This window comes from Vigna radiata, chromosome 5 (genome assembly GCF_000741045.1).
Source record: "Vigna radiata var. radiata cultivar VC1973A chromosome 5, Vradiata_ver6, whole genome shotgun sequence".
NCBI lineage: Eukaryota > Viridiplantae > Streptophyta > Magnoliopsida > Fabales > Fabaceae > Vigna > Vigna radiata.
This window is the reverse complement of record NC_028355.1, coordinates 21490385-21561226: the sequence shown is the minus strand read 5'-3', so window position 1 is coordinate 21561226 and position 70842 is coordinate 21490385. Positions and strand designations below refer to the sequence as shown.

General features: G+C 31.2%; 8 protein-coding genes across 11 annotated transcripts in view; 5 read left to right on the top strand and 3 right to left on the bottom strand.

Annotated features, from left to right (window-relative positions):
- Positions 1-7472, top strand: part of LOC106762015 (kinesin-like protein KIN-4A) — an 11475-nt gene extending 4003 nt beyond the window's left edge. Inside the window, exons 8-26 of one of the 2 annotated variants that reach the window (XM_014645691.2) lie at positions 152-243; positions 349-456; positions 594-707; positions 887-974; positions 1075-1184; positions 1544-1642; positions 1722-1835; positions 1943-2059; positions 2142-2222; positions 2491-2562; positions 3537-3630; positions 3848-3879; positions 3960-4057; positions 4141-4236; positions 4386-4607; positions 4755-4917; positions 6201-6356; positions 6435-6751; positions 6997-7472. In XM_014645691.2, coding sequence (XP_014501177.1) covers positions 152-243; positions 349-456; positions 594-707; positions 887-974; positions 1075-1184; positions 1544-1642; positions 1722-1835; positions 1943-2059; positions 2142-2222; positions 2491-2562; positions 3537-3630; positions 3848-3879; positions 3960-4057; positions 4141-4236; positions 4386-4607; positions 4755-4917; positions 6201-6356; positions 6435-6650 — 2072 coding nt within the window. In that variant the 3' untranslated portion in view covers positions 6651-6751; positions 6997-7472. Of the gene's footprint in view, positions 1-151; positions 244-348; positions 457-593; positions 708-886; positions 975-1071; positions 1185-1543; positions 1643-1721; positions 1836-1942; positions 2060-2141; positions 2223-2490; positions 2563-3536; positions 3631-3847; positions 3880-3959; positions 4058-4140; positions 4237-4385; positions 4608-4754; positions 4918-6200; positions 6357-6434; positions 6752-6996 lie in introns of both variants that reach the window. The other variant, XM_014645690.2, reaches the window with a different exon arrangement.
- Positions 7473-8892: 1420 nt separating this feature from the next.
- Positions 8893-12385, bottom strand: LOC106759668 (probable inactive receptor kinase At5g67200). The gene is made up of 2 exons (XM_014642958.2): positions 10904-12385; positions 8893-9734 (listed from the first exon to the last, which is right to left on the bottom strand). The coding sequence occupies exons 1-2, from the start codon at positions 12306-12308 to the stop codon at positions 9154-9156; spliced, it is 1986 nt and encodes a 661-aa protein (XP_014498444.1). The 5' UTR covers positions 12309-12385; the 3' UTR covers positions 8893-9153.
- A 4838-nt stretch (positions 12386-17223) lies between these two features.
- On the top strand, positions 17224-19636 carry LOC106760992 (cysteine proteinase RD21A). The gene is made up of 4 exons (XM_014644454.2): positions 17224-17759; positions 18595-18830; positions 18922-19062; positions 19166-19636. The coding sequence occupies exons 1-4, from the start codon at positions 17279-17281 to the stop codon at positions 19424-19426; spliced, it is 1119 nt and encodes a 372-aa protein (XP_014499940.1). The 5' UTR covers positions 17224-17278; the 3' UTR covers positions 19427-19636.
- A 1670-nt stretch (positions 19637-21306) lies between these two features.
- LOC106759912 (protein RICE SALT SENSITIVE 3) lies at positions 21307-23344 on the bottom strand. Its single transcript, XM_014643297.2, has 7 exons — positions 22936-23344; positions 22732-22785; positions 22510-22647; positions 22269-22380; positions 22098-22139; positions 21963-22019; positions 21307-21881 (listed from the first exon to the last, which is right to left on the bottom strand). The coding sequence occupies exons 1-7, from the start codon at positions 23076-23078 to the stop codon at positions 21435-21437; spliced, it is 993 nt and encodes a 330-aa protein (XP_014498783.1). The 5' UTR covers positions 23079-23344; the 3' UTR covers positions 21307-21434.
- Positions 23345-26769: 3425 nt separating this feature from the next.
- Positions 26770-28116, bottom strand: LOC106760460 (F-box protein SKIP2). Its single transcript, XM_014643890.1, has one exon. The coding sequence runs from the start codon at positions 28114-28116 to the stop codon at positions 26770-26772; it is 1347 nt and encodes a 448-aa protein (XP_014499376.1).
- Positions 28117-30984: 2868 nt separating this feature from the next.
- On the top strand, positions 30985-38676 carry LOC106762375 (protein DCL homolog, chloroplastic). 3 transcript variants are annotated; one of them, XM_022780964.1, is made up of 5 exons: positions 30985-31388; positions 31470-31584; positions 36507-36615; positions 37923-37981; positions 38475-38676. In XM_022780964.1, exons 1-4 carry the CDS (start codon positions 31033-31035, stop codon positions 37934-37936), a joined length of 594 nt encoding a protein of 197 aa, XP_022636685.1. In that variant the 5' UTR covers positions 30985-31032; the 3' UTR covers positions 37937-37981; positions 38475-38676. The 3 variants fall into 3 exon arrangements, 2 of the variants coding, with proteins under 2 accessions (XP_022636685.1, XP_022636684.1); XR_002667916.1 differs by lacking the exon at positions 36507-36615 and having other exon boundaries at positions 30986-31388; XM_022780963.1 differs by lacking the exons at positions 37923-37981; positions 38475-38676 and having other exon boundaries at positions 30986-31388; positions 36507-36956.
- A 12031-nt stretch (positions 38677-50707) lies between these two features.
- Positions 50708-53105, top strand: LOC106760831 (cyclin-D3-3). Its single transcript, XM_014644262.2, has 4 exons — positions 50708-51413; positions 51584-51785; positions 51910-52040; positions 52131-53105. The coding sequence occupies exons 1-4, from the start codon at positions 50901-50903 to the stop codon at positions 52362-52364; spliced, it is 1080 nt and encodes a 359-aa protein (XP_014499748.1). The 5' UTR covers positions 50708-50900; the 3' UTR covers positions 52365-53105.
- Positions 53106-66867: 13762 nt separating this feature from the next.
- LOC106761766 (probable isoaspartyl peptidase/L-asparaginase 2) lies at positions 66868-69050 on the top strand. Its single transcript, XM_014645336.2, has 4 exons — positions 66868-67339; positions 67827-68060; positions 68231-68317; positions 68393-69050. Exons 1-4 carry the CDS (start codon positions 67178-67180, stop codon positions 68888-68890), a joined length of 981 nt encoding a protein of 326 aa, XP_014500822.1. The 5' UTR covers positions 66868-67177; the 3' UTR covers positions 68891-69050.
- Positions 69051-70842: the final 1792 nt, after the last annotated feature.

Genomic DNA, 70842 nt, shown 5'->3' with positions numbered 1-70842 from the left:
CATCTCCTCTTTGGTAATAAATGATTGATGGAAAGAATAATGATGCTCTGTTCTGTTTTACCGATTTCGTCCAAACCTTTCGTGTTGCATCTAATAGAAGCCGCTGTTAATTTCTTCTTCTTCTTCTTACGTAAAACGATATTTCTGTCAGCTTGCATAAGTCCTGCTGATATTAATGCTGAGGAAACCCTTAACACTTTGAAGTACGCTAATCGTGCACGCAATATCCAAAATAAGCCTGTTGTAAGTATCTGCAAAAAAAAAAATAATAAAAAATCTGTTCTTTTCTTTTGGAAAAATTGAGATAATTTTATTTTGATTTATGTTTGCTCATTGATTCTTCTGTAGATCAATAGAGACCCCATGTCCAATGAGATGCTAAAAATGCGACAACAGCTAGAGTATTTGCAGGCAGAACTTTGTTCTCGAGCTGGTGGCTCTTATGAGGAAGTTCAGGTAGTTGGATCCAGTTAACTTCAATCTTAAGTGATTGATGTCTTGATTACTTCAATATACTTCCTATAATGGGTTAGTAGTACCATGGATGATTTGCATTTATCATAAATATAATAATTTTATAACTTATCATGTAGGTCCTTAAGGAAAGAATTGCTTGGCTTGAAGCTGCTAATGAAGATCTTTGCCGTGAACTTCATGAATACCGTAGTAGATGTTCTATTGTAGAACCAGGTGAAAGGGAAGCTTATGTATGTCTCTTACTTTGTCTTAGTTTTCATATTTAACTAAGGATATTTTTCTCAGTTTCTGTTTTGATGCGGATGTCTGTCCTTTCATCTCATCTTGGTATTTACAGTCCACTTAATGAAGTGAGTTCAGGATATTGGCTTGATAATGTATGCATGCGTGGTTTAAAACTATTTTCCAGGATGGTAACACATACATTGTGAAGACTGATGCAATTAAGAGGAGCTTACCTATCATAGAAGCTGAGTATCCAATGAGTGAAACAGTGGGTAAGCCTCTTCTTTGGCATTTCTAAAATATTGTTGCTGCTATTTAGTCAAATGTGGTTTGAACTGCAATGATTGACGGTTCTATTTGCAATTTTAGCAGGTGATTCTAGGGAAATAGAAGAAGTAGCGAAAGAGTGGGAGCACACACTTCTGCAGAATAGTATGGATAGAGAGTTACATGAATTGAATAAACGCTTGCAGCAGAAAGAGGTTGTTGCAATGTCTATGTGAATACATACCCGTGACACACTATGCATCAATCAGTGGTGTATTTTTATGAACCATGAGCAACTTTTCTATAATTTTGTTAACCTTATTGTGAGAAACTTATTTCTGCTGCTTAATACTGTTCCCATTTGTGTTATACTTGAATCCATTTTTTTTTGTAACTAAGGCACATATCTTCTTAAGGTTGTTATGCGAAACAAAAGCAAAAACATATCACTAAAGCTGTAAAATGTTTCTTTTACAAACGTTATAATTATGCTCTCTTAGAAATTTCTTCCATGTCTTCACCTGTCGCGTATTTTATTTTATTAATTTAAATTTTTGTATTGACATCTGGGTAGTCCGAGATGAAGCTTTTTGGAATATCTGATGCCGAAGTACTCAAGCAACATTTTGGTAGAAAGATAACGGAATTGGAAGATGAGAAGAGAGTAGTGCAGGTTCGATATAAGTAATGCAAATTTATTTTACGCTACTTAAAAAATTATATTGATTTATGCACTTGATTTATGAATGCAGCGAGAGAGAGATTGTCTTTTGGCAGAAGTTGAAAATCTCGCTGCCAATTCTGATGGACAAACACAGAAATTAGAGGATATTCACGCACAAAAATTGAAAGCACTTGAAGCACAGGTGCCTCCTTCTCAATTTTCGCATTAATATTTAAATTTATTCGGTTCCAGATTTAAATTGAAAGATATTCTAAATTACGAAAAAATTTTCAAAACCCTGCCCAAAAGATTATGGATCTGAAGAAGAAGCAGGAGAGTCAGGTCCAGCTTCTGAAGCAAAAGCAAAAAAGTGATGAAGCAGCAAAGAGACTGCAAGATGAAATACAGTGTATAAAGGCTCAAAAGGTTGACTGTTGTATTTCTTCAAATCAAGGTTATAAAAATCTCTTAATATATTATCTCTGTTATAACCTGAATAATATTGCAGGTTCAATTGCAGCAAAGGATAAAACAAGAATCAGAACAGTTTCGGCAGTGGAAGGCTTCAAGAGAGAAAGAGTTGTTGCAAGTATGACAAGCTTTTTCTTTTTTCAATTAACTGAATAAACATCTTAAAATGCTTTATTTTTTTTTTCCCAAATTGAAATATTTTCTCCATAACTAATTTGATGTTTCTTTGTAAAATAATAAACATCAACTCATGCATAATTTAAAGATTCAGACCTGACTACTCAAAAGTTTGCAAATAACAAATAAAGAATTAGATGTAGAGGCCATGATCACTTCATATATTTACTGTAAACATGATAATTGATCACTTTTTCTTTGCAAAACAGTTAAAGAAAGAGGGAAGAAGAAATGAGTATGAAAGACACAAGCTGCAAGCTTTAAATCAGCGGCAGAAATTGGCAAGTATTTATAAGTTGTTTCATTGCTACTATGTTTTAGATAATGGTTTTGCTTTTCATTATAAAATTAATCTAATATGCGATATGAAATTGAGTTTTTATATGTTTGGCAAATTCGAGTGGTTTTTAAGCGTTTATAGGCTGGCCTCCCCTAAGTGTTTACTCCTCTGCAAGTATTTAATATGTGCGTTGAACTTTGATATTGAGAAAATTGCTTACCTCAAATTATTAATAATTTTTAATCTTCAAGAATGATGATTTTGTTTACATTATGGATAAATATCACTGAGGAAACTGGTGGGACAGTTCCCCCCGGTCTACCCAGTGGCTTTATTTAGCAGGGAGTAAGGGAACTTTTTGCATGTGGCACGTGTTAATTACCAAGAGACTGTTAAAGTCTGCCTTTCTATTTTATGTTTGAGCTTTTTATTCAAATAAAGGTAATGGAAAGAAAAGAAAGTATGCTATAATGCATCGAAGTCTTTATTCTTGAACCGCAAGATGGAACGAATTGCCAAGGTAACCAAATTGCTGTTGCATGGTATCGTGTCAGTTAATTTAATCAATAATGCGTAGTTATTTGCAAAATATTATTCCAAATAGGTTACATGTGAGGATGGTAACATGAGCAAATTTAGGAAACTGACGCACTATCTTCGAAAACGTCTTCCCCAAAATAAATCATATTTAAAAAATATGTTGAATGCATGCATTTCATAATGTTTACTCGATCTTAAAATTATATACAGAAATTCAGTTCTTGTTTTTAAGTTGAATAAAACATCTTTCTATTTTTGTGATTTGAAATTGTAAATCGAATAGACACGTGGCAAATTCTTCCGTTTATCCTTTTCCTCTAAAAAGTGCATAATTCTTTGTATAGGAAAAAGGAAAAGATTCACAGAACCACAAATTGATGTTATTGTTGACTTTTGTGATTGTCAAGACTGATTCAAAGTGTGTATATATTTCAGGTTCTTCAGAGAAAAACTGAAGAAGCTGCGATGGCTACCAAGAGGTTAAAGGAGTTGTTAGAAGCACGTAAAACTTCCGGCCGAGAGACTTCAGGTGTGATTTTTTTTTTTTTTTTTTACATGGACGGACGATGCTTATTTTTAAATTTTTATATTTTCATCCGTATGGGATATTAAAAGAATCAGGTGTGGCTTAAATGTGTTGTGCTTCTAAAATGTCTAAATAGAAAAAACAGTCCACTAATGAATTGCATGGTAGTATCATTGCATTTACCCTTTTGTTATTTTTCTAATTATTTTTCATCTTTCAGTTACAACGAATGGAAGTGGAACAAATGGTCAGGTAAATGAGCTCTCCTTCTTTCTCTTAGATTTGCTTTAGTATCATGTGGTCTTAACAAAGTTTTTGAGCTTCATGTTTAGAGCAATGAGAAGTCTTTACAACGGTGGCTTGATCATGAGCTAGAAGTTATGGTAAAGGAGCACGAAGTCCGTTTTGAGTATGAGAAACAGAGCCAAGTGTATGTAACACACGTCCAGTAGTTATTTTTGCTTCTGATTGATTTATATTGGATAGTCTATAATATTATGGTGCAATCTTCAGGAGAGCTGCCCTTGCAGATGAACTAGCCATGCTGAAGCAAGTAAATGAGTTTGCTGCAAAGGGTCTCAGTCCTCCGAGAAAGAATGGATTTGCCAGGTACTATTTCTTTTGAAAAAAAGTTAATTTAATTTATCAAGTCTTCCCCTTAAGTTCTCAAAAATATTTGATCTTTGAGGTAGTGATGCATAGAATATATGATGGATAACATGTGTTTTCCTGGCTGCTTTTAAAATTGTATTTCCCAGGGCATCCTCCATGTCACCAAATGCAAGAATGGCCAGAATAGCTTCACTTGAGAACATGCTAAGTATATCATCTAATTCACTTGTTGCAATGGCTTCTCAACTTTCTGAGGCAGAAGAACGAGAAAGGGCCTTCTCTAATCGTGGACGCTGGAATCAATTGCGTTCAATGGGAGAAGCGAAGAATTTGCTTCAATATATGTTTAATTCTGTTGCAGATGCTAGGTCCTTTAACCTATACCTTTTCTCTCGATCATTAATTGTATTTTTTTCTTTCAATTCTCTATAAATAAGATAACTAAACAATTTTCTAATTGAACAAGGCACAATTGTGATACTGTATACCGTTATGAATTTCTGTGTTGACAATAGGTGCCAACTCTGGGAGAAGGACATGGAGATCAGGGAAATGAAAGATCAAATAAAAGAACTCGTTGGTCTCTTACGGCAAAGTGAGATGAAGAGAAAAGAAGTTGAGAAGGAACTAAAAGTGAGAGAACAAGCTAATGGAAGCACACTGGCTACACCACCTTCGGTAAGACTATTGCTACTCGGTGAGGCATCATATGCCAATAAGAAGCCTGTGATTTTGGGAGACATTCTGGAGATATACTTCGGTGCCTAAATATGGAATGAGTGCTGCTCCCTCGACGTGAACAGTGCAAATTAGATTTAGGATTGGATGGATTTTATAACAGATTCAAGCGAGAATCAAATATGGTTTAAAATAAATATATAACTAATTGTTGAGTCCTCTGCTAACTAAGCCTATAACTAGGGAACAGAGGTACTTGAACTCTTACATTTTTGTGCTTAGTTATTGATTTTGAGTGGTGCTCCCGGCTGTAAGCAGTCGGCAAACTTTGGATTTAGGATTTGATGGGTTCTAGAGTAGATTCAAGCCAAAACCACTGGGATTTAACAGAATAATAATTGTAGTGTTGTCTGTCAAAGAGTCGGATCCAGGCAGCGAAGTCGAAGAAAAAAAATTAGGCTTATAGCAGTATTAACTCTGTTAGCGTACCTTAAGTTCTTCAGTTATTGGGTATCGACATAAAAGGTCGTTAGTTCATCATACCTCTTGGTGACAAGGAGAGACAAAATATTATTTGGCTGGATAGAGTCAAAGAAAAGTTTATTCCACTTTCAGCCACTCCCTATTTGTTGTTTTACAAGTGGAAAGCTTGACCAAAGTTTCCATCTTATTCTCAATTCCTCATTAACTCAACCGACTATGCCTCACCACTTGACCTTCTAAACCTTGACAAAATTATCAAAAATCTTCTAAGGTCTATAATATGAACAGAAGTAACAACTGGCTAATTCTAATCCTTGTACCTTCAAATATCAAGTCTAGTAATTTCTTGAACTAGTAGAATCAAGCCCAGTAATCGAAGCAAACCAAAATAGTGAGATTCTTTGATCTTTAGGCTTACACTTCGTCGATAATTCTGTTACCTGTATACAAGACCTTCGGTGCTTGATTACAAATGAATTTAAGTTGAAGGTTAACATCTATTTAGTATAATTTTAAGGTTTATAGTAATTAGTAGTAGCAAAGGACAATCATGTTACATTGCTTAAACTATAATTGAGGATTTTCTAATAGCTTCATACTTTATCATAAGTCAGAACTGTCTCCTCCATTAGGATTCTGCTAATTATTGTCTTGATGAATTGCAGCTGATATTTTGTGATGGTTGCAGCAAACTTTTGGTTGCTTTATTTTACTTTTGTATATCATAGCAGTGGTTATCTAGTTATTGCTTCCTTTGCAAGTAGTTAGCTACTTAATTTATCATCATTCAACTTCAACAGGGTGACTCCCCTAATCCATTGAAACAACAAGCTGATGACATGAAAGGGCCTTTATCTCCAATGTCTATGCCAGTGCCTAAACAGCTAAAATACACGCCAGGGGTTGCCAATGGGTTGGTGAGGGAATCGGCAGCATTTGTAGATCATGGTAGAAGGGTAAGCTAATCTTCATTCTTCACTTGAATCGGTTTACGGCTTTTATTGGGCACGGTTGTGAAATTACTGTTTATGTAGATGATACCCATCGGACACCTGTCAATGAAAAAACTAGCAATGGTAGGACAAGCTTCTGGAAAGTTATGGAGGTGGAAAAGAAGTCATCATCAGTGGCTGCTACAATTCAAGTGGAAATGGCAGAAACCGTGGAGACTTTCAGAATGGATACGACATAGTGATGAGACGATCATGAGAACAAAACCACGCTCACAGGCTTTGCCACGTATCAGGTGATCTGTTTTAGGATCAGCCCTATTCATGTGGCTCGGTATTTTTCGAACCACAAGAATTATCCTAGACACGTGGCATTGGAAATAACAGAGCACTAGGTGCAGGTAAATTAGTGGTGACCATTCTTTTTTAAATTTGTCTTCTGTTAAAACTTCTTGCAAACCACTGCCAAACCCGTGGTCTCGAAAACTTGTATAGTCCAATATTCTTTAAACGAATACATACCCGACCTTTCAACTTTTCATTTTTGCTATATTCTGTGCTATTATTAGTTATATATAACTCGAACATTATTATCCAAAAAAGTTTAGTATGGTATTGATCTGACATTCATGGTTTCTTGCAACAGTGTAATATAATTGGTTGCTGAAGCAATGTATATACCTGCCAGTCTTGAATAATGCTGTCCAGATCTTGGAAATTTTGCCATAATTTTGTGCATATGGATCATCTTGGAGGTATGTTGCAATGTAATGTTTGGACAGAGCTACCCTAATAATGAAAAACGAAGATGTCGCTTGCTTGAAGACAATCGTAGATTCTGGACAGACAAACTATCTTGGAAAATTGTCTGTTCATACTAACAGTACAAGAAACAAAAAGAAAGAATTTTTTGTCAAGTCTTGGGAAGCTTATTGTGTATGTTATTCTTTATTGCAAGCTCTTACGGTCCTATTGTGTTAAGAAAATTGATTTTTGTTTATAGGTTCTATGTTGTAGCATTTGGCACATAACAGAAGGAAATTCCTGTAGTTTTTTAGTTCCCTAGTGCTTCGTGTGTGTAAAGAACATTAGCTGCTATATTGAAAAATATTTTACCATACAGATTGTATTATAACAACGTAAGCTACTGTCTCATCTTATCGTAAACCTCCTACTACGCGTACTGAATTGAATTGAGATATTAAAAGATCAATTTACTAGTAAATTTTAAGGATTACATTTGTGAGAAGTCTAATAAGTTTTCTTAAAAAAAATGTATGCATTTTAATCGGTGTGTAAGGGACTGATTACATGTTGGGCTTGGATAAGTCAACCCTAGTCCTCTTACTACTATTAAGATGAGTTAAGACATTTTAGAAGAAATTATTATTTTTAGAAGGCATTATTTTGTTTTCCTTATAAACTTATAACTGTGATGTGACTTTTCATCAAATTAAAAAGAGCGCTGGTACTTTGACACAGGAAGAAGACAAAATACATTCATATGACACGCTCAAATAATAATATTATAATTATAATTATATTATTTTTTAATCTAAAATTATAAAAACTATTATTATATTATTAAAATTGATGTCAAATCCATGTTTTTTTTAACATGCGTGTCAAAATAACTTTTCTCAATTAAAAATTGGTATCTGGTATGATAAGTATTTAAGGCAAACGTGAGGTGTCACATCTTGCATATAACATGTCAGTTCCTCTGCCATACTTGCCCACATCATCTAGGTTATCCGACACAAATGTTTCTCATTATGTTGACGATACGACCAACTAAGGCTCGTCGTCTTCTTTTAAACTTTTCACCAATTCATTACACATTTTGGTTTCCGCATCATTCCAAAACATGTTGGTCGTCATCTTCAATTTAGACGTATCACAACATTTAACCAATTTCAAGCAAATTCGTGATATTTATAGGGATATTTACAAACTTCTATCATTTTCGTTTATGTAAATTAGGCAAGAGAAGTTGTTTTTTTTTTTTTTTTTTATAATTTTTTTTATATTGCCCTACAAATTTAAAAAAAAAAAAATCATACCTGTAGTTTAATTATTAATTATACAAGCGGTTTATTTTTTAATTTAATTTATTTAAATTCCAAACCGTACAATTTTTAAAGTACTATTAAAGTTTAGTTTTTTAAAATATAAAAATCAATAAACATATAAATAAATACTGGATTAAAAATATAATTTTAAGTATGGAACAAAAATACTAAAAGTGCAAGTACTAAAATTGTGAATCAATAACTGAAAATTGATTTCATTTTAATTTAAAGAAACAAACCTTATTTTCAGGAGGGATTGAAATGAGCGATGAATTATCATTTTATAAAAAAAAACAAATTTCACAATTTCAAAGACATGTTACAACAACCAACAATTTCATTATATAAATTGACCATTGACTGGCTAAGTCATTTGAAAATGGCAGGTAGTGAATCCCCAGTCCTTTAGGTAAATCATCCCTTAATTGATAGCCTTTTAGGTAGAGTTTCATATACGACTAAACAAAAACTCTGGAAAAAAAAGAATGAAAAATATTTACTCTAAACTTCACTTTGGACAACCCAGCAGCAATATACAAGCCCAAAATGGGACGTTATGCACCCTCCACAATCTACCAAGATGGTAAAGTCTATTTAAGTAGTACAACAAAGTATAATTTATGGATTTCTTTCTTAAATTTTTACCCCACTTTACTAATATTTTTTCCATCTATCCACAGTTTATCACATAATTAAACCGAAAATTTTTGGAAAAATAAAATAGAATAAGACTAAGGCATGGAATCACCACTGCGCAGTTCCAATTCACTGGTATCCTCCAACAGTACAATTTCTTTGATTTCCTGCAACATCTTCAAGACCTGCCACATAGTTGGCCTCTGCTCCGGTGAGGTCAAGCTACAAGTTGTAGCCACCTGAAGAAGCATGTCCATTCGGCTATCTTCGCCCCCATTGTCATCCCTGATGGACCTCACCCAACTTGACATGTCACCAGGAACCATAAATGGAAGCTCTGAGGGATATTTCCCAGTCAGAAGCTCAAGCACCAAAATCCCATAGGCATAAACATCGGATTTGTGGGTTGGCTGATGATTGGGGTTGCGAGTCTCTGGAGCTCTGTACGCTGCTGAATCGCCATCTTCATCAAATGTGGATGGGTGTGTCAAAACGGAGAGGCAGTAATCTGTGATGCAAGCCTCGAAATCAGGTCCAAGAAGAACATTCGTGGACTTAAGATTGCCATGGACCAGTCTCCATGCCTGGTGGATGAAGGCCAGACCTTGTGCTACGTCCTCTGCTATTTTTAAGCATGATGTCCAGTGTAATGGTCTTGCCCTGCTTGATCTCGATCCTGCACAAAAAGTTACCAATTATCAACAGATTATTTCTTCTATAATGTTATGTTAGTTCATTATGCGTCTGAGCATGAATCACTCCATTAAAGTATGTATTGAATTACTCATTTAGACAAAGCCTAATAGGAAATTAAAAGCAACAATCAAGCCTAATGCTAATAGAAAAGATAAAAAGAAATATTAAGTTAGGTATAAATATTGGTCGTTGATTCATGGTTGCATCTAGGGAAATTCAATTCAACACCGAAGCCTGACCGAGATCAGTTTACCAATCTCACAGTTTTCACCGACGAAATACAGTACAAGCGATAGAAGCAGAAAAAAACAGAAGTATATTGATTCAGTGATTAGATAAACGTCAGAAATTTAAAATCACCGACCACCTTGGGTTCCACCGCCTGCATACGGCCAAAAGGGTTCAGTGATTTTGAAAGTCCTAAATCAGAAAGAAGGTCAGATCTTTTTCCAGTTCAACGGCTATAAAGACTTAATGGTTTATGAATGCACGTACCATCATCAGCCCCACACAGTGATGCCCATCTTTACCTTTGAATGGAATCTACCTGTCCTGAATTCAACAGGAATCTGCCAATACAATAAACAAGCTACCCGCCCCAACTGCCAAAGTCCAAACACCGTTGCCATCTATTAGCTGGTGTTACAAAGAAAAAGCGTTCCTCGAGTAATACCATATGTCCTCATCGCTTACACAGGCATAGGACCGAAAAAAAAGAAAGGTGAAAACAGAAAGCTGACTAAACGACACGGACCAGACAATTCAAAAAGACTATTCAGTAGCCAATAGACCCATGCTTTCTTTAATAATTATAAATTAAAATAATCCACTGATCCACATATAACAAAAGCAATTCCTATTCCCACGTAGTCACTAGTCAACAAGATTCTCGGTGCTGGATGAAAAGCTTAACCGCTATCAAATCCAAAAATGCAATCACATGCAAAAGAGAATTTCAAAAACTTTTCACGCACAACGCAATCTTTAGCTAGCATCAATAAAACGTAGTCACCAAACACACATGTAACAATTTTATTATTATTATTATTATTATTATTATTATTATTATTATTTAAAATGGGTGAAACGAGTCAGAGTGGCGAAGGTTCGCTCGCTAACTCGGTGAGTTTGAGAAGGGGGGTACCATACCGTGTATGAGGGAGAAGAGACTGCCATTGGGCTGAAAGTCATAGATAATGAGCCTCTCTTGCTTGGCCTGGAAATAGGCCCTAAGAGGAACCAAATTGGAGTGTCGAAGCCCACCCACGGCTTCCATGTGTCGCTCGAACACTTCCTTCGTTGCATGGGCAGCCATTTTCCCCGCATCAAGGCGCTTCACCGTCACCATCAGACGGTTATCAAGAGCCGCCTTGTAAGTTGTTCCCAAACACCCTCTCCCTAAAAGCTCCGCGGAACCCTTCATCAACTGGTCCAGCGTATACACTTGCGCCTCACCCGCACAGAATACCAAACTCCCACTCTTCGCCACCTCCGCTCTCTTCACCTTCTCTTCCAACTCTCTCTCCATCTCCATCCGCATCACTGCTGCGGCCTCCGCGGTGGCTGCCACATCCGCCGCCATCATCCCGCACCGCCGGTCCTTATTGCACCGGCTCCTCTGCTTTCTCACCGCCGCCGCGAAGCACACCAGCGAGCAAACCAGAACGAACACGCCGGCGGAGAATCCGATTATCACAGCCCGCCGATCGCGCTGCTTCTTCGCGTAAGGCTGTCTGATTAAGCCACTGACGCCGTGCACCTGCGCGCTCTGACCGAGCGGCGTCTTAGGTGGCCCAGCGGGCCCGAAGAAAGGCTGCGCAGGACGGCATTGCACGCGGATGATTTCACCGCAGAGGTTAGGGTTGAACGCGAAGGAAGACGGCGGAAAACGAAACAGCGTCGGCGTCACGGGAATCGCGCCGGAGAGGTTGTTGCGGGAGATTTCAAGTATTCTGAGAGAGGACTGGTTAAACGGAGGAACTGAACCGCTAAAAGCGTTATAACTAAGACGGAGTGTGTGAAGACGGTCTAGGTTAGTGAAGGCAGCAGAGATAGGTCCAGAGAGATTGTTGTGAGAGAAATCCAAGTTTCGTAAACGGTGGAGAGAGAAGAGTGAAGGAGGGAGAGAACCGGTGAATTGGTTGTTGTCCAGAAAGAGGCTTTTGAGATTGGAGAGAGCGCTGAGGTCCGGGATGGTTCCAGTGAGTGAGTTGTTCTGTAAACTGAGAACTCGGAGCTGGTCGAGACGCGTGAGTGTGTTTGGAGCCCAAACGCCGCCGAGATCTAAGCCCTGGAGAATGAGACGCTCTACTTTGGGGCCGTTGCATAGGACGCCCTGCCACGTGCAGAAGCGGAGGCCGCGCGTGAGGGGGGAGAAGTCAAGGTGGTCGTTTACGTCGGCTTTAAGTTTGAAGGCGAGGAGAGCGTGGGCGTCGGTGAAAACTAACGGTGGAATATGACGATGGAGTTGGGAGGAATGTGCGTAGGAAGAAGCGTGCAGTGGCAGGAGCAGAAGCAGTAACAGTAATGGGAATGGATGGTTTGCGTTCGACATTGTTGGAGCAACCTCAGAACAGGTTGTCGAAGAGTGTATGAAGTTTTTGGTGTGTTGATAAAGGAATTAGGGATTTGTCCATTTGATACGCTCCGCTTGGCTACTAGGAATGGAGTTTTTGCGTTTTAAAAGAGAGAGAACAGGTGAGAAGAAGAGGATGCAGATGTCTGAGCACATAGGTCAGACATCACGTGAAAATAGGTACATCTAAACTCCTCCTCCTCTCATCACAATATTAAGCTATTTTTCCATTCAAAATTAATATTTATTTATCTATTTATTATTATTATTATTACCTTGATTCCAAAATGAAAAATATATTATTTATACTATTTTTATTCATCTTTGAACTCTAATCGTAGTATAATGAAACATGAAAAAAAAAAAAGTAATTTAACACGATTAAGTTTATTAGCATTATAGGGTATATAAAAACCTATGCAAAAACCTAGTTTTGTCTCATTGTTAAGTTAAACAAAACTTTAGCATCCATAAAATGTAACAGTCGTATCACATGCATTCAGAAAAAGGATGTCGTGATAACCATTTTTTTTTCTACAGGAAAACGATAATTTTACAACCTTTTCTATATACAATTAATTGATAATTCATTTATAATATGATAATAATAATAATATATAAATATTTAAATTCACGCTTTGGCAGGAGGGCTTTTGATCATGAGTAATCTGCCTAATAAGGAAAGAAGGCTAAGGAGGAACATGATAATGAAACTCATGGACAAAGTAAGATTGACATCATTCGCAGATGCCAAACAACCGTATCATCCTTCCTGGTTCCAGATGATGTTCTCAATTCTCCGTTCAAACCTAAGTCAACGCTGTAATATACTAGCCGGAATGTTCCAGATATTATCATACCAGATTACAGAAAGCATTCTACCCACGAAATAGGATGAAAATCCATTATACAATGACCTTCGAGTTCACACCAGGATGAATAAACTTAATAACATCATAGACATCTCTTCCCATGATTTCGTGATAAAACACACTACATGCGCAATCCACACAGTAAAAATTAACTAAAGAGGAAATTGACGACAGTTTGATCACTGTCCAGTCCAAGAGTCAAGGCAATCGTCGTTACACATGCCACTGTCAATCAATTATGGAAAATTATACTCTTTTTCCAAATCTTTCATATTCATCTTCTATTTTATAAAAATAAAATAATCATCCTTTTTATACATTTCACTTTTCAAAACCTGCTTATCTACTGTCATTCTATTTCTTTGCCCAATAGAGGCAGAGAAATAGCTTATCATATATGTTATACATTTGTTCTTAATATAAAGTAAACTTCTTGGTAAATTACTATCAACATGATTATCCGTATCAAAACCACAAATTCTGCTTTACTTATTACATTAATAATAAAAATGCTACTTTTTATATTTCCAGTGTTAAACTTAATTTGCATTAAAAAAAAAATTCTCTCAAAATTTGTCAAATACTACTTGCCTAAGGACGTATTTAGTAAGTTTTACTTGCTATTAAAAAAAACCTTTAAAAAATACTTCCAATATACTATGGATAGAGAAAATGTTTTTTATTGGCAATGTAAAATAATTTTGCATAGTCACCGAATAAAAAATTATCTTATTCAATAAATTTATTAATTTTTATAATAATGGCTGTAAAAACTACTAATAATAAGTTTTTATTTATAAATTCTTACTTTTGAAGACAGTAAAGAACCTTACACATTTACCTTTACTAAAATTGACAATGTGATCGAAACGCGTGTTACGTTGTAAAGGAAAATAACATTTATCGTCATAAATGTAATTTTGAAAGTTGTAATTTAAAATTGCATTAAAATATTTTCAATTATATTTTATTTTGTTAAGCTTATTCTTACTGGTTTGTCACATCCTTAAGCATCAAAACAAACACGGCGTAATTAGTGGCATAGTGCTTTTGATTGTTGGGCGGTAGGGGCACGTGAGTTTATGTGTGCCTTCATCTGTTCGCGGTGAAGCTCAACTAATTCAATGTTTCACTTCCAGAAAAAACACCATTAAAAGTCTCATCATTCACAATACAATTTTTTTTAATTATTTTTAATTAAATATTGAATAAAATTCATTTTAAATTGATAAATCTAATGAAAATGTTATATATATATATATATATATATATATATATATATGGAAATTTACTCCAATGAAATTCGTAGCGTAAAAAAAAGTGAGCTGCGTGCTCAAGGTAAATTGATACCCGTGAGTGGTTTCTGTTCCACGTGACCGTGAGTTGCTTTTTATTCGAATGCTTTATGGAAATGGTAATTTGTATTATGTTAGGTACAAAAAACATATAATAAGGTACACATGGTTTTGGTCTCTTAAACGGGACAGTGGTTGAACAGATATAAATCTGATAGTTGGATATTATTGATGTTGGATAATCAATTGCTAAATCTTTGTTCTTTTCGTATCTTTGTTCTATTTAATACTAAAAATCTTAGATTGTAGATGAAAGAACTAGATTTCTTTTCTGGATAATGGCAGAAGCAGGATGTTTTATCCTTTATTTAGTATTAGAATTTCTTCCATCGAAATTTCTTTTCTATATAACGTATAATCAGATATTTCAATATATCCTTATAACTTTTGTGTATGATTTCTGGTTAAAATTAATGCTATCATTAGTTTGCGGGTTGATGGGAAAAAACAAGAGCAGTAAAATTAAAGGAATCTGTTTGGTAGGTTGAAAATGAGTTGATAAATAGAAAGGAAATGAAGTTAATTTTTACTCATTTTTATTTATATTTTATATTTTTTACTGAACATATTTCATTTCTTTTTTGCTTTTTCACTTGTTGTTTGTATTCATTTTATATTAGTTTTTTTACCGGTTGAAAATGTTTTTCAGTCTTATTCACAATTTTAGTAGATAATTTTGTTATTAGCTTGTTGTATTTTTCTAAATATTAACTTTTACTTTTTATTTTTTATATTTATTATATTAAATAATATATTTTTAGTCATCATGTTAATTAATATTACTTAAGTTTTGGGCTTACAATCAAGCGATGATTACTCAAACATTAAATGAGAAATTAAGTAAAGGATACACATTATCTCGAGTGATGTTGGATTGTTCAAATAAAGAAGTCTTCATTGATCCAATAAGTAAGATTCCTAAATCGATATAAGGTTGCTCAAATGATATACATTTATTCAAACAATATCTATATGATGTCGATGACAATGTTTAATAGTGAAAATGTTATATATACTACAAAAACATTGTATTTTAGCGATCAACGTTTTCGGTAGCTAAAATATTAAAATGAGTCACTAGACCTTTTAGCGTTAAAAATTAAACAGAAAATATATGGTAGAAAAAATTATAGTGACAAAACCTTTAGTAATCGATTTTTAAATTAGTCACTAAATAATTATCAAAATTTTGGTAGCTAATTGATCATTAAAATATTAATCTATTCTAAATATGTGACCAATCTGTGATCGAAACGTATTGGGTAGTTTCAGCCACTAATTCGGTCACAAAATAAAAAGTTTAACAATTTTTTTTTTTCATACACTAATTCGAGTTTTCTCTGGTAAGTGACCCAATCTAGTTGGAACTCAACACTAATCTCAGCACTGCTCAATATCAAGTGATGAACCAAATCTAAGGTAGAACGTATGATGACTAAGATTAAGATTAAACATAAGCAAATTAATAATATAGTCTTTATAATAGTCACAAAACGTAGCCTTTCTTAATCAGAAACAAGTAAACAAGATAAAATATAATATAACAATCACATCCTTAATAAAATAATAAATAATACAAACTTAATTAAAAAATATAAAAATTATAATCAATTAATATACTAACAAAATAAGAAACTCACATAAAAATATCCAAATAAAACTTAATTAATTTTTTTATTATAAATGTGGTAAGAATACCAGTTATTTATCTTCGTCACAATATCAATTAAATGAACTAAACCCAATGCACATTTATTGAATTGTGTTTTAATTTCTATATTAACCTAAAAAGTGCATTTTTTTAATTATATTATGAATTTATATTTATAGACATCATTGGTTTTAAAATACAAACAATACATATAAAAGCCAAACTATATATTTTTTATTTATTTTTTATATATAGTCGGTTCAATTGAAAGTTGACCGAATCTGTCTTTGGTGAAGGTTGGCTTGTGTAGACTCAATTAAATTTAAATTATATATCCAATTCATTTTATTGAATTTTAGATTGAATTTGGATGTTGAAAAAATATACTCAAAGGACTATTACAATATTTTCCAAACAAAATAATCAAATACATTTTAAATTTTACAATTAAAAAGTTCACTAAAATAATAACTTTTCCGGTGCTTATTTAAAATGGACTTGTTTACTCTGAAGCAGAGCGAGAATGACAGATGTATGATTTAGTTTTAGGTTTAAACTTTTTTTTTTGTCTCTAAGTTATAAGCGGATGTTCAGTTTAGTTCTCCTTTTTAAAAATGTAAACTTTTGATTTCTCAGTTATAAAAAATGTATCAAATGAGTCATTTTTTTATGTTCATGGTCAAAGTACAAAGAGCAATATAAAGTGTTGTTATTATTGAGAAACAAATCAGAGCAATCTAAAGATGTAACAGTTATTAAGAAATAATCAAAAACAGTATTAAAAAATGACTTATTTGATACATTTTTTATAAATTAAGAACTAAAGATTTACATTTTTATAGACGGGACTAAACTGAACATCCACTTATAACTTAGGGAGAAAAAGAGGTTTAAACCTTAGTTTTATATGCCCTCGCCATTCATGAGCGCTCGTAATCACGTTTATTTTATTCGTTTATAACAATAATCAAAGTTATCAACATTAATTATTATAAAATGATAACGTCTGACCTTATAAATGCCCATTCCTCCCAATCCTGCAATCACCAAATATCGAAACAAAAAAAGAAAATGGGGACAAGTAGATCTTCCACGCTTACGATCCTCATCATTCTCTTCACCGTCTTCACAGTGTCTTCCGCGTTCGACATGTCCATAACCTCATACGACAGAACCACCTACGCCGACAAGACAGCCCGGAGGAGCGACAAGGAGGTGAGGACCATATACGAGGAGTGGCTTGTGAAGAATGGCAAGGTGCATACCACCCTCGACCAGAAAGAGAAGAGATTTCAGATTTTCAAAGACAACCTCAAGTTTATCGACGACCACAATGCTGAAAACCGGACATACAAGGTTGGCCTGAACCGGTTCGCCGATCTTAGCAACGATGAATACCGGTCCAAGTACCTGACAACCAAGATTAACCCCCTCAGGATGATGGCAAAGCCAAGTAACCGTTACGCTAGGCGCGTGGATGACAACTTGCCGGAATCTGTTGATTGGAGGAAAGAAGGTGCTGTGGTTAGAGTCAAAGACCAAGCAGAGTGCGGTAAGTACTGTACTATACTATTATATTATTATTACATATTCTCTGTTTCTCTTCCACTCCTTTCACCAATAATTTATATATTCTTCTCCCATGTTTTTCTTGAGAACATTATATTTTAAGTTTGGATAATATTTTATAGTTATGATAACTGGCTTATATTAAGATAGAACATTCCTTTAATTATTTGATGTTTTTAATATAATAGTAAAGTTAATTTAAAAATAAAGATGAAAAAGTGTAAGAAATTAAAATGTCAAGTATATTTATAAAGATAAAGAACACTGATTTAAATAGTCATTTTCTAAAACTAGTTGTTTCCTCATATTAGATTTGAAATTAAAAAAAAAAGGTATGTTTTTTAAATCAATACAAATTAAATGTAAGTACTTAATATATAAGATCGGTATAAAACCCATGTCTCCTTTCTCATGATATGACATTTTCACCTTCAAGTTATGTTCCTAAAATTACACTGTATATATACTTTATTTTGTTACTACTCCAATGAAAAAATGAATTTAGTAATCATATTTTGTGTAGTTCTAATAAAGGCGTTTAAGACTAAATTAAACAACACTCAAACTTATAAATCTATTTTTTATAGAGCAGTCCTCAATCTCGCACCCAAGATTTCTTATATATGAAAGTCCTCCATATCACTTTCCTTGTAGTTAATACATATTTTCATACAAATAAAACTTTTCTGTAAACCTATCAGTCATAACTTAATATTATAAATTTATTTAATGTTATTGGAACCGTGTACAAACTTAAGAAATTAGTTTTTATCTTCATACAGAGGGCTGCTGTCTAAGTTATTGTTTTTCTGATACAGATGGTTGCTGGGCATTCTCAGCAATTGCCGCAGTGGAAGGGATTAACAAGATAGTAACAGGCAATCTAACTGCATTATCAGAGCAAGAACTGTTGGACTGTGACAGAACAGTAAACGCAGGTTGTAGTGGCGGACTTGTGGATTATGCCTTTGAGTACATTATAAACAATGGTGGCATTGACACTGAAGATGATTACCCTTTCAAAGGCGCTGATGGTATATGCGATCAATATAAGGTTCGTTTTTAACTGTATTATTTGTTAATTTGGTTAATGTTTTCAATAGGTTCCAGCTATTGCTTATATACTTTTTTTTTCTCATCTTTAGCAAAATGCTAGAGCTGTTACAATTGATGGTTATGAACGTGTTCCTGCCTATGATGAGTTAGCCTTGAAAAAGGCAGTAGCAAATCAACCGGTGAGCGTTGCCATTGAAGCATATGGCAGAGAGTTTCAGTTATATGAATCTGTAAGTATCTAATTTTATCTGAAAAGTATAACCTACATTCTTCTGAGTAATAACATTGCTTCTGGATTTCATATTATGAACTTATTTGTCTGCATTTTACTAGGGTATATTCACAGGAACATGTGGTACTTTAATCGATCATGGTGTTGCAGCTGTTGGTTACGATACAGAAAATGGAACTGACTATTGGATCGTGAAGAATTCATGGGGTGAGAAATGGGGAGAAGAAGGTTATGTAAGAATGGAACGCAATATAGCAGAAGACACTGCAGGGAAGTGCGGAATTGCGATTCTGTCATTCTATCCCATAAAGAGTGGCCAAAATCTCTCAAACCCTGTCAACCCACTGCGAATTTACATGTAGGAACAAGATGAACTTAAGCAAATGATGACCAACTTAGTTCTCATTTTCGATTTATTTATCTTTCTGTGAAAAAAACAAAGACCACAAAATGTTTGGCATAGGAATACCGCACCGCGAATTAATGATATGCCATTTCACTCTACTGTTGGATGATGCATTATATGTGATAGAAATCTGAATCAGCAAACATGCGTTGTTTATTATTAGTTTCATACTTGTTAGTTTCGAATTCTAGAGTAGTAAAGTTCGAATAAAGTTGGATATTTTACGATTTAAAGTATAACATGTCGGACATATTTGTAACTGTTAAGATCATTGGATTTTTATTTTAAGGTTTAGATCGTACGTATAGTGCTAAAGTTCGAATTAGATTGACGAGAGAATAAAAAAAAGTTTAAGAATCTTAGAAGCGTAGACAATCATTAATAAGTTTAACTATAAAAACTGAAGGGCAGTTGGTTTTACTAATAATGATCAGTGATTCTACGGAGTTCTTTTTGGTTATAAATCTCTTGCGATTAATCTATTTTTTACAATATAAAAAACTAATTTATCAGCGCTCAATAATCAAACAATGTTAACTTTTTTTGATACTTTAATTTATTGTCAATTTCTAAAATTATGATTTTTCTATTAATTTACAGATATTTTTTTTTTATTAAAATTCTAAGTCTAAAATTACACATTTAATAAAAATAAGAAAGTAAAGTATTATATAAAATAAAAAATTTATTAATCTGTTATCTTAAATTTTTAGATATAAAGTAATATCAATCTTGGACTCCAACACTTCAAGTTAAATATTTTACCTTTTGAAATCGTAAATTTCGTTTCTTTCTCGACTCAACAATTTTGAATTACTTTTTGCAAGTTTTAACCTTTAAAGAAATTGATTTTATAATACTAGAATAAGAGATATTGCATGATTTATTTTGTAATTTTTTTCTTGTAATTCTAATTTAGTTTCTTACTTTTCTTTTTGTTTAGGCTTTTAGAAAATAGAGGAAAGACTAAATAAAAGAGTTTTAGATTTCTGTCTTTAGAGGTGGAAGAGGCCCATGAAAATAAAAGAGACAAAGAGAAAGATAGGATTGTTTATACATTCTGTATTCTCTAAATTGTAATTGATGTCATGGATTTTTCTTCCTCTCTGTATCTAAGAATAGGAGAAGAATATCAGGGTGTAAACTCGTATAGAATTTATTTAGCTGAAAACGGCTATTCCAAACTAACAGACCTCGTAATTGAAGCAACTCCACAAGATATCATTCTAAACACACATATTAAAGAAGATATTTTCCAGGAATGATAAGGAATTATGTAAGAAGTAGTGATGTTTAACGCAAGGTGCAGTATAAAAATGGGTCCAGATAGTAATTCCTGACAAGAATATCTAAGGAAGTGTGTCTGTGAGAGTTTGTGTACACATGAATTCACAGACGTAACTTTCAGACAGTCGAGTTGTCAAAGAAACAGTACTGTGTTGGGGACCAGGGCTCAAATACCAATTGTCGCACAGAGCAGCTTGACGTTGAGTTGCTGACTTCAATTATCACTCTCCTTTTCAACACAGCCCTACGAGATGGAACACCACACTTCAAACAATACCCCACCATCTCCATCATCTCCCCACCACGCTATTCTCATCTCTAACCACACACCCTTCCTTTATTCATCTTAATACCAAATTATTTCCCCTTTAATTTTCAATTATTGCGTCCTATTAACTTTCTAGCAGGGAGTTTGGCACCATCCATATCTTTTTGACATGATACAAAAAGTTCCACTGCTTAATCAAGTTCTGTTCTAGATAATGTCTGCTTTGCATTCATGATTACATAAATGCGCGCAGAAAGAAACACCAACAGTGATCGCTATGATTGATAGATTGTCGGCCACCAATAAACATACCACAATACATTGTGCCCACCACAGAAAATAAATAGCTTACCATTTTCTTAATCTATACTAACTACTCTGATTAAGAGTCATTACGCTCGAATCCATGCTACTCGTTCAAGGAAGGAACCTTTCCCTTGTGATCACCGTCATGGGTAGGATAAAATTCGCAGTCCTCAATCTTCACTCTCTCCATGGTGCTGCTCTGTGTCCCAGAATTAGGGACTTGATTATGCAGTGGGATTCCAGATGGTAACTTCGATAGCAAAGCTCCAAAACTGCAAGGCATGGTTGGTAATGGTAATGGTAATGGTAATGGTAATTGTAAAGGTGGAGAACCTGAACAAAGAGATGGGCCCGGTGCTCCAATTTGAGGGTTGTTGTTCCAGGCCATGTCATATGGAGGCATTCCATTGCTTTCTATGAAACTGGGCTTCACAATGTATGGATGTTGAATCGGTAGGTATGATCTTTGAATACCAAACACACCCGGTATGCTTTGGAGGTAGCTGAATTGTCTTTGTATGCTGATCACCAGATTCAGGTCCTCTGCAATCTGGAGAACATGTGGACTGATTAATAATATGAAGATTTTGCAAATATTGGGAAACACCAAGGGTGAGAGAAAGTGATGCACCTTGTTAAAAGAACCCAATTGCACAACGCCTTCTCTGACTGCTATTATGACTATACTCTACCAAAGTGAATTATAATTGTTAGAAGTCATTAGCCTTTTGTATCGTGTGGAGTTTGTGAACAAATTTTTACCAACCTGGATGCCTGAATTGAACTGAGACTCCCATGCCTTTGGTTGCTGTTAAGCATCATCAAGACAAATACAATGAATATTAAAAACAGAAAGAAAAGGGTGAAGAGATGGGCGAAAGGTGGAGAAATATATTACACATTTCAATTATTTCTGTTTATAACAATGACTTCTTACAGGCTCTACCGAAGTGTTCCATGTAGCAATATAACTAGCTTCACACTCGCTGTTGTGACTCTCGTTGTAAACCCATTTGTGACCATTATCTGCGGCAACTTTTCCCACTAGTCTGCAGATATATAGAGATCAAAATATAGATTGCTTAACTTGAAATTTGCAATGCTACTTTTGGAAAACAGAGGAAAATATAACGAATCTTGTTATGGCAAGAAAATGTAAAGGTAATGTCAACGCTCACCCCTCTCCATAATTGTAAACTTCATGCGACATTTTGAAGAATACGTCAGCTCCAAATCTACCGTTCAAGTAACCACTACCAGTCTTCCTCTGTTCGCATTCGTTAAAATCGCAGAACCCATCTTCCCAGACAAGAATCCTAACCAAGGAAATCTTGTTTCTGTTGATAAAAGAAGAACTCTAGAAAAACGAAATATTTTTGCATAGTTGCATAGAAAATTACCAGTTCCTTTTATTTCCTTTGGAGAGATCAAGCGCAGTTCCTCCAAATTCCCACCTATGAGAAAGCAGAGAAAGAAAACTCATGAGCAACAGAATAAGTTATTTATAATTTAAAAATAGAAAGAAAATGTATTTTGAGTGAGTAATTTTTGTTTTGTTTATAGTGTGTGACATTGTTGTATGTAGCACATGCATTAGTAATGACCTTGGTGGAGGAAAGTTTCGAGGCAGTATCCTCCAGAAGACAGCATAAACCCACTTAGAAGAAGTGGAAGAATTGGAAGAAGTGCAAATGGTTCTGAGAGTCTGCTGCAAGAGACAGTTAAGCAAAGGTAATCCACTTTCCATCTTCTAAGGACAAGGAGTAAAGAGAGTGGGGAAATGAATGGGGGCAACAAGATTAAAATTTAAAACCCAATATGCAAACAAACTCAGGATGCTTGCTACCCACTGCCTTCTTCTAAAAGACAATTCAACTTCTTCTAATTTTACAGTGGGACCTTAGCTTTCACATTTCCCTTTCCTCTTTCCATCATCGCTCAAGGCATTTATAACAAAATTTATATCCTAAGACTCAATTCGTTAGACTTTCATATTTCCACTGCAATAGCAGTATCATACCTAGGAAACCCTTATTTATCAGATGCTTCCTTCACCGGCCAAGTTTTTACGAATTTGTTATTATTGATGCATTAAAAATTCTGTTATTAAGGTCATTAGAGTTAAATCTAGTGATAGATGTCCCTGTGTGTTGTCTGTAGTGGAAGTGGTCCTGTTGTTCGATGAGAACTGATTTCAGCACTTGCTGTTCCACGCAGTAACATAGTGGCTTTTCTTTTGGACACAGGACCTTCTAAACATAGGGCCATAACTCTTTCCCTTAATATTATTAAGAGGGAAAAATGATTTTTTTATTCACTTCAATTTTTTATATTTATTTCACATTATTTTTATCTTTTTTTATTTTTTTAAATACAAAAAATGTGTTATGGTACAATTATTTTACTCTACTGAAAGTGAAGTGTTGTATTTGGAGAAAAAGAAAAATATTATTTAATATATCTAAATTTTTTATATTTACTTTCGACTATCTCTTTTTATTTTTTACTTTCTTTTTAAAAAAAATATAAAATTTTATACTTTTATGATTATTTTACTTTTATATTTTATATTAAATAAATATAAAAATATGTTATGATGCTAGTACTCTATATAAAGTTCATAAATTTAAGCCATTTAATATAGAATAACAGTAAAATATCATACTTTTGTATTCATTTAACTTACAATACAAAGATAAAATAGTTATAAAAATATAAATTTTTATATTTTTTAAAGAAAAAAAATAAAATGTAAGAAAAGATAATATGAAATGAATATAAAATTCTCTTCAATATATCAATGTCCCTTCAATCTAACTTTTTTCCGTCTCCTGTTTATCTATTTAGTCAAGAAAATTAATTCTTACCCTGCCTAAAATAAAAGTTTATTTTAGAATAATAATTTAATTAGATAAATTTACACACACATTCGTCTCCACAGTTTAAAATTCATTCTATACCGTATTATACATGAAACAAACGCATACTCGTCACTGATCACTTAAAAATATAAAAGGTGATGAACAACAGTAAGAAAAATTAATAATAATCTAGCAGCAATCGTCCTTTCAAAAAGAAAAAAAGAATCCAAATTTGTAATGAGATAGAATTTAAATTCTTACTGAGTATTTTATATTTTTATGTTAATTTTTTGTTGATCTTTTAATATATATATATATATAGACACTGAGTTACTAATTTTAATGTTCTAGAATATATTAAAAACTATTTTAGTACACCAGCATTAATGTATTTTAAAAATTCAGCATATGAATAACAAAAAAAAATCTAATAAAAATCCAAATTTCTTACCTAACTTTGTACACAATTCCAATCGCTCCCCGGTCCACTGCCTCAATAATTTCAGGGCACTTTTTTTAACAATCCCATATTTTCTTTTCACACCTGTAATATAAGAGATGACTATTCTTCACACAAAAAAATTCATAATCAATTGAAACTATATTATAATAAAATTTACTTAATGTAATTATAATAGACTTTAAGGTTATTAAATTTAAAATATTATTTTAAATTACATAATTTGTGACATAATTTTTTAATTATAATGTAGCTGAATTATAAAATCTCAAATATGATTATACGATTATAGATTATACAGAGTAAATATAGATTGTATTCTTTATTATATAATTTGAAACCACAATTCAAAACTATACCATGGATCATTCAATCTGAACACAAATATATAACTCTGAATTGCTAAACCTGAATATAGATTTAAAAACACAATTCAAGTTACCGACTCGTAAATCATTATTAGAATAACAATTACAAATTTCTGAAAATAATAAATTCATAATGTATTTTCATATAAACTATTCCAAAACTTATTCATGTAATCCAGAAGATCTTTATTTTATCTAAATAACACACCTAAATATTTTGGTAAATGGATTAATAGTGTGGGAAAAGAAAAAATGAAAACAGAGAAAAAAATGTCTTATTTAAAACATTAAACCATAGTTTTCGTTCTTAAATAACAAATCAAATAAAAAAAATTAGTATCGATTTAATTCCTAAAAATATTATAAAATTATTATTCAAATTAAAAAAATTAGAACTAGTGTTCAACACGTATTGTGTAAAATATATAATATAAGTCTATCTGTGGAAAGACTCCATTTTTTTTATAACTAAATGTGTTTTTAGTTTCTTTTATTTCTTCAACCGTTGATACAAAATCATTTAGTTAATATATAAGTAAAATAATTCAAAATTTTAAAATGTCTTGTTTTTTATTTCTCAAAATTAATTTTGACTAATAATAATTATCTGAATTATTATATAGTTACTTATTCTTGTTAAATTTTAGAGATTTTATTTTGCATATATTATCTTCATTATTTTTTTTCAATTTTTATTCGTTTAACCGATTCGTTAAAATGTTAATATGCGTCACAAAAATAATTAAAAATAAATTAACCATAACAATTTTGGCTTTTTAAAATGAATCTTTTTAATATTTTTATATTTTATATTAGATATTTCAAAACGCTAACGTTAGCCAATTTGATTTTTGGGGTTAGGTGGAAAAAAATAATTTAATGTGAGTTAAATTAATTCTGTGACACTTAACTCGGATAGAAGCTTAACGAACAACTGTTTATTAATTTTTTATCATTTTTCCAAAGTTTTTATTATAATTATTTAATACGTACATTCTCTCCATTCGAAAAATAATATAAAATCAATATAATTATTTTCATGATATCCTGTATATATTATTTTATAATAAATACAATTATAATATACACAAATCTCATTAAATGTAATATTATATCTATCTATCTATATATCTCTCTATATAGAAAAAATTAATAAATTAAATGAAATATAATTTATCGTTATTTTTAATTGTGTATATTGATATTTGAAATTTCATTTTTTAATATAATTTAAATACTTTAAATGTTGAATTTATTTGTTTGTTAAATTATATACATAAATTCATACTTTAATGTAAACTTTATAATAATATTTAATGAATCATTGAAAACTTTAATTCAATAATTATATAAAATAAAAACATGAGTGACAAGTGGTATCGTATTATATTACACTATATTATATATTCGTCATACATTATTAATTAACTAAAAAATAAATTGTGTTAAAATTAAAAAAACTAACGGTAAAATAGGAAAAAGAATTAAAAGATAAACTTACAAAATAATAATAGTTGAATGTTAAATATGGGATTAACTCTTAAGTATAGTGAAAGAAATAACTGAGCGAGTTTAAACAAGTTGTACAGTAGGTTAAAGAAAATGAGTTGGAGAATTTTTTTCTTATATATAATTCATAATTCATAATAATAATAATAATAATAATAATAATAATAATAATAAAACTAAAAATTGGTTTAATTACAAATGCAAAACATGATTATCGGTTAGGTATTATTAGGCGTGAAATCATGAATGAATGAAAGAAAGTGGTGTTTGGGTGGCCTCTTCAAATGGATCAGGTATAATAGGGCTGGGTGTGTGCGAGTCTTGGAGGCTGCAATGTAGACGCACTGTTCGGTGCCCACATTGGGCGTGATGCTCATCCCTGTCTCTCACCCTTTCACACTTCCAAACCTTCACTATCTCCAACTTCGCACACCCACCACCCAACACCAACGCCGACAATCCCTCATCAGAAATAGGGCAACCCTCCATGTACACTTCTCTCAGTGCTCCACATTTCTCCGCCATGCATTTCATCTCACTGTCACCAACCGTCTCACTTCCACACACCGCCAATTGCTCCAAACCCTTGCAATTCGAAACCAACATTTCCAAACACTCTTTGCTCGGATTCACGCCAATCAGGACCAGTTGCTCAACATTTACGCAATACTCAGCAACACCCATCAAACCTCTGCTACCTATTTCCTCCATGTCCCACCCAACACGAAGTTTTCTTAAACTCCTGTTGCAACCCTTCGCAACTGCAACCAGTCCTTTGTCACTGCACTTGGGTGTCCTTATCAGATGGAGAACTTCTAAATTCGAACATTTTGCAAACGCTTCCAAACCAATATCGCTGATTTCGAGCATGACGAGGTGGAGTTCCACTATGCCAGTAACCTCATTCGTCAACACATGAAAAATCCTATCCAAGTCCCCGTTGCACCGGACAAGCTTCAATACCCGCAGATTCTTGGCGCCGAGAAAAGGATAGAATAAAACGGTGTCCTTGAGAGTAATGACTTTGAGTTTCGGCTTTGGCGGTGCAACACTCCACGCGTTTTCTGTTCCATGAAAACCGTCGAGGGAGAGGTCTTCTAGATCCTTCCAATGATCCATAAATGCGTGCATGCCTCCGCCTCCCAAGTTGGACCTTAACTGGAACTTCTTCAAAGCCTTGCAATTCATGGCGAGGATTTCGAGGTCTTTGTCGGTGAGAAAGCAGGGGGCCTGGACTTGGAGGCGCGTGAGATTACGGCAGAGTTGGGAGATACGGATGAGAGTTATGGCGCTGATGGTCTCGTCTTGGTAGCCGAAATGTCTGAGACTGAGTTCGGTGACGTTATTGAAGCGAAGGAAAAGAGAGGGGATGAAGTCAGAGAGATCTGATTCGGCGGTGAGGGAGAGAGAGTGACGATTGTCTCCGTCCACCTTCAACCACCGCCGACACACAAGCGAACAACTGTTGCGATCGGCGGTGCCAAGTAACCGGAAAACGGAAGCCAAACAGTCGTCGGCAAGGTCATCAATATTGCTAGGTAAGCGTTTAGCCTTTTTGGAAGGGTAATCCATTCCGTTGAAACCCATTATTAGTTACTTCACTATTTGCCTTCATAAGAGAAAATATATACATTTTCTAAAATCGGTTTTCAAAATAAGTTATCATTTTTAGTCGATTTCTCTCTCATATCTCAAAAATGTTATATTTTTCAGTTTGAGTTCACTTTTGTTTCTCAGTTTATGCATCTAAATTTGAATCCTTCTAAAAATATAGTTATACGTTTTTATTTTTTTTAAATCAACAATAGTATATCATATATTTACTAAATAGGAATTTTTTAAAACACGTTTGTCTTGTATATTAATGTCAATTATTTATCCTTAAAAAGCACCTGATTTTATCATCACTGAGCCATATTTCAGCATATTCAATAAGTAATTGAATATTAAAATTGTTTAATTTGAAAAAATTGAATGACTGTTTGTGTAAAGATGACCTGGTGATAGCAATTCACGGAGTGATTCGAGATTCTTTTGTCTGACCGTAACATTTTACTAATGTTACCATTAAAGATAAATGTTTTATAAAAATAAAAACCTAGGAAAAAAAAGGAGATAAAAATTAAATGCTAAAACATTCTAATTTAAAACATATAGCTAATATTCCAAAGATCTTTCATATTAGCTTTAAAGAACGTCACATATTTAAACCAATCCCCAAAAAAATCTTTACAATTCCTCTCCTATTTAATTATATGACTTTTTGTTATTTTCATAATGTCAATAACAATAATGTTGTCGTTTTAAATTAAACACTGGACATTAGTTTATTTAATATCTTCTAAAATAACGAAAGTCGAAATCTACTTTTAGACTAAAAGCATATTCAAATTACCGAGTTTAGTTCTATTAATCCAACAAGAGAAATGTGAATAGTGACAACAAAAACATCATGAATGATTCTGTAAAAATAATTTGCATGACTACTTATTGTAGGCCAAAAGCATAACCAATGAATCAATGAGAAATACAATGATATTTATTAACCCAAAATAACCAATTATGGATACATGCATGATATGTTGAGACACGTAATTCATTATGTTCATGCACCTAAATAAACATTTACAATTTTTTTCTTTTTATTTATATCATTTGATGAATATTTATTTTTGATTTTATAAATACTGAGCGGATATCTAATTTCGTTAACAAGTGGGCTGACAACACACTGTGTCCGGTTTGGGTCTATAATGAATTTGAGTGACCCATTACAAGAGGATTCCTTTATGTAATTTATGTTTTCTCCCTGAATCCATAATTCTAATGAAATGACATAGGTATCCCTTATTAAAAGTTTTGCATCCTTCTTTTAAATTTATATGTGCAATGTATTTTTCATTTTAGATTATCTTGTAAATTTATATGATAGATTATGCAATTCAAAATATACATTGGATTATAATGTATTTTACGTTTTAGATTATCCTCCAAATTTATATTAAAGATTATATAATCCAAAATATTAATTTTCAATATCGATTGTAATGTTCAAAATGTAATTGACATTTTGAATTGTCTTTTAAATTTTCATTAAAGATTTTACAATTCAAAATGTATAATTGAATTACAATTTGTATAATCTAAAATGTAATTTCATTTTGAATTGTTTTCCAAAATTACGTTATAAATTGTATAATTTAAAATGTAAATTTGTATTAAAATTATATAATCCAAAATATCTACATATTTTATAATTTGAAACTCTAATTAAAACACGTAAAATGTAACTATTACCATCTTTTATTAAATGACTTAATTATTTGGATAGTCTTCACTTTTTAAAAGATTTCAATTGCGTCGTAACTTTAAAAAAAAAAATTCTCATCTAAGTTATTTTTGAAAAATAAAACAGCGTTAAGGATGTGCCACGTATCAATATATAATTTTTAAAATTTATTGTGTATAATTTTTTGTTGCAATGTGTGAAGCCCTCGTCGCAGTGTGAATGTCATGTGATGGTGTACTGTTAGATATAATTGTCAAATGTCATTCTCTTAATTTCAATTTTAGTTTTATATTTGTTCTTTTATTCGATTTATTCGTAATTTTTCTCCAAAACGAAACAATATTATACTTTCCTAAAGACAAAATTTATTAGTTATATAAATATTATAATTATATTTGTATTAAAAATGACTTTTAACATAATTCATTGTATATTATTAATGTTTGTTTTGTGAATAGTGACTTTAACCACTAAAATTTAAAACAAATATTAGTATACAATTTATACAAATAATAAATTTGACCCAATTAAAAGATGATTAAATTTATTATTTATATAAATAGTTTAGTTTATTTATTCTTATAAAAATACATTGATTAATAATATATTAGTTTCAAATATTTGCTTTATTTAAAAAAAAATTATCCTTAATTTTAATCTTAGAGAAAAACATAAATTAACAAAAACATTATATAATGATAAATAATATATTAAAAATTAATTTTTAATAAAAATATCAATATAATATTTATACAATTATTAAATTTATCTTCATTTAAATAACATAATATTATTCGAAAAAAATTGAAATTAAATTTAAAATATATATATATATATATATATATATATATATATATATATATATATATATATATATATATATATATATATAAACTAAATTGAAATTAGAACAATGATATTTGACCAGTAACATGTAATATGGCAGTGTTACATCAAATATGTCACACATATAAAAAATAAATTTAGAAATTTACTTTTTAAAAGAATAAAAAAAATTGAGAAAATAATTAAAAGAACCACCATTAACATTTGACATGTGAAATGAAATTTTTTTTTTTATTTCAGCACGGGTACATTTGAAATTTTAGAAAGTATAGGATGGAGGAGGAAGAACATATGGGGTGCAGTAAGAAATTCCTAGTAGGAGATTATCAGCACTCACCACACCACCATAAACCAAAACCCCATAACCCATGGCTGCTCCTCTTCTTCTCAGACAGGCTCTCCTCCTTCGTTGTGGAGACCAGAAAGGAGTTGTGCAGGTAGTTTGTTTCCATAACTACCAAAGCTTCACCGCCGGAGCTATCGCGGCGCGTTACAGGCCGTTGTGCAGCGCCACCGCCAACTTATCGTCGGACGAAGCCGATGAGAAAACAAAATCTAGCGGCATTAGCAACAACTCCTTTGTGCGGAAAGCTCAGTTCCCGTCAAGTCAGTCGCGGTGGGAGGATGACCCCGATTACCGGAAGTGGAAGGACAAAAAAGAGGAGATTCTGAGGGACATCGAGCCTATCATTATGCTCGCCAAGGACATTCTCCACTCCGGAAGGTCGCTTCCGACTTTCATTTCTACAAATATCTCAAGTTGATTTTATTTTTTTCTTAATATATTATGTGTCTCACACTTCAGGTACATGGACGGAGCGCGATTGAATATGGAAGACCAGAAAGCGGTTGTTGAGAAGCTTCTTGCGTACCATCCACAGTCTGAAGATAAGGTTGGATGCGGCCTTGAATCCATTATGGTAAGCGCGCGGTCTGAATAATGTCTTTGTTGCGTACTTCGTCGTTTTGTAATAGAAATGCTGCTTTCTCTGTAATGTGAATGTGTCATTACTGTGGTGGCTGTACTATTTCTTATCTTATCAGTTTGCAACTTCTGATTGTAGTAGTTGTTCTAAGTGCTTGTTATTTCTGACTGGTTAAAAACTACTTAAAATATTCCAATCGTGCAATTTTTTGTGTTTTTCTATCATAATATGACAAGATCGTATGTTTCTCACCCATTTCATATTTAAGTAAACGTCTTTTAACCTGAATTTTAATTTACATATCTTTGATAAGCATTTCTAAGACTTTCATTTCAACATGTTTGGTGGCTTGTTTTCATCTACACCCCTTGGACTATTTTTTTTCCCTTTTGGAGGGGGTGTATCTGTCACAAGTCACATGACATCACTTTAACAAGAATGTCCGAGCTTAGTTTGAGCACGTTGGTGGTTGCTCTGTGAGCAGTTAGAACCTGTGTAAAACGGTAAAACTATGATTCCTGAACTGGCAGGTAGACTTGTGGTTTACTTCTGTAAGATACTTAAATCCATTAAACGTTCTCCACAACTGCCAATAAGGTTTCACTCAACTGCCAGGATTGAACAATGTCCACAATCCACTAGAAGGTCCTGGGTTCATCCTTTATGTTTTTCTTTCCTTGAAAGGTCGTTTGTAAGTACTACTGCAAGACTTTGCACAGTCATCTTGCTTATCTTATCCTTAGAATAGGGCCTCTTCTCCTAAACTTTTTTTCTGCCAAAAAAAAAACAATACCTATATCTTAGCTTTTTTCATGTTGGCTTATGACATTGTTCCTTTAATTTGTCTGGCTGTTTTAGGTTTTTTTTTTTTTTTTTTTTTTCTTCTGCGCTACTTGCCAATGATGGTGTAAATTTTGGTGGAGTTAAAGAGATGGGCAATTTGTCCTCTGGATTAGAAGGGGTAAGCTTTGTTATTAAAGGAGGAGAGTGGAGAATCCAAATTTAATTTGTTTGGCTAGAATAGGTTGCCTACTCTGTTGTTACCCAGACCTAATAGAGCCAAGTATTACTCCCTTCAATTTATCCAATGTTACTGTGCATGACATTTAAACAGCCACTTATCAGTTCTTTGAACCATCCCGTGGCTTCTAAGTTCACCATATCCTCACTTATATATATATATATATATATATATATATATATATATATATATATATATATATATATATATATATAATGTTTTAGGTTTGAATTAGAGACGTTAAATCACAATGATGAATCAACTACTGTAACCTATAGCCGTCTAAACTAAAGATGCGGGTTTCATTCCCTCCACTTGATTATAATCTATATTTATTCTATTTAAATGCATCTTTTTCTGATATAATGAATTTATAATTTTTAATAATCAATGTATTCTTGTCCATTGATCCACCTCTAATCCAGACTCATTAAACCTGAAGCCCTTGCCTTGACGTCAAATGTAGCCTTTGATACTTTGTTACTCTTAACAAATAAGCTTATTTATGAGGGACATTTAATCACATGATAAGGCAGACATGCTTAAATGTTTTAAACTTATATTCTGGCCCTTCATTTGATTTTTTTCAACCTTGGGTTATTATCTATGTAACATGGATACTGAAACGAACACTAGACACGACACGGGCACAAATACTTTGACTCAAAATGTAGGACATGAGACTTGAATATGTATATTAGGTCATTATTTAATTAGCAACCAATATTTATGTATTCAAAATCATGTAAACAAGGTTTGTCAAATATAATACTCTAAACAAATTGTCACCTAATACAAAAATGAATCTAATTCATCTATCTAACTTCCAAAAAGTGAAAAGAGGATATAATTCATTCAGGACATTTCATCCCCTTCTTCATCACCATTGAAAAAAACATTTTAGTCGAAATTCATTTAAAGACAAATGAACAACTTTAAAAAATTCCACATTGCATGAAGATATGATATGAGATTAAATAAAAAAGTTATCAATAATAATATGTAATCTAAATATTCGAGATCATATAAGATTTATTCTTTATTTTTACAAACATAATAGAAACTTATGCAATAAGTTTACAAGTTTATGGGTTTTTAGAAAATAATTGTATTTGCCCTTATTAACATTGCGTTGGAGTCATCTCAAAATTATGGACTAGAAATATGTCTTTTGAATTGGACATTTCTCATATACATGTCATACATGGGGACACAGATTGAGATGCATGTATGAGCTTCATAGGCTATTACAAATTGTTGACCGGCTACCCTCCTTAAAACAAATAATTAGGGCAAGTATATAGATGAAGATTGTTGTTTCAATTACCACTCACTATCAAGCTATTGCAAGTTGAACTAACCGTGAGGATAGGTGTTGATCTAGATATTGGGAAACACCCATTTTGAAGTGAATAGTTAAGCAGTTAGTAATTAATTTTATCTAACTCGTTATTCTTTGATTACCACCAGTTCTTTCAATTATCATTCAAATCCAGTAGAACAGGTAGAATCCAATAGTTTCATGAAAATTAGAATCATATTTCTTTATATGAAACTCAAATAAAGAGAAATATTAGATTCTAATCCCAGATATCTGAAAGATAAAGTTCCTAAGCCAAATCTAGTCTTTAATCCAATGACCAAATACCATTTGTAATTCAAAACCTAAGTATCAATTCAGTGGTGATCGATCAAAGGAAAACATTAACAGCAAAATTAGAAAGAAATATAGACCGAATAAAATTGTTCTAAACTCTAGAAGAGTGACTCTATTCAAGTCAAGTAGAATTCATCCTTAATTAACCTAGGGAAAGTTAGAAATACATGATAGAATGAACAAAAACAAGGAACATAGAGATGAGAAAAGAGTCACGGTAGCTGTAGGAGTTAGTCCTAGGATGAGTCTTCACTAGAAGATGGCGTATTGTAATTTGGAGTAACCTCCCGTGCAAAAGTTCAAATTTCGGGTTCGAATTGTGTTTTGGTATTGTTATATTTAAGTATAATTGCTTAGCAAAGAAAATTCAGCATCAACTGATTTTTTAATAAAGATCAGACTGTTGGGGGCAAAAATGTTAGGCAACTATAAGAGAAACAGACCTGGCAATGACAAGCTTCAACAGAATTTGCATGTCGAGCAGTCTTCACTTAGCAATAATGATGGAACATGGGATCTTAAAAAATAAAGGAAATTTAAGATAAAATTGTGATATCCCTATAAAAAGCCGAACAAACATTTTGTAGAACTCTTAATCCTAATATATATCCTCAAATACTCGTAACATGTTTCTGAGATTTATCACTAACCTAAGGAGATGAAAACCTGTTTCCTGATAATAACTGATTGTGCAAAATGTACATATAATTGCCAATAATGTATTTAAGAATCTCTTTACATGACTGCCAGAGTTATAGTTCCCATCTCTTTTACTTTTTATAAATTTAGTTCGAGCCTTGATTAGACTAAATGTCTATAAGCTGAAATTATGAATAGAATTTTTAAATAATTGATATTTTCCCTCCCATTCATGTGGAACGATTTGGTGGCCCAATTTAAATGGCTGCTTGATTTCTTCTTCATCACTAAGCCAAAACTATAATATGAAAAATGCTAGTTAATTAGTGTTATTTTTTTATCAGCATGCTAGTTCATTAGTGGTTTGTTGAATACTAGTTTCCATGAACCGATACTGTATATTTAAAGCTGTAAATGATTTCCTTTTGATAAATCTTCAAATTAATGTAGAAGTTATGTCAGATCAGAACCATGTTGGCAAAAAGCTTCGGCCCCTTGGTCTACTCAAGTAAAATACTAGGTTTAATTGTACTTATAAGCTCTTTAAACATTTTCCCAATTCAATTGCAAAGTTTTATCCTTTAAGTTTTCAGATTGTTTCGAGTAACTCCCTTTATCGCCCACCTTGTTATTAAAGAGATTCTCTTTTGATTATTGGTGGCATTGTGCAATACCATTTTATTGTAAGCAAAATCATTGAGAAAAGGAGTTCCTCAAACGAATTTGATTTCTTGCCAGCGAAAAAGAATGTGTTTTTGTGAAGCTCATTGCAAAACTGACATAGGGAGTAATTTATAGTTAGTATAACTATGCGGACACTGTTGTCAAAATTAAACTAGAGTAAAAATCAAATTGCAAAAGGATCTTTTATACACTATGCATTTCTGTCAGTTTTGTGCTTGGTGAGGTGTTAAGATTTTTCAGTCTTTGTTACTTTCCTTGCCTTTTGAAGGAGCTGTGATCTTCTATTACTAGTTTACTATCTACATTACCTCCTCGGTTAGATCAAATGTACTTACTAATGCACCTCTCATAAATAAAATACATTAGGAATATTTGTATGGGTCTTTCTGAATTTTCAGATATTCTAATTTACATTTTAGCAAAATAGATATACTTTTATTCTTTTATTGGCTTGTTGTGTTGAATTTGATCAAATGATTTTGTGCTGATTGATTCTTGTTTAAATGATCCTAAAAGTTTGTCTTCCAAAACGCATTATTGTGGAATAAAGCACTTCTTCATTTTTGGATTTCACTTCATCCTTTAAAAATGTGATTGATTTGATAATCAATTCTGAAGACCAAACCCCCTCCTTTCCAATTAAAATTTGGTAAATAGGGTCATTAATCTTGTAAGATGTCCATGTCCTTATACTTTACAGGAGTAAAATCCTTTATCTCATTTTTTTTTTAAACTATCAACTCCTATGTATTTCACGTACATTTCCCATTTTATTAAAATTTACATGATTCGAACGTAAGACTGGAACTTCAGCCACTATTATTTTTTGGATTTTCTTGTCAGCGGTCTGCTTTGGTTACACCCCAAAGCGGAAAAATAGTGCAGTATATGGATATGTGACTTATTTTGTTGTAGGTTGACCGCCATCCCCAATATCGACAGTCAAGGTGTCTTTTTATAGTAAGAACTGACGGTGGCTGGGTTGATTTCTCCTATCAGAAGTGCCTTCGCGAATACATTAGAGATAAGTACCCTACTCATGCGGAAAGGTTTATTCGACGACATTTTAAGCGTGGAAGTGGTTGATGTATATATAATGGAATTTGGTTACTTTGGTGTGATCATAGCTTTTTACATATGCTTTTCCCTCTAATTGCTCTCTGGCCTGCCTATACTGTCAATAGCAGTAGATACCCATTGATTGACTGGGATATCAAGCTTATTATGAAAGAAACAGAGAAAATTATTCAAGTGGGCTTCACTTTGTTGAGTTATAAGTTTTGTAAAACATTTTATTGGGCATGCAAATTGGTGGTTGGGTAACTGTCTGGTTGGCAGTAAGGAATGAATTTTGTTGTTTAATGACCTGTAATATTATAAGAAATTTACTAAAATTCAATGTCATTCTATAGTCAGAGCATATTTTTGTTGTTGCGTGGGCTTCAGCATTTGAATTTAACCCCGTAATTTTTGGAGGATGCTTTCAACCTGAATTTGGATTCATTCCCAGAGATTCAAATAATCGCCACAACGAGGTTAGAAAACACCCGGAACCCGTAAAAGTCTATAAAGTGATAGGGAAGCCTAGGGTTGTACTGCGTACCAACTCTGGATTATGGGTCTTGATTGAGGTGTCCTATATCCAGCTATATTAGTCACGGGACATTTAAGAGTGGTTGAGATTCGACATGTACATGTCAATACTCGGCAAGGGTCAAGCTCTACTAGGTTCAGTAGGAACCTCTGCACAAGTCAAAACGAAGAGAAACTATGTCTGGCTGCTTTGAGATTTTTAACCGAGCCATGTTAGTCTTGATGATAAGTCAAACATTACAACAAATTTCCTCTCTATCAGTATTACTTTCAATAACATATTCCCCAGGCTAATATGGCTTAGAACTTCACCAAGGGCTTAGAATCAATGGCTACAAACTCGGAGGATATTTGATTATAAACCTTAACAAGAATTTGAAACTTTAGCATCAATAATAGGAAATAACATTGCCCTACGGTCTCCAATTAAGCTACTAACTTCTTTTGTCTCATATACCTCCCATACTCCAAATACTGATAGCAAGGATAGAAAACAACGTGATCGACTAACCTACTGTGGTCAGAGTGGTGGGGTCCAGTGAAGATGTGACTCGGTCTTTTGGTAGATTTACAGCATTGGAGGCTGAGATGGTGGAGGGAGGTTGGGGATAAGACAGAAAAAGGATGTTCTTTCACTTTATAAAATAATTGACACATAATATAGCGGTGTTTCGCTTAGATTTTTTTTACATTTTAATGAGCATTGTTATGAGTGTGGATATTCTTTTTTTGCTTCAGGTTTGAAAGTTTGATTTGGTCGTGCGTGTTAACCAAGTGACTTCAACTCAAGAGGGGAGGTACGTTTGATTGTGAATAATCTTTAAAAAATTACAAAACTTAGAATAATTTCAAGAACCAATATGAGATGAATTTCGAAATACCTAGATGGATGTAAAATCACTAACGCATTGATCAGATAGCAAAATAATGACTGAACTTTTGTTATTAGATTCAGATCAAATGTGAAGGATACTATATCGTTGCAAAGGATGCCTAATAATGACACCTTTAACAAAATTCACAACCCAAAGGCAAGTATTTTAAGAGTAAACATCAATTTGCCTATTCATTAAGAATGTATTTTGGGGAACTGACTTCTTAAGAAAAAAATTCTTTGTAAATTAATATTGATATGTGTATGAATTAAAAATAAATTTTTTAAACAATATATAAAAGGGTTTATGAAACTCTAACTTTTCTTTTTCGTCTTCAAAATCTAAAATTATAAATAAAATGAAAAATCAGCTAAATATCTCAGCTTAGAAATAACGTGGTTAAGCACTTCTGCAGGTATGATCGTATTTTATTCCTTGGGTAAAAGGGGTTTCCCACAGTAATAGCATTTGCCAATCTTACGAAAATTAAGCGGAGTAGATCACTCTATTTGAGAGTATGGAATCGAGCTTCAAACACTACGTCAATAACTCACCAATAATATCATGAGAAGATACTGTCTTACTTTGCAGTAAGTTTCGATTATTTTCTATATGCACATGCAAGAATGGCAAAATCTCTAGCAAGAACAAAAAATCCATTTAAAGTTAAAAAACTCTTAGAACATAACAGAGTAACATGACATCATTAAGATAATCAATATCGTTATAACTGTTATGTTATTTACCTAAACCCTTCGCTTTCTAACCTGCTGCAGACTTATGTCAAGTCTTATGATTTGGGTAGTTTGCCACTTAAATCAGATGAAGTCCTTTTTTTTAAAAAAAAAATCTTGTTTAACCTAATCAGTTAAAATTCCCCCTTTTAGTCAAAAGTCTTTATGCATGTCCATTCTGTGATATATTCATTAGGCAAAATTGCAATTTAGCCTTTGATATATTTACTTGAGAAAGATCTTTATCCCCTTTAAAGCAGTTAAAATGGACTGTCAATTAGTCAATTATTTTATTATATACAGTTAAATAGGTAGGTTTTGTTTAGATAGCTATTTCTATAAAAAAAAATAGTAGAAAAGTTAAAAATATTAAATAAATTTTTCTGTAAACTAAACTTAATTTAAGTGCAAGCTGAGCTATATTTACAAGAAATTAATTTTAATTTATAAAAATATGACTCTTTTATTTAATTTTCTTATAAGTACTTGAACATGCCATAAACAATAATTGAGCGTCTGCAAGCATATGCTTGGGCAACTACTATTTGTGGATGAAGTGGCGAAGTTCTACTACAATAATGCAACAATATGAATCCTCAGTGGAATTGACTTATGCCATGACTAAATAAAGAGCAAAATTTTCACACTTTTAACATGGTCATTGACCACTATTACATGTCAATTTCAATCTATCTTAGTCCTTTCTTACCTTTTAATATATATACAATGGTCAATATTTTAAGAGATGATCATGGACAAAGGCTTACAATATTCTGAGTCAATAATCAACCATATTTTTTTATTATTTTATAATGGAATTTGTGTTGGGTGAAAAAGTGAAAAAGTGAAAAGAGAGGTAAAAAACAAGATGTGATGGAAGTGAACATTATTTGAGTTCATTCATGGTAGTTATGTTATGTTACCTCTGCAGCAATTATGTAGTGTTGTGGTATTTTATGATTACTGTGAAAACATTATGATTAAGGTCTGACTCTGTTGCGGACCCTTCTTCACTCTTCACCCAGCTGGATGAAGATCTTTGTGGCCCATCATCTTCCATAACTCACACATTCAAACACTGTTTTTTTCTTAGTACAACTTCCCAGGGAGGGATCCTCAGTTTTGGACAAATCAATAAATTCAAAGAATTATTGTACCTCAAAATAACCCTTTCATTTTATCATCCCTTCCTTTCATTCCCACAACTTTAATATTATAATCATTTTTCTTTCAACACCTCTCCTCCCCCTTACCATCATGGCGAAATCTATATCTTATATTTTAGGCCTTTGGTTAAATAAAATTAATACACACAAGTTTTATGAGTTTTAAAATTTAGTGGAATAAATCAAGATATATAGCATTTATTTTGTTGAATTTAGAACGTGCAACTTAGCTCGTGATATAAATCGGTTATCAATAAATAAAATGTGTGTCATACATAATTTAAAATCCTTTGAAATCGATGAAAATTACTTGTATAGATAATATTTTTTGTTTGACGTATACATCGAGTATATGGGACACAATGTAAATACTCACAAAACATGAATTATTTTTAAGTTAAATGATTTATTAGTTGAAACATTTATTGGAGTAAGAAATAATTTAAAGCTAGGTAGAATATGGTTAAAATATGTTTTTTAAAATTAATTCAATCTTTGATTTGTAAAATGATTAGGTTTTACATTTAGTTGATATAGAACTATCAATACATCTCTCCTATTGGAATATATACATATAAAGTACAATACTAGAGATTAATCTCGTTAAAATAGTGGATAAAATAATATATCTAACAAATAACTCGTTAAAATAATTTCTAACTGTGTGATTTGGATATTATGTTAAAAAATTAAAATTTTAGTTTAATTTAATTTATAAAACCAACTTTATAAAATTAAATTAAACTTAAAACAAATTTTTTTACATACTATCAAAATCATAATTAATAATTAATCTTTATCTTAATAAAATTTATTAATTTAAAACAAAATTTATTTGTGTGCTAATCTTATTTTGTTAATGTGTATAAACACATGAGATATGATAAAAAAAATGTATAATAATCCATAAAATTTTGAAAATTATAGAAAATTACTCACAGACAACACTAGTGTGCAAAGTTTGAACAAAAGTTTCAAATGAGTTTTAATTTCAATTTCATTGTAAGATGTTAAAAATACAGAAAACAACTCAAGACCATTTTTTATTGAAAACTATCTAATACATATTGAATAATAACCCATAAAAAAACAAAATATTAAAATCTTAAGTTTACCTTAATACAATTTGGTTCTCAAATGTCAAAATGAATTACGACAATAAATTTTATTTTATTTTTATATTCTAATATAAATCACGTAAAAATTAAAGGTATAATTGATAAAATAAAAATCATTAATATTACTTTAACTTTTAAAATATTAAAAAGTGGTTCAAAATCCCTTCAACGTGATAATAATTGACCGAGTACCTTTTAATAATTAAATGCATTATTCTGTCTGTTATTTTAATTATCATACAAGAGATTAAGTACCTAGAGAAAATGGTGAAATGATAACTTGCTATATAATATGATTAATTGTCCAGAGCAATAATTACCTTGTCGAGTATCAATAACAAAATCGAAAAGTTTGACTTCATAAATAATTACCTTTCTATGTACCTTCTTATTCTCTTTGAATGAAGGAAAAAAAACATAAGGTAGAGAAAAAAAAAATTTAAGTTGGACAAAAAATAAATAAATAACTGAAATTGGGGAAAATAAAAATAGTTGGAGTTAAATAGGAATTAAAAAAAAGATAGAAAAAGAAAAAAAAAAGATTGGAGAAAAATAAAATAGGAAATATTATCATTTTCATGTTCTACTATTTTATTTTCATTGATTCTCATAAAATAAAATAAGATAAATCATTTTTAAACATTTTTTTTCTTTTTTACTTATATATTTTCATTTGCTCCTTCCTCCAACCAAAACATTGCGTCATTAATAAAATATATATGATACTAGTAGTATGTTCTTAAGGACTTATCTGTGACAGTGTATTGTGCAAGTTTTCTAGAATACAGTAGGAATTTTTCGAAAATATTTGAGGATCACAAAACTGACAAGAATCTCAAATAAAGTTTATACCCAAGATAATTATTAGAAGAGGAAGAGAGAATGAAACTAAGAAGATAAAATGAGTGAACTTGGTGTGTTTTGCAGTGGGGGAAGAGTCTATATTTATAGAGCTAAGAAAGAATAAAATAAATCAAAGAAATTAAAACCAATCAATGATTTTAACATTGCAAAATAAAATGTTAGGTACAAACAAAGTCTCACATCAGAAAAAATAAGAGATGGACATGAGTTTATATACACATAAGATACCTTCATTGATAAAAGGCCTTTTGGAGTGACACCAAAAGCAAATCTGTGAGGGCTTGGTCCAAAGGCCGACAATTTGAAAGTGAATCATGAGAGGTGAAGAGTAAGAAATGCTCAGTGTTGACCATAGTGTACTCGAGGATACGAAAGAAAACAAAATATCAACTATAAGACTCTACATAAAAGGTTACTTCATGACATTGTCATCGATAGAAGTAGGTGACAAAGACAACCAAACTTTTTTCTCAAAAGAACCTTAATTATAAATATCATGTTAAATATAACGAAAGTTATGTATAACATTAATTTCTATGAGTTAAATATACATATAGAAATTTCTATTTATAATAAAAAAATGAGTTAAATTTAAAATATAAATAAAAAATAGTAATAAATTAGCTAAGAATAAAAAATAAAGATAAATCCGTGAACAAATATTTTGTAAATATTATTATGGGACACACAAATTTATTTATTTAACAAAAAATGTAGTATTTTTGTTTTATTCACCACGCATAAATCATTTAGACTGACAAATGTAGGTATAATTTATTCTCTGAGATTAATTTCATATCATCCAGTAAATCTAAGTACAATTTTATGAGATGAGCGAGTCGACGATATTGTATTTAGAAAGGTAACTTTGATTAAATCAGTCTATAAACATATTATTCAATTAGTCAATCTCCAAAACAGATAATAATAATAATTAGGATGGGACAAAATTAATTGATTTATATTGCACATAGTTAGTTAATGTATTATACAAGTTATTTTCACCTCACTATTATTCTCTTGTTTGTATTTTTAAATGTTTTTTTTCTGTCTTTAAATTATTGTAAATAAATGTCTTAACGAAAAACCCCTTTGGGTTGAAGTATTTATTCTTTATGCAAAAGGAAATTAATTTTTTACCGTGAAACATTAAATGAATATATTTTACTCATTTGAGTGATAGAGTGTTTATAGGTAGAATATTTTTTTTATGATTAAAAACTCGAATATAAGTTAAGGACAAGTTCAATCACATTTAAGAATTCAAAATGTGTTATAAAATATTGAGTTAGATTAATCGCGATTATAAATGATATTTATAAATTTTTCTGTACTAGTATAATAACAAATAAGATAGCTCAAAATATAATAACATATTAATAAATATAATAAATATATTTTATAATAATTTTATATTTTACTATTTTAAGCGTGTTTAACCGTATGATAATAATAATACATTGTTTTACAGTGTTATTAACTGCTTACGACATATTTGGGTCAGATGTCAAATAATATATTAATGCTTTGTCTTAGTTAATAAAGTTATTTGTTAATCTTAATTAATTGTGTGTTTCACGTGTTGTTTTAGTTAATAAAGTTTTAATTTTGTTAATTTTAATAAAAAAAAATTCTTCAGACTATTTAAATAATTAATAATAGTTAAGTATACTATTTTATAGTTTAGTTTTTAAAAACTGAACTTATAACATTTTCGGTTCGTATATTAGTTTTTTTTAACAATTTTATATGTTCATTTTAATTGATAGTTAGTAGATTAATTTTAAATTTCAGCTTTGCATAATAATTTTTGCATATTAACTTTTACCAATTAGAACTTCTTGAGATAGTTTCTGTCACATTTCCTTTAGTTTAATAAGTCACATAATTCTGATAGTTAAAAGTTAATTTGTTATTAGATAGTGTTAAAATCAGATTTTAGAACTAGTGCAGTGTTAAAATCAGTACAATTCAGTTTAAAATTAGTATAGTCAGTAGTGCAATTCAGTTTATATTATAGTTTAGTACAATTTAGTATAATTCATTTCAGTCCAGTTTAATAAAACAAACTGAATTATTTTATAATTCAATGCAGTTTAAACAAATTAGTTTTTAGTTAAGTACATATTTTAATAATAATATAATATATTTCAGTTTTATTTAGCCAATCTTAATAATTACATTAATAATAATTATAATAAGAATAAAAATAATATAATAATAGTAGTAGTAGGATGTGTGAAAAGGGTTGATGAGTCCCAATAAAGGTTTTGTTCCTTTATTTTCCTGCTCTGAGATTTAATTGGAAGAAGATCGTGGAGAGAGTGGAGATGTCTGAGTTTGACCAGTATAAAGTGCGTGTCGCTGTTTTTGTCTTAAAAAGAAATGATAGATAGAGTAGCACACTACTTTTGGGAGAAAGTTAGGAAGAAAAGAAAAGAAAACTGATAATCATGTTGTGATAAGAAAGGGTTGATTGCAAAAAATGGGCGAAATGAATGAATGAATGAAAAGTGTTAATTAATTAAGCATAATGAAAGAGTGAGAAAGTGGTGAGATTTCGTACCATAGTTTGGTGCACAATAGTAAAGGTTGCTTGTTGCGTTAGTGGTCTGCTGTAAACCACATTCCACAACTACCATCACCTTTCACTCACTCATTCTGTCTCTTCTCTCACACCTTCTTCCACTAATCACCACTAATCACCACTAATCACCACTAATCACCTCTAATCACTATTAGCTCCACTTTCCTCGGAGATCGAGCCTAACACCAAACAAAGAAAGCAACGTCTCATCACACACCATATACTTAATTACACCTCTAATTTTATTTACTTCTCTATAAGTCTCTTGTCTCACCATTTAAGACATGTTTTTAAGGCTTCCTCGTTAATAATTTTGACATGCATGGCTAAGTAGCTAGCTAGCTCTGAATCAGTCCTACTCCTACGGCTCGCTGCTCTGTTCCAACAATTTATTGTGATGGGGCAATTGCAGAGACATCTCTTTATCGTACGACCAAAAGAAGAACTGAGTTGTCCTTGTGTTGTGTTATATATTAGTAGTAAATTATGCTGGGAACTGTATCCTTCCGTATTTCCCACATTGCGTTATAGTTTTTGGTATCTCAAGCACAGGGAATGATACTCATCAATCACCAATCAAAATCACTATTTTCTTTCACCTTTTCTATTTAACTCTCTTTCTAAAATCTTCTTTCCATTTCTCAAATACATCCACTCATCCATACAACCTATACGCCACGGGAATAACTCTTTTTCTTCATCAATTCCTTTTACTTTTTCTTTTCTAATTCTACTAATCCCAATTTTTTTACTTTATATAAATTAAGACTACATCATAATTAATATATATAAACTAAAATAATCTTATATTTCTTTTTTAAAATTATTTTATCTTCTAAATTCTTCATGCTTTCTCCCTAAAATTTTGTAACCATTATTTGTCTCTTTTTTTTTTTTGGGCGGGAATCACAAACTACAAAAGAATAGAAAGTAAAATTATCTTGACTAAATAAAATTTACATTTTTCGACTTTTTCTTTCTCTCTCTAAACTAAAGGTTTTATTTGCACAAGAAAATCACAATTTTAACTTTTATATTTTAATTTGTTTAACTTCTAAATATTTTAATATATATTTTTTATAATTTTAATTTGTTTCTTTTGAATAAAAAAATTTTTACCATTGGTTTTCGATGATATATTTATAAGAATGATTAAATATCCTTTTATATTTATTTTTTATATATAAATTCTTTCTATTTTATTTTTGAATAATAAATAATAATAAATAACTATATTAACAAAGGTCAAATCATCATCTTCTAAACCATATTAATACTAGTCTAACGGAAAAAAAAACAAAACTAATTATTGAATATCTCAACATCAATAGAAAAATAATATCACTCATGTTCCTCAAGAAAATACCAATAAACATTAATATATAATAATTAAAAAAAACAAAGTATATTGCATGTCTATGTCAAATTGAATGTCTGTTTTAAGAATATTTCGAATATCAACACTACATTATTTTTAATATGTGGAAAAATTGCCGTGTGGAAAAACAAATTGAATTGATGTTCCCAAAATATATAGAATCCCTAAGTTTTGATAGTTGTCGTATCATCTTAATTTGCACTACATCCCTTCAAAAAGGTCAATAGACAAATTTTAGATTTTAAATTGGAAACACAAACCAAAGCTAACAAGGTCCATGACATGCATGTTCATTTCATAAAACAAAATTAAACATATTCATTTTCTTCTGCCAATGTATTAAAATTTTGTATACAGACTGATTGAAAATCCTACTTAATTCACCCTAATCTTTATCTACAAATAGTTTTACATTTTTTTAATGTACGGTAAGAAAAAGACAAGTTTATATCAAAGATATGATGGTGAATTATTAATATATTCGAGTATCACAAAATTACTCCTAAAACTGATTATTTTAAAATAAAGTATTATTACATCCTCATTTTGATAACTATAAATCAAAATTTGAGATAAAAAGATAAATGATTACATCTAATACACGTTAATTATTTAAATGATTTAATCTTTATTAATTTTAGTATTAGACTAAATGGATATCCAAAATAGACTTAGATTTTTAGGACAAATATTGATTAATAAATAATTAACCTCAACTTCATAACGGAAATAATTTTAATGAAATCCTGTTTCTTTTAAATTTTGATACTCATGTTAGAAAATAATTAATCAAGACAGTGTTATATTATTTTAATATAATTACGAGAAAATAATAAAGTAAAGATTAAATTTAATGGATCAAATCTTTATGTAGATATTTATTAAAGATTTTATATCTTTTCTTGTCATTCTTTACTGTTTTGTGAAGGGAGATATTATTAGTGCAAGGTTTGATATTTAGTTTATAAATTATAAGTAGTTAGATATGACCTACGAAGGTCCCAAAGAAAATATTTCAGTATAGACACTTTCTATAGGTTAATTAGGTGGACTGATTTACCATCAAATCAATTATATGATTATTTATGTGTGAATAGTGTTATTATTGAAGTGATGAACAAGTGAAAACTAATTGTTTATGCAATTATCAAATAGTATGGAGACAATTATCACTAATTGATGTTCTATAATGATTTAATCATAATATACATGTTAAATCTATAATTGTTATTCTTCACTGTTTGTAAAATATTTTATAGGTTAATATTTCTTATACAATAACATATAGTTAAAACCGCACTCACTACCAGACATTAAAATAATATGATTTTTAAGTTTAAGCAATATGATGTAAAATTGATAATTTGATGCCTGATCAAAAGATAGGTCTAATTAACTATCTCTCATTTTGATAAATGATACTCAAACATTAAATATTTGCGATGATATATAGATAGTTAAAACATTCAAATAATTATGTTAGTACTCACAACGAAAGTATTTTTGTGATTTAAGATTTAGTACTACAATAACTAAAATTTAAGACTGTAAGATGATAATTTGTTTAATGACAAAATATCTTACCGAGTAAAAATGACATTATAATTGGTGTTGAAAAATTCTAAAAAATTATTATATAATTGTTTTTTTTTTTAAATGTAAGTAACCATGTTAACAAAAAAAATTGATATTAGTTTTTATCTATAATGTTTTCGATTGATAATGGAATGAACTTTATATAACTTTTTCAGAAAATGTTAAGTGTAGAAAATTATACAGTTTCATTAAGGTGTAATTTATAAATCTTATCAATTTAAAGTGATTGAATTGTTGTTTATTATTCATGTTTTGTTAAATATACATATTTATGTGTTTGATGTCGATCTTATTTCTTTCTTTTTTTTTTTTCTTTAAATTAAATCATTCTTCGTGTATTGTTGTGATCCATAAAATCAAATATTTATTCATTTTTCTTCAATTTGAATATATATGTTATTTTCAAAATTTTATACTTTTCAAAAAATTTCAAAGTTTTATGTCACTTTTAAACTAATATAAGTTAGTAGAGATGAGAGGTTAAATAATCAAAGTATATGATAATTTATTATTGTTAGTTTTAAAAATTTTCTTCCCCAGTTAATTTATTTTGAAAAAATATCGTTCAAATATGTAAAAAATATATTTTTTTATTAGAAAATATTGTGAAAATCAGTAATAATTGTAAAAATTACATTGTTATTTTTTAAATACGAAAAATCAAACTCCATAACAACAATAATGAAATTAATTATTTTAATGACAATTATTATATGCAAAAAAATTTATATACCAAATTTTAGATAATCTATTATTATTTTTTAAGAAAAATATTTTTCACTTGTAATAAATTATTGTTACGTGAAATAATTTTTTCTTAATAATTGAATTATGAAAGGAGTTTTTATCAGCCCAACAAAAACAATATAACATAAATAATGAGGATATTATGAGATGTACTTTAATATGATTTGAAAAATAATTAAAATTATCAATAAAATAAATACAAGATGCATAACTATAATAATGCATTATTCTTGACAAAAAAGACACACACATATACTTATATTTTTTTCTAATTATTTGTTCAAAATTGTTCCAAAGATAGTTACAGAATACTATGAAATTTAACTTAATATTTAATAGTTCATATACTAAAAATTCAATAAATAAAATTATCCATTCTTTTATTTCAAATTTATATTTATATATTTTAAATGAATTTTTAATTAATTACGGTTTAATTATAATTTAATTTTTACCAATCATACTTTACATTTAAAATTATTTAACAGTTAATCAATGGATCAAAATTCTTTAAAATTAATGTTTACATTAACAGTTAACTAACCAAACAATCATTTATTTATACATGACTCATTATTCTTCTTATTTTTATAATTCTGATTTAATATATATACATACATAAAGACAGCTAACCAAAGGCATTTTTTTAGAAGAGCAGCTAACTTTCTTGCATTCTATTATTTCCTAAACCAAAGTACAGACATTAAATAAGAAAGTTAAAACGAGTGGGGTTACATAATTCAATCCCTTTATACTATGTAACTGGTGATTAAGAAGTGCTTCAATTGAAATTAGGTAAAGTTAGTTTAACATGTGTTTTTTTTTTTTTTTTTTTTTTATAATTAGTTTATTATTGATTAAGATTTGCATGAGTGTGAAAATGAAGAGCATCTAACCTTAACTTGTTCTCAACCGTCGTTGAAGCGATAAGCACATGAAGGAGTCGAGTTCCAGCAAATAAATACACCACAAAAACAGATAGATAAAATATTCTGCATCCTCAGATGACAGCTCATTTTGTAAAAATACTTTAATGTCCAAAACGAATACAATGTGAATGTATATGTATACGTATACGTATGTATTGTGAAACGAAAGGATGCAGCAGGATCAGAACTGGGATGACTTGTCAAACCTTGGTGGAGGCTTTGCCATTCTGTCTCAAATCAGATATCAGATATCAGATATCAGATAGAGAGAGATATGTTTGAACATGTTCTTTTCACGTGTAGGCCACTGTGTTTCTTTTAATTCCCGCGCGCGCCTTTATCTTCAATTTTAAAGTCTATTTTTATTATGAAGATGCTGAAAGATTCAATTTACAAAAATTCTACAATAAATAGTTCTTAAATTCCAATTTCATCTGTAAGGAATCTGGTTAAATAAGTTTAAGTCTTCCATTTTTCTTTTTACAAAAAAATTTATATATCAAGAGTAATGGGTACAGGTGATAAGAATGTTTCTTAATATAATATTTTTAAATATTTTATTTATTAATAATTCTTTTTTAATGTTGAGTACGGTTTAATAATTCTTTTTTGAGTTTACACGGGTTGATTCCTTATAATTAAATCGAGTTACTTGTTATTTATATTAACTACATTTTCTATGGTGATTAATAAATACATTTTAAGTGTGTGTGCTTTGTAAGATTTTGTGTCATTTATTTTAAGACTCCATAGATTGTTAATACATTTGTTTAAGTTAATGCAATATACCTTAGAGTATTTTCAATATTGTGTATTACCCTTTAATTTTACTTTGTAATGTTTGTTTGTTTTTCGGTCTAATTTGATTTTTGTCTTCTTACGATATTTTTTCAACTTAATTTGTCCATTAATATTAAATTAACACTTAATAAGTTATTTTAATAAGATTTAATGTAATTTTTTTAATAAACAAATTAAATGTAAAATAGAATTTATCAACTTGCCTAGAGATGAAAACACTGAAAGAAAAATGTTCTCCAATGCAAGTTGCATGCGGTAGAGAGGATGGAAGACAAAACAATATATAAATTACTTAAAAAGAAAGAATATGATGAAAGAGGAAATGATATTTTTTTATTTATGCAAAAGAAAAGATTTAGTAGGTAAATTAGGGTTTTTTTATTTAAATTTTTACCAATGGTTATTTTGTTTTTATAAGAGAGTAAGAGGGGTGTTTAGAAGAGAAGGTGTCAGGAGTGGAGGAGCATTAGAAGTAAAAAAGTACCCTTAGTTGTGATTGAATTGTACAGTGTACCTCTAGCAGGGTTTAAACATTCTATAAAAAAATTGATAACTAGTAATAGTAACACAGAACATAACATAACACGATGTTTAGGACACAGGGATGAAAGAGGGATCCATTAATTTGTAGGGTACATTTGTCACGTGTCGAGTAATTGTGGTGCATGGCCCATCTTTCATCCGCCTCTGGAGCTACCGCCAGAAGCTCCCAACAAAAAAAATAATACTTGTTCCGTTTTGGGGAATAAATAACAATAACACGCTCTTTTTTATCGTCACTGCTCACTGCCAGTGGTCACGCATACACACTCCTTCTCAATTCTCTCTTTTCTTCTCATATCTTTCTTTCTAAAACACAATGGAGGAAGTCTTTCTTTCTCTCTCTTTTCTCTCCATCCCATAGAACTTCCCTCATCCAACATGGCTAATCACCACCACCATCATCATCATGCTCACGACACCAACCTCAAATCCCTTCTCGACACCCTATACTGCTCCGAAGAGCATTGGGAGGAAGATGAATTAGACCAAGCAGAAGATGATTACCCAACGGCTAATAATGTTGTTAATAATAACGCTACCCTTCACTCCCCTCACGCGTTGTTGTTCGAAAGCGACATGTTTTGTGACGAACAGGAGTTGACATCGCTGCTGGGGAAAGAAAAACACAACCCTCTAACCACTTTCCTCCTAAGCAACCCTGCGCTGGAGTGTGCTCACAGGGAAGGCGTGGAGTGGATGCTCAGAGTGAACGCTCACTACTCCTTCTCTGCTCTCACAGCTCTTCTTGCCGTCAACTACTTTGACCGCTTCCTCTCCACCTTCCGCTTTCAGGATGGCAAGCCGTGGATGACACATCTCGCAGCCGTCGCTTGCCTCTCCCTCGCTGCCAAAGTGGAGGAGACACAAGTTCCCCTTCTCCTAGACCTTCAGGTATCTTCCTTTCTCCACTCTCTCACATTACCAACAAACAAAACTCTTACATCTTAACTCAAAAAGAATTATGTGGGATTTCAGCTTTACAAGAGTTGCCTCCATTTCCTTCTTATGTTCTCTAACTATTTATACATGTCTTGATCGTGATTGTTCTCTGAATTGTGCAGGTGGAAGAGGGTAGATACTTGTTCGAAGCCAAAACGATTAAAAGGATGGAGATTTTGGTCCTTTCCACTCTTGGATGGAAGATGAACCCGCCAACCCCTCTCTCCTTTCTTGATTACATCACAAGAAGACTTGGATTGAAGGATAATCACTGCTGGGACTTCCTTAGGAAGTGCGAAGGCGTTCTTGTCTCTGTCCTCGGAGGTAATTTCGTTACACCTTCGTGGTTAGAAGAAACACTGAATCAGCAAACAAGCTGAAAGACAATTTTCTTGTCTGATGTATTGTGATTACGTTTATATTTAAGTTTTATTTTTCAACATTGCAGATTGGAGATTAATGGGTTATCTACCGTCAGAACTGGCAAGTGCGACGATGATACACGTAGTGAAAAGCGTGGAGCCTTGTCTAGAAGGCGAATACCAGAGACAACTCTTGGGTATTCTGGGATTCGACAAGGTTGGTGGAGTTATGTTTTTAAGTTGGTTATTGTGTTTGATTTGAGGTTGGTAGGAATAAGAAATGAAAATGTGGAATGTATGCATACAGGAGAAGGTGAATGAGTGTCGGAAAATGTTGGAATTGTGGTCAGGGTACGAGAAGCAGGGGAAAGAATGCATGAAACGGAAATTTGGAAGCGTTCCGGGAAGTCCAAACGGCGTGATGGAGATGTCGTTTAGCTGTGATAGCTCGAATGAGGCGTGGACAGTAGTTGCTGGTGCTTCGGTGTGTTGTTCGGCGGAAGGTTTATGGAAGAAGAGTAGAAGTGAAGTAAAGCGATAAAGGAAAATGTTGTGGGCAGCCATTAATTTCAACTACCCTCTCACTCCTAATGGAAACATATATAGTCTTTCCCTGCTTTAATAACTGCGTATCTTTCTCTTTCTCTTTTTGACCACCAAGTTAAATTGCCAACCATCTCTGCCTCGCACTACTTCCATTCACCCCCTCATTTACTAATCCAATTATAGATTTAGACCTTCCTCTTCCTGTCTAGGACTGCAACCAGATATTGTTGGCATTTTATGAAGAACAATTTTATATATAATTAATTACTATTAATAATATACTAAACAAAAACACCACCTTAATGGGCACAAGTGTATTTTTTTTTTTCTATTATCTTTTTCCTTTCAAGCGATCAGATATTACAATTATTAATTTCATGTTCAATCCAGCAATAATAAAAAAGCATTTTGTTTTACTTTTGAAGAGTGTCGGCCAGCGGCAGATATGAGGGAGTGAGTGATTATTATTTATTTGTTGGGGGTGTTGTGTTGACCTCTTTGGGTTGAGCTGGGCTTCCGTTTGTATAGCAATTATGGTAAAAAGTAATCATACAATGAGCCATCCAGCTGTAACACCATCCTTTTATGTTTCTATCGCTTTCCTTTTAAGTTTTTTAATGCTTCTTCATTTATTCTCAATTTTCAAAATTTTCTCCTTTCCTTCTGTCTTTTTGTCATCGCAAAAAGCCAAAGCGGACCCTTCTCTTCCCCATCTTCGACCTTCATCTTCTTCTGCTCCCCAATTCAAACCATAATCTCATTATTAAATGAAAACCCATTCACGTTTTAAATAGGTTTTCGGTTACGTTAAACATCACGACATCAATTTTTAAGATACTATACTCTGTCGGATATCCTTCCAGAGATAGAGACGTTTGTGACATCCGCGGCAAGTGTTGCACTTGCATGTATTATTGTTTGTCTATTTTTCCTTGAACTGAAAAAGAAAAAAAAAGGTCAATTACCATTGTGCATTTATTTTTTTAACGATTAAAAGGCGTGCCAATAATCTTTTACTTTCCCTACGTTAAAAGAAAGCGTTTGTTGGATCTTCGATTTTTGAAGCTCTCGAGTGCAAAATTCGTCTCCGATATCCATCCTTTCTCGGAAGCACCGCAAATCGAATAATAAAACAAGACCAAGTCAAAATGAGGGCAAAACAAACAGTTGTTTTCTCAGATCTCAACCCTCATGCTTGTGACATATGACCAAGAACAAAAGTCTGATATTTTTACTGCATTAACTCCTCGTAATAACTTCTGCAGAGCTTTTGCAGCATTCCTTTACAATTCGATGGTAAAAGATAATGTTTCCTAATTGCAGCAGAGCAGCATCTTGAATTAAAAAAAAAATTATAAAGTGGCCGTCTATGAAACCTTGTTGGTTCACTGCACCAAAAAAAAAAAAAAAAAGATACAATAAGAAATGATTTAAAGTTTAAGAACTGGTTTGCTCGGCAGAACAATTTTCTTTTGTAGTGGATCTTGCTTCTGTCTTGTTCATGGCACGCAAAAGACACCCATGAAAGCCCCTGCATGTGCTTTCCCTACCTTATTAAAGGGGACCATTGCTTGACTTTATTCCCTTTCTCTATATACGTGCTGCTTTGAGTTTTTTTCAAGGGAGATTGAGTGTTGTTGTAGTTGAAATGACACTGAGAAGAAACAAAAACTTTTCAATTCCACCAAATACTTCCACATTTCATATATATATTATGTTACCACTAACAAGACAACATCTTATTTTTTTAATAATGAAGTCATATAATGTGTAGATAATGATGTGTTTTTAAAAACTAAAATGTTTTTTTTTTTCCTTTTCCTTTCAAGCAGTTTCTTCCACCCCTCACCCAAATCTGAATGAAAATTTTTGTTATCTAAACTACATCAATTCAATTAAAATTGATGTAAAGCAGAAGAATTTATAAATAGTCCGAATGTAGATCATATGAAAAAAAATGTATAAATATTTTTTAATGATATAAAGCGTATATGAATTAAAAAGAAAAAGGAAGAAAAAGACAAGTATGGAATAGTATACACTATTGGTGAAAAGAGAAACATGTTGCTTCTTTCTTGGTATAATTTATTTAAGTACACTTTTTTTTACTCAATTATTTTTGTATATTTCAATGTTTGAAATGGGCAAAGAGATGATAGGGAGCAGTTATTTACTGATATTGTGAATGGAGTGCTATTACAAGCCTTTTCTTTTTAGTGCTCGGAATAGTTTCAATAATTCATCAGTTTATGTTGATGATTAATTCTTGGTAGATTATTGTAAGAGTATAATTATTTTTCTCAAACAAATGTAAAATAAAATTACAGTGGAAACTAAATTCTATATAATATTTACAATGGTCATAGGTCTAACACTGAAATTTCAAATAATTAAATTTATCAAAACCAACAATGACTTGATAATGTAGGATAAGTTGAGATAAGAACAGAACTAAAACAGATTCATTTGACCTTATTTATTTTTTATGTAATAATTATTAGAAGACTCTGGTTTAACGTATTAACTTCAAATTTATTAAAACTTGCAATTATTAATATTATATAGAAATACAATTAAAAATTATAATGTAAATAATGTTTTTCATGAGAAAACAAACTTTAGACGTGTTAAGAAAAAAAAATCCAAAGTGGATACGCGGTGGATGTAATCTAGAGATGAAGTTGAGAAAAAATAAAAAATGGAAAGTCTGTAAAAGAAATTAAAAAAGTGGAAATTAATAATAATAAATATGGATGAATTAACGAAATAGTAAAAGAGTGGTTGTTGAATTGTTTTGCAGAGAGCATTTGGTTTGTTTTTATTGTTATTAATATTTTGTAGTTTTGAATTTGTTGTAGGGGTCCAGAGAATATGGAGCCCACTAGACTTTAAATATGATTGTGCAGTGAAAAGTGTGGGTTTTGTGATTTCACCGCGTGAATGCATTAAAAGAGAGAATGTATAAATTGGAGTTGCACGCTATATGATTGAAGTGATCCTATCCGAGGAAGTGTGGAAGATTGTGTGTGAAATATGATTATTATAAATGAGAGACAATTGGAATTGAGAAGTTAGGAGGAGAAACACATTCCGTGCGTGAGTGTTATAATGGTGAAGGACCCCTTTCACATGGAGCACGGGATAAGAATGGAATGGGCTTCTGGGCTTGGGCCGCATCCTGCTGTCTGTTGGAAGCTGTCACTATCCGAAGACACTGCTGCCACTCAGTACACTTGTTCATTAACTACATCTGCCATCTTCTCCTATTGTCTTTGCCTCCAAGGGATTTACCAAACTCTCCTTCAATCAAAAATTAGGTTTTCGAAAGATGGGTGAGTGGCATTGTCTATTTCCTAAACAAGCTTTTGTCTTCTTCAAAAGGCCTAGCCATGGATTTGGCCACCGCCACCATAATCATAAACAATTATACTCTCTATAAATCTTTCTCCACATAAAGATCAACAATATGTGAACCAACATTCATTGCACTTTGCCTCTATCTCACCTTTCCTTTTCAAAATCTCCCTTTAGAGACAATGCCAAATCACCCATTCCATACATGTTTTAAACACATGCTCTTTATAAAAATCTATAATTTCTATATTTTGTTTTATTTTTTGTTCATATTTCGTTTTCACCTTTGATTTCTTAAGGATTTATTTCTTAGTCTTTCTTTAATTTGGATCGATGTTGTCTTTCAAAGCACTGGCTGCTTGCTTTTAAAGTGTAAAAGACTTACAAGTTGAAAATTAATAAGTATATAAAAGAAATATTTTAGTCCATTTTTTAAAAAAGCGACCACCGAGTAACAGAGATGAAACTGAGCCTTTTTGTGTTAATTTAGCAATTTCTTCTGCAATTGGGTTGGACCGAGAACTCAAGCCCAATAAACATGGCCTGCTTTGGAGTGGAGTTGGGGAAAACAATTTCAGGCCTAGCGGTCATGTATTCTTTTAATGATTAACAGTGTTTTGGTCCACATTATTATAAAATGTTTTCACATAATTCAAATGGTAAGACCTAAATGAGTTTAAATATTTAAATTATACCATAATTAAATTAATAATATATAATTTTAAAATTATAAACTATAATCTATACATACATACATCACCTATCTTTCTTTTGGCACAATGGCTCATAATTTCTAAACTCTTTTTTTTCGAAACCTGACCTTGTATGTTTTTGGCGAATCAATAACAGACTAAGATTGCCCCCTTTAGTTGAATTATGTTTAATCATGCAACATTTTTCAACAAGTTTGTAAAACATTTTCATGTAATAATTGATGTAAACACCTATTATTATATTGGATGTAATTATAGATTTGAAATAGAATTAAGACAGAGCAAGACATTGATAGAAATAAACAATAGGTGATTTTTTAGTAAGGAACATATAAGACATTTTGAATGTTGTTTTATTTATCTAAAATAATTATCAAAAGGGAAATTCAAACGAATACCAATCAGAGGAAACAATAATTGGTTGTTATAAAATTAAAGTGATGCGACATTGAAACACGAAAAGAGATTTTAGCATACGGGGAAGATCGTCTCAGAATCAGTTTTATTGGCCATTAAACGGCAAAAACATTCTTAGAGGTGCAAAGCAAATACATGATCGTATAGAAATTGCATTACCGTTCTTTTCCATTCGTACCTTGTCAACTTCAACGTTAAAAATCTTCCTTTTCAATGGTTGCTTTCCTTGAAATGCAATGTGCCATCAATTGACACTGCCTAACTCTGTTATAAGGTGCGAGTTTCACGTTACTAAATTATTCATATTATTCTTATCTTACTCCACACTTTTCCTATTCAACCATTCTTTCTTCAAATTTAAAACTAACACAACAAAAATATTTTATTTTAGAATGAACATACAACAACCACACATGTCATATATGTTTCTGAGACAAAAATTAACTCCCAATTATACTAATGCAAACATATCTATCGGGGTGACTGCTAGAATATTAGGTTTAAGAATTTGATCTTATAAATACGGAGTTATGTTATACAGAAAAGCTTTTAAAATACACCATCAGTTTACAAGCTAGAAAACATATTTTTCAATTTAAATATAATATAATAAATCAATTTTTAAAGTTTTAAAAAATTGAATTACCAAAAAGATTTAAGTTAAATAAGAGACTCATGTAAACAACATGGAGCTGACATAACAATTTTTATCACATAAGAGAGTAATACTTTAGGCTTCCGAAAAGTAAATGCATTTTGGTGATATAGGTAGCCAAATCAATTCCTTTAAGCTATCTTTTAACTGTATAGTCTCATACCTATACAGTCTCCCGATCCCTCTCATTCCGGTGTATGTTCAATTCGTCCATGTATCCCTTCCATTGGAAGCCTGTCAGGAGCCGCTCCTTGTCCGTGTCCCCTGCACTGTGTCTTTTGCACCAGCGATCACTACCCGTCCTCGTCAATGCCTGAATGTTACATGTTTTGTTCCTTCATCATTTTTATTTAATATGAGACTTAGACACACTATTGTAATTCTAATCGGTAAAAGTTATGCAATTTTAAAACAATTATGCAGACAAACTCTGTTCTGTAGGATTTATGAGCTCCTAAAGTTAGAAATCGGTGCATTAACACCAAGAAGAAGCAAATAAATGATGCTATAGAATGAAATCGACTTGCAATCATGTAGCCAATTAAGACTTGAATTTCAGGAAGGAAAGATATCCACGTATAATATATACTTTTATGCTATCTTCATTAAAAAAAATTTCAACTTAAGGTACGTGTTGGGGAAAAGAAAAGAAGAAGGTTAGAACCATGCCATAAACAGCAAGTGAAAACCTTCAACTTGGCTGCTTCACATGGGTTTCACATAACGTGGAAAATGTGCAGTCAGAACTAGATTCTAAGGTCACATTCTCACAAAAATTGTAACCACGTAAATGTAGGTAGATGAAATATAATGGGATTGGATTACATTTCCTTTTTATTTCCTAAAATTTTATTGGGATACTTCTAAGATGGGATTATGTTAATAATTATGGGTTTATTTAATAATATGATATTTTTATTATTTTGTATTTTATTTTCATCGATTAGTTTATTACATACCAACCAACTTTGGAAAGTAACTAACTATGTTCAATCTTTTTCCAATTCTTTTACTGCGCTTTTAAATCATATCCCACTCAAATATCAATTTTGTTATTTCTTATCTTAGACAAACCAACTTTACGTTCCTTTCTGACTATGACCACAACCAAACCTTCATTCAACACCAATTCTTCTGTCCACCACTCTCTCCTAACCAATCTAAGTTAATTTTTACAAAATTCATTTATAAAATAAAATTAATATTTATATTTTTTTAAATTAGTTTTATTTTTAGTAGATATAAAACTTTTAATATTATATAACAAATAATTTTATTATATTTGAGAAATTGTAAATCCTATGCTACATTTTGTATATAAAAATTCTTAATTTTCTTAACAGGATCGATGACAGAAGAAATGTATTTTCGCTCTGTCTCTGTATATATCTTGTACTTTTTCAAAAAAAAAAGTAAAGAAATTTTGAAACCATTCTGGTACCAACTAGCTAGCACGTGGGACCAGGAGAAACGTGGTGCAGTACATGAAGAAGAATAATACAGTTTTTTTTTTTTTTTCATTAAAATGCTTCACTAATCTCAATTTAGATATTTTGACAGATTTTTATCATAAACACTTGGTCACCTAAATAAGGATTTTTTTTTCTTCTTAAAGGTCGTTTATTAAGTAATGAAGTCCTAATTTCCGAATAAAAAAAGGTTGAATGCATCACATGTAAGTCAACTTCAAGTTTTTCTTTAAGAAGTCTCACTTTTATTTTTTTATGTTTAAATGAAGTCTCATTTAGAAAGGACGACCTCTTTTTTTTTTCTGGTTTATTTTATGAATAGTTAGGTAATTAGAAATTAACCCAATTAAATTTTATAATACTTTTTTTATTAAAAACAATATTTAAATTTTTTTTTTTAAATGTAGTTAGTGTTTTTAGATGATAACTATTGAATACATTTTTTGTAGTTAGACTTGCTCGATAGAGATTTCTTCATTTAAAGATGGAATAAATTATGGTATATAAAGATTTGGAGATCAGGAATGATAGTATATTATTCAATAATGTGCCTCTGATACAATTTCGGCACATTAGTAATTTTTATAAATATGATGCGAAGTTCATTGCGTTATTTCTTAAATCCTAGTTTTTGTTTAAGTTAAGCATCAAAGACTTCAAAATATTGCATGATGAATATTCAAGTACACCACTCTTTTTAAAACTTTGTTTATGCACTATGGAAACAATTAAATATACTACTGAACTCATTCATTTAAACCCCAACCCACATAAATTTACATTAAAAAAACTCCTATTGTATAATCTGCATCTTAAATGAACTTCAATTTTATCAAATACCTACTCTCACAAAAATTCTCATGTTATATACTATAATTGAAAATAATGTTAATACATTTTAAAAATACTTTAAGCTTATTAAATTAAATTAAATACGAAGTACACTGAAAATTATATGACACAATAACATTAAAAAAAAATCCAAAATTAAGACAGAATAAAATAAATTTATGTGCATCTATTATCTCTTATCTTATTGTTGTTATGGTACGTAAAAAAAAATTGTGAAAAAAACTAGGAACAACGTTGTTCTAAGTGTGAAAAGAAAAAAGTTTCTGATGTCGGAATTCAAATCGTGTAACACGTGTTAAGAAGTGAGTTAGATCACTAAACTAAGAGTGAAATCGGAAAATTTTTCTCTTAAGACATAAATGTGACAATGAAAATTGGACATTAACAAAATTAAAGAAAAAAAATTACTACAATTCGCAATCATATAATAGTCATTAAATTTTTATCAACTTACATAAAATAAAACTTTTTAAAAAAATTTGGAATTATAACTTCTTAATAAAATATAAATTATTATTATGTGAGCCACGATTTCTTCCTGAATAGAATTTCTTCATGATGAATTCTCACACACACATATAAATTTAAAATATAAGTCCAAATCTTATAATTTAATATCAAAATTGTACTGCCTTAGTGACAAAAATCAATTCACGAAAATTAAAAGTTTGAAAAGTATTTTTATAAATTTAAAAAATGGAAAATTTCTGTGTTTTCAATGGAAAAAGAAATAAAGTTTATTAATAGATATATTTTTGAAATTTCTTGATACAAACACGAAATTGAATATAAAGAAAAAAAAAATATCATTAATCGCTGTCACCCTTGTGTAAGTGGCCTACCCAAAAAAAGTAGCCTACCCCAAAAGTTGGGAAGTGCTGGTCAATTTCCTATAAGCACGTTTTGCTATTTTTATATATTCAACAAGTATCAGTTTTTTTAGGAATATTTCTATTTTATATTAATTTGATGTCATTAAATTTTCTCAAACAATCATGGAAAATCTAATCTGTAATGAAAACATTTAGAAGGAAAACAGAATTATGAGTATTTTTCAATTTTACAAGTATTGAAGGAAGAAATGCATTCTACTTAACATTATTTGACATTTTGAAAACATTATTTACTTTTCAATGAACTTTAGATGTTTATATAAATAAAGTGGAGCAAAAGCATTATATTTGATAATTTTATGACATATATTGAGTATTTTTTATGATTGAAGATTAAAAAGTAAAGAAGATAAGATATCTTAGTTTGGGTATGTATTGGTGAGAGTTACATTGGTTGGATCCACACAAGTTTGTAGCATTATCTCATAATATCTATGGCGATCATTAGTCATCTTAGACAGCCAATCACAACCTTATCTTTTTCTTAATTAATTATTATTATAATTATAAAATTTCTAAATAATTTCATAATCCAAATTGAGATTTGTTTATTAAGGTTAGGGTTGAGCCAGTTAATAAGTAAGCACGTGCATAACGCATCAGCTGTGACTTATCGTGTTAATTAGTCACCGATCCTACCCGATTTTCTATTACCCGACTTTCTATCGCCGCCTCAACTTTCTACTGGAACCCATCTCACCAATATTCATTTAAAAATACAATAAATTCAAATTTTTTTTATAAATAATGCTACCAGTTTTATCTTTACTTTTAAAATAATTCATTTCAATTTTTATTTAAAACATAATTTAAGTAATATTTTATTATTATTTGTTTTCTTGTACCCAACCAATCAAATCATATTTACTTTTATTTTGTCATATCTCTATGTTATTTTAGTATTATATCATATTTTATTATATTTAATTATTAAACAAGATTTTATATTAATTTAATAACTAGCTAAAATTATTATTTGTGATTTAATGTGACATCCCAAATATCATATTCACATATAATATAATAAGATTCAGCTATTACAATATGTGAAAGCAATTAAGAGATAAAGATGACAATATTTAAATATTTATACACTCATCCGAAATTTAGTGGAAATTAAAACGAAATAAGACTTGAGTACAAGTTTCCCAGAGTTCTCCAAAATACATAATAAACTAAAGATCGAAGGATGCTTAGAGAGTGTTTCCAAAAATTAACAAGCTATTGAAATAAGAACTAATAAACGTCCTAAGTACTAGGGGCTGGATCTTCCTCAGTCTCCCACGCCTGCTCCAAGGGTACCTCATCACCTACTGCTCACATCCAAAGGATTGGATGATCATTGCAAGGGGGAAGGCAAACACATACAAACATACAAGTGCAAGGGTGAGCTAGGTCTCAAACAAACATACAATTCATTGCAAGAACGTTCATACACACTTAAACATGTAAGTCATCATAAACATAAACATTCATTTCACAAAACTCACTAAAGCAAACATCATGTCATGTTAAGACTCCTAGACACGTTCGGACATAGAATGTATATAGAGCTGGGGCGGGTTGTGCACTTGTGGTGGCCTCTACTGCTTTGCAAAGCCATTGCCGAGGGGTTTCATCCGACCACACACAAGGCTGGTCCGTTACCGCGGAATAGACCTCCAGTGATAGCACCTACCCTAGGACCTCCCACTACTCTCACCACACGCGTCAATCCTCTCTAAGTGAGAATGAAAGACCGTTAGAGTGTTAGGGATAACCCCCCATAGTGGAAGCCTCTTACATACATTCAATACACTAACTGATCTCACTGAGAGATCTTAATTTCATATTCAATCCGATCACTTCAAATCACCTGATATTCCTCTTGAATCAATAATGTACCTCATAAACCACTTTGCTTCATCAAACGTAAAATTTCATAGTCATTCAAGTAGATTCTTACTATATTGGCTCATACCAAACCCATACACCATCACACAACATCGACCATGTCATAAAACAACTCATAAATTACATACTTTCGCAAAACCATCACTTATTACCACAAATTTCTTTATGATATTTAATTATCAATACTTAAGTAATTCGAACAGCCTTGGGACCCTAACCAATGGTTCCGGAAGGGTCAAAAACCCCCATAACGACCTAAAGAACATCCAAAACGGACGTTCGGAACTCCCGAAACGTCAAAAACAAAAACGACAGCAGAAACAGTGTGCTGAATGCCATTCAGGTGGCGCCCAACGCCAGGAAACAGAACCAAATGGCGCCCAGCGCCAGTTAGGTGGTGCCCAGCGTGGATTCTACAGGTTTTATGCAGATTTTGCACAACTCACACCCCTAAGTTTCGTTTTAGACCTTTTTATGAATTTCTAATCATTATAACTCGAAATTTAGGTGTATTTAAACTTGTCTAAAGGTGTATAAACATTCCTAACCTCAATTCCTAACAACTATGCATAGATTTACACTCAAAACCACAATTTTCTCAACTTATGGGCTCAAACCTAGATTTAACACTTGATGACTATTCTTGGCTATTTTGACACTTCTCACAAGTCACTTTGAACTTACGTAAGTTGTCTTAACTGCCTAATTCAAGTTATAACCCCTAGAGCTCAAAACCACTACCTCACTTCCTCTAAACTCACCCAAAACACTAGTTTTTCCTCAACCGAAGGACTCAACTCCACTTCCACCATTTAGAACCTCATTTTAACCAATTTTATAGTTCTAACAAGTTATAATTAATTTGCCTAAGCTGCCTCAACAGTTCAAAAGAGTCCTAGACCTCTACCTCTCAAATTCACTACTTCCCTTCTCTTCAAATAACTCCAATTTCACCAACATAGAGACCAAAAACTCAATCTTACCTCTTTGCACCTATTTTTACCAATTTAGTGACTCAAACAAGTCACAATGCAGTGGATAAAACTGTCCTAATAGTCCAAATATGCTGCAGACCTCAATTGCTCAAAATCACTACCTTACTTCCTCTAAATGACCTAAATTGACCCTAAGACACTTGATTTTTCTTCCTAACAACACCACAACAGATTTTTCACACCAAAATAGTTCCAACATAAATAATTCATCTTTCAAAATCATTCCAAACAGTTCATAGCCATAAATCACCAAATTCACATAACACACCCACTTCCATACATGCATTTCAAGTCAATAGAACCAATTTCATGCCTTTAACAACATACCACTTCAAAATTTGTCATTCATTCACATTACACAATAAAAATAAGAAATAGAACTAGCTCCCCTTACCTTTAATGTGTCCGGCCAACTCAAGGAAGAATCATAAACCACGTACTTTGAACCCAAAGTGCGAGAATCACCTAAAATCATCAATTGATGATGGAAAATGAATTTTAGGACTAATTAGAAGTTAGATTATGGGGGAAAACGAAATGGAATGCTTGCAATAAGNAATTTCANGTTTTCAACTCTAGGGTNAAATGGAAGAGGGGTTTTTCTTACNNGTTGGAAGAAACGNAAAATCAATCGGTAGAAACGTAGCTCTTGGAGTCCTGAATGCTTAGGTAGCTTCAATTTGAGAAACAAACGGTTAGATTCTGAGTTATGGTAGATGGAAGGTAGAGGAATGAAGGGAAGAAGAAGAAGNANAGGTGTGNTTGTCTGGACGNTGGAGGAATGGACTGAAACTTAGAATGAAGTGTTTTTATAAAAGTTTTATTTTTAGAACATTATCCAATGCTTAATTGCCACGTGCACACACCTTTAACTTTAATTTTACAATACCTTACATTCAACGATTTTATTATTTATATTATTATTATTATTATTATTATTATTATTTTATCTAACTTTTAATTAGTTTTTATATATAAAGAGTAAAATAAAAAACTATGAACATCTTATTAAAACTGAAATTATGAAAAAATAATACTATTTTTCTTTTTCAAAACATATAAGTAAAACTTAAAAACGAAATAGAAAAATTGAAACACTTGAAAGTCACTCAGAGTTTTCAGGACCTTGCAGAAATATTACTGACTTTTTTTTTTTCCTTTTCTAAAGAGTCTTGGTTCTATAATTTTTTAATCTGCTATTGTAATCTACATTAAGTAGTAGAAATTGAATTTTTTTTGCCAAAGCAATTAAAAATGAAATCGTTATAACATATCGTAGTATCAAGTTTTAAGGTGACACTATATTATAATAATAATTTTATTGAATTTTTTAATTCTGTTATCTTACTTTTGATTAATATCAGTTAAAATGTATTGAAAAATAAATTAAATAATGATCCAGGTCACACTTCCCGGTAAACAAGGGGATTCCAGATTCCCTCGTTTAAATAAAATTATGGTTACTGCAAGATTCTTCTGAAAAATACTGTATACGTGACGTTCAAAAACAAAATAAAAAAAAGTTCGAATGGGACATTTTGCATCCGAGTTTTACTGTAAAATGATTAATTAAACCTGAGATATTATAAATCAATGTCCTATAATAATTCTTAGAATAAAAAAGTGAAAATTAATTAAAAACGCGTGGTATGTTTTAGTCTGAATAATTTACGTAAAAAGTGGTTATGGTATTTTCATTTCAATTTTTTTAGGAGGAAAATCATGTTTAAAACATGGTCAAACATTTAATTTTTTTTAACTAGATGTGTAATAATCACGATAAGATAATTACACAAGATTTACATCATAACACTCTCAAATAAATCAGATGTTATGATTGGTCATAATTTATAAATTCAAACTTAATATTTTTATTTAAAAAGTAATAATTATTATATCTCTCGCGGATGTGATGGATAGCCTTTGACATGCTTTTTTTTTTAATCAATAACATTGTTTTATAGGATAAAAATCTTTATATAGATGTATAAGTTTTTTTAACACCAGATATTTAAAACATATTAATTTTTTTAAAAATATTTTAAATTATATATTACTGTTTTATATATATAAAAATTTGGGGTGACCAATATCTGTCTTAGCTACCACAATGAGGTTTTATATAAAAAATAAACATCGTAGTATAAATATTTGACATCAATTACATATGTTGTATAATACGTATTTATAATATTATTTTTTATATGTATGTATATATTTATTTAGTTAAGATAAGGATACACTCTAATGTGGCAATATATAACAAAAATATGTAATGTAATGTGCATATTATTTATTAAATTGAGTAATCTTTACATTTTTGCATTATATGCATGTTATCTCCTAAAAGAGGGTAAGATTAAAAATGTACTTTTAACTAATGCAAACATAGGTTTAACCAATTTGGTTTATATGATTTTTATGATAATAAAAATTGAAATGTAATGTTAGTCATTAATAATAATTTTCAAAAAGTAAATTAAAATAAATTAGAAACCGTCATTACAAATAGTTTCTTACATACAACAAATTCTGTTGACTTTGAAGACTGTTTATAGTTTGGAGCATAGTTTATGGAAAAACTTTCAAAGATTTTTGTTGAATAGTGATTTTTTTTTTTAGTTTGTGACAATTATTTTGGATTAATGAATAGTTTTAAGAGTTTTAGAAGAAGAATGATGTCAATGTTTGCATTTTTATAAATAAATGTAGTTTAAGATTTCTTATTTTGTTCTTAAAAAAAATCATTAATATGGTATATTAGTTAATTTAGTTTTGATTGATAGATAATAATATTAATGATTTAACGTTTTATCTGTATGTATTTTTTTTATATCTTTTATGAATATTTTGTTATAAAAGATTTTTTTTTGTGTTTTTATTTGATGTGATTTTTTCATGTTTTGTATCTTTTTTTATCTTATTTTTTATTAAATTTTCATATAATGACAATTTGTTATTATGACTGAGATGTAGAATGTTTGTTTCAAACATACGAATGAAAAGTATTAAATATATTTAATTGCATAATTTCATAAAAAAATACTTCATTCAGTTTGGAATACAAGAAAAGATGAGTTTAGTGTTTATCTAAAAAATGTGATTTAGTTAATATAATAAAGATAAATGTGTAATTGAACGGATTGTATTTAATTAATAATAGTGTTTAATTTAAAGCATGGGAAGAATAAGTTGAATCTTGCCCCCTCCCATATCCAATAGTGAGAGAAAACAGAGACAGAAGAGAGCAGAGTTGGACACCTAAGTCTGACTCATTCTGCAAAAACTGGGGAAAGGGCAATTTCGGAATACACACTCAGCCTTTTCTTTCCTTCCTTCGTAGTTGATAAGGAATCTGAATTGTCCAAGTCAGGGACAACAAGTCTCATGCATCCGAAACGACCGCGTACCACTTCCCCTCCCTCAACCCTAACCCAGATTTAACTACACCAGATAATAACTTTCAAGTCCGAATTTCCCTATAAAACCACCAACCAACTTCTTCCCACTCCACACACAACACAAACGATAAAAAACTGCATACATAGAATAAAGAGAAATAATATCATGGGGGGCTGGGCATTAGCGGTGCATGGTGGCGCAGGTGTGGATCCTAATCTCCCACCGCACCGTCAGGAGCAAGCCAAACAACTCCTTACTCGCTGTCTTAATCTTGGCATCTCTGCCCTTCGTTCCAATGCTTCCGCCATCGACGTTGTCGAACTTGTCGTACGTAATTCTTTTCTCTCTCTCTCTCTCCCTCTTGCATGTCCTTTCTTTGCCCTTACCATTTTCCAAACGAATCTATACCCATTCGTGCCATGGCCTTCTCTCGCGATTCTCGGACCAATTTTGCATTTAAATCTGTGGAAAACGCTGAAAGATTTTAATTTAACAGAAAATGTTTCCCGGTGGCTTCCTGCATGCCTAGTTCTCCATGCATGCATTCTTTAACCGAGTACAACAAATACCGTGGAATGAATAACAGTAATAATCAAACTCAAGAAATGTCGTAGCGGTCGCGGTCACTGTCATACTTGTGCAGTGTCCAAAAATTTAACGTTTCCATCGAAGTTGCTCTCCGGACCCTTTTATATCAAAACCTTGATGATGATAAATATATCTATTGCCTAAATGTGATCGAGATTATTTATTTATTCTATCAATCGGTGTTTTGTTTGGTGGTGTCGGAGTGATTTTGGTATTGTGGGTGCAGGTACGGGAACTGGAAACGGATCCCCTGTTTAACTCGGGTCGAGGATCCGCCCTGACAGAAAAGGGAACAGTGGAAATGGAGGCAAGTATCATGGATGGTTCCAAGAGACGATGCGGCGCCGTTTCGGGCCTCACCACCGTCAAAAACCCCATCTCACTCGCTCGCCTTGTCATGGACAAGTCTCCACATTCCTACCTCGCCTTTAATGGCGCTGAAGAATTCGCCAGACAACAGGTTCTTCTATTCACGGTTCCTTTTTTTCCGTATACAAGATAAGAAACTGTCACAGCCTCACTGGCACCACATCATCGTCACACCACCGTTTATCACACATGTTCATTTTATTTCAGAGCAAATTTATATATTGCAATATAATTACACAAAAATTGTTGGGCGGTTAATAGGGTGTGGAGGTAGTGGAGAACGAATACTTCATTACTCCTGAAAATGTCGGAATGCTGAAACTGGCAAAGGAGGCAAACACAATCCTGGTACGAACACATTTTTTATTCGATAAAAAAGAAAATAAATTAAGGAATGTTTTGTTTGGTTTACGTACGATGCAGTTTGATTATCGGATTCCAACGGCTGGATACGATAGTTGCGGTGTGGGGGCCGAGAGTCCGTTGCAGATGAATGGACTGCCAATAAGCGTGTACGCGCCGGAGACGGTGGGGTGTGTGGTGGTGGACAAGGAAGGGAGGTGTGCGGCTGCGACGTCGACAGGGGGCTTGATGAACAAGAAGAGTGGAAGAATCGGTGACTCGCCTCTGATAGGTGCAGGGACTTACGCTTGTGGAGTGTGTGGGGTTTCGTGCACTGGGGAAGGTGAGGCTATCATACGAGGCACGCTGGCGCGTGAGGTGGCAGCAGTGATGGAATACAAAGGACTGTCACTGCAGCAGGCTGTGGACTTTGTGATCAAGCACCGCCTGGACGAAGGGAAAGCAGGGCTGATCGCCGTCTCAAATACCGGTGACGTCGCTTATGGCTTCAACTGTAACGCCATGTTCAGGGGCTGCGCCACCGAGGACGGATTCATGGAGGTCGGAATCTGGGACTAGAAAATATTAAAAGAAATAAATCGTTTTTGTTTTCTTCATTTTGGTTCTGCAGTTTTTATTTATTTTTTCTTTTGGTAGAAATTAGAATTAGCGCTTTTGAATTTCCTTTGGGTGTGACAGATGCCATGTTTCCATAAGTACGTGATTCATGTTTTGTTCACATATCCAAGAACCGCTCATTTGGTGCCGTTCGTGTCAGCCAATATAAGCCAAGCAAACAAAAATTAAATTATATGTTTATCTTAACGTAGTAGTAATATTTAAAACAACAAATCAGTTTTTTTTTTAAATAATGATATTTAGATAATATTTTTTGACCATATTTAAACATTAATTATGTGTCAATAATTGAAATTAGATTATTGATATAATTAGATTATTGAGATTTTATCATATATATTATTGTTATATGAATTTATATCAACAAATATATTTTAATTATTTTAAATTAACAAATTAAATAACTGTTGTTAAACCATGTGATTTAATATATATTAAACTTAATATATACAATAATATTTCAGTAAAAATATATACACGTCTAAATTGACATAAAATATATAAATGAATATAATTTTCAAAATCACACTAACAAGTTAAATGATCATAATTTCTATAAGAATATTTAAATAAACACAATACACATTCCAACAAAAAGATAATTATGAAAACATATTGAGGTCATAATTTTTTCCTTACTATAAATATCTTTCAAGTACTTTGTGAAATGCAACAGAAGAAAGTATATTGCCGACATCTCATTTCGTTAAAGTAATACATTTTCTATAATACTACTGGTGAGTAAAAGATAAGGTATATGAACGAAAGAAAACCAACTATATTCAAAGTTTAAATATATGTTAAAAATAGTGAATAGTGCTTGAAAAAAAAATGCTTATATTGTTACTGCTTAAATAATTTAATTTTATGTACACTTTTAAATTAATTGTAAAAATTTTAAAGGAATTAACCAGGTAAATACTAACCAACTCAGGATACTAATTCAAAATTAAAAAATATTATTGATACATAATAATGCATCCTCCATAATATTCCGTGCCGTCCCCTAAATTTCTATAAACAAATATTATTAATTCTCTTGATACTATTTACTGCATTAACTATTTCTTTTATGGGTACAAGAATACTTTTTTGCTTGTAAACAAAACTATTCTTATAATTAATGTATCTTTAATGCAGAATGCTAACAATAGTTTTAAAAGCAGTATTACATCTTTCTATGATTTTTGTTCATCATAGTTTAAAATATTTAATGTTATGTTAATGTGAAAATTAACACTTACTTTCATAATAAATATCTTGCATCTAAGGAGTTTGGTAAATACGGGCAGCAATTATGTCATTTTCTTCGCATAATTTTATTTATAAGTACTATTTTTATTTTGATACCAAGTTTTAAAGAACTTTGGTTTCACTTTAAATGAAACCAACACAACTAAATTATGTTAAGACACGTAATAGTATTATATCTATTGATATATCGATATCTCTACAAAGTAGAATTAATGAGATTTAGTGACAACATTCAGAATAAAATATTTTTTAAATAAAAGAATATGTTTTTACATTAAATTGCTAAGTTAAAAATTGTTCTAAATCCTATGTGCGGAGTACAAATAATATTTTTCAGGAGAAAATTGTTTTGTTAATTATGAGATTATGCGAGTATTTCCTTAAAAAAAAGGGCTAAAATGATGAATTCTAATAATATATATTTTTTATCTGAAATGAAGTTATATTGTTTATATACACACACACGCCTTTCTATTTGTGGATTCGACCGAGTAATTAATCATCAAGTTTTGAAAACCAAATTGAATTTCGTAGGTCTAATATTATATTCTCTTAAGATAATGTTTCAAAGGTAGTATTTACTAAAGAAATTTTATAAAAAAAAAATAAAGATAAGAAAAGATGGTGTTTATCATGAT

What these genes read in the sequence shown, in the direction of transcription:
- LOC106762375 (XM_022780963.1), top strand. Translation starts at nt 31,033, where the DNA reads ATGGCTGCTCCTCTTCTTCTCAGACAGGCTCTCCTCCTTCGTTGTGGA. An exon ending in GACATTCTCCACTCCGGAAG is followed by an intron (nt 31,389 to 31,469) that starts GTCGCTTCCGAC and finishes CTCACACTTCAG; the next exon opens with GTACATGGACGGAGCGCGAT. An exon ending in GCGGCCTTGAATCCATTATG is followed by an intron (nt 31,585 to 36,506) that starts GTAAGCGCGCGG and finishes ATTTTGTTGTAG; the next exon opens with GTTGACCGCCATCCCCAATA.
- LOC106760831 (XM_014644262.2), top strand. Translation starts at nt 50,901, where the DNA reads ATGGCTAATCACCACCACCATCATCATCATGCTCACGACACCAACCTC. An exon ending in CCCTTCTCCTAGACCTTCAG is followed by an intron (nt 51,414 to 51,583) that starts GTATCTTCCTTT and finishes TGAATTGTGCAG; the next exon opens with GTGGAAGAGGGTAGATACTT. An exon ending in GTATTCTGGGATTCGACAAG is followed by an intron (nt 52,041 to 52,130) that starts GTTGGTGGAGTT and finishes GTATGCATACAG; the next exon opens with GAGAAGGTGAATGAGTGTCG.
- LOC106759912 (XM_014643297.2), bottom strand. Translation starts at nt 23,078, where the DNA reads ATGGAAAGTGGATTACCTTTGCTTAACTGTCTCTTGCAGCAGACTCTC. An exon ending in GGAACACTTCGGTAGAGCCT is followed by an intron (nt 22,140 to 22,268) that starts GTAAGAAGTCAT and finishes GATGCTTAACAG; the next exon opens with CAACCAAAGGCATGGGAGTC. An exon ending in AGTTCAATTCAGGCATCCAG is followed by an intron (nt 22,020 to 22,097) that starts GTTGGTAAAAAT and finishes TCACTTTGGTAG; the next exon opens with AGTATAGTCATAATAGCAGT.
- LOC106759668 (XM_014642958.2), bottom strand. Translation starts at nt 12,308, where the DNA reads ATGTCGAACGCAAACCATCCATTCCCATTACTGTTACTGCTTCTGCTC. An exon ending in TCTCTTCTCCCTCATACACG is followed by an intron (nt 9,735 to 10,903) that starts GTATGGTACCCC and finishes CTTTTTGTGCAG; the next exon opens with GATCGAGATCAAGCAGGGCA.
- LOC106761766 (XM_014645336.2), top strand. Translation starts at nt 67,178, where the DNA reads ATGGGGGGCTGGGCATTAGCGGTGCATGGTGGCGCAGGTGTGGATCCT. An exon ending in AAGAATTCGCCAGACAACAG is followed by an intron (nt 68,061 to 68,230) that starts GTTCTTCTATTC and finishes GGCGGTTAATAG; the next exon opens with GGTGTGGAGGTAGTGGAGAA. An exon ending in AGGAGGCAAACACAATCCTG is followed by an intron (nt 68,318 to 68,392) that starts GTACGAACACAT and finishes CGTACGATGCAG; the next exon opens with TTTGATTATCGGATTCCAAC.
- LOC106760460 (XM_014643890.1), bottom strand. Translation starts at nt 28,116, where the DNA reads ATGGGTTTCAACGGAATGGATTACCCTTCCAAAAAGGCTAAACGCTTA.
- LOC106760992 (XM_014644454.2), top strand. Translation starts at nt 17,279, where the DNA reads ATGGGGACAAGTAGATCTTCCACGCTTACGATCCTCATCATTCTCTTC. An exon ending in CAAAGACCAAGCAGAGTGCG is followed by an intron (nt 17,760 to 18,594) that starts GTAAGTACTGTA and finishes TTTCTGATACAG; the next exon opens with ATGGTTGCTGGGCATTCTCA. An exon ending in GTATATGCGATCAATATAAG is followed by an intron (nt 18,831 to 18,921) that starts GTTCGTTTTTAA and finishes TCTCATCTTTAG; the next exon opens with CAAAATGCTAGAGCTGTTAC.